This window comes from Bactrocera oleae, chromosome 3 (assembly GCF_042242935.1).
Source record: "Bactrocera oleae isolate idBacOlea1 chromosome 3, idBacOlea1, whole genome shotgun sequence".
In the NCBI taxonomy this organism is placed as follows: Eukaryota; Metazoa; Arthropoda; class Insecta; order Diptera; family Tephritidae; genus Bactrocera; species Bactrocera oleae.
In genome coordinates, this window is record NC_091537.1 from 79600468 (window position 1) to 79672556 (window position 72089).

Below are 72089 nucleotides of genomic sequence, written 5' to 3' on the forward strand. Positions count from 1 at the left end.
ATTAAGAATTTATACAAGAAAATATTCAATTAATTTCAAAGACAAAGCTTATTTTAAATACAGACACCAATTGACACGAAATCGCACACACACATGCAAACACATATTGCATTTGCATGCATAGAAATAAATTTGAATAAAAATAAATACGAAATCCATAAGCAACTAACCCGGCTAGCGTAAGCATTTACAAGAAGTCTTTCATTAAAATGTCATTTGTAAATAACAAAATCTGCATGAAAGTGTCTGTGGCAATGCAAATTGCTGTGTATGTGCAAATATGTGAAAAATAATTTCGAAATGCAATAGCCAACAATTAGTGTGCATGAAGATTTCAGCACAACGGAGCGTATAAGTAATATTTGTGCTGAGTATAATCAAAGCCATAGCTGTGCAGACAGCAATACTGCATATACTGCGATGTGCGTGTGTATGTGTTGCACGAAAGTTAACAGAAATGCATATTTCACACGCAGGCAAAGAGAATGTCGCACAGCTGAGGCGACGCAGACGTTCGAGTTTTGGCGAATTGGAAAGAAGGTTAAGAAAAATTTGCATACAAACTATGACTTGTGGACGGACAGTGAAGTGACTGGTAATCCATTAAGAATGACATAGCTGTGTGTGTGTGTGTGTGCTTGTGAGTGTAACCCTGAAGAGAAAACTCAAGTGAGATGATAGAAAATTGGTTTTTGTATATTTCTACTGCTAATAATGCATTTATTAAGTCGACTAATAAATTGAATTCAGCTCGGATTCTGCAAAATGTCTGCAAATAGAAAGCAAGGTTGAAAAATATATATATAAACATTTTATTAAGCGACTGGGGCACACAAATAATATATTAAAATGTACACTTAAGTTCAAATCTGACCCGGACTGATTCGTTTAAACTGCGCGCGCAAACCGAATAGATAAAAATAGGTTGGTATAATATTTTGCTATACTCGTATGAAGTTTGATTTCCATGATGCGTTTTATGAAATGGATTTTTCAGTTTCGAAAACATAAAAAAGTAACAGCGAGCCAATCTGGCGACAATGGTGGCTGAGCGCCGACTTCATCTTTGGTCGAAAAGTCCTTTAAAATGATGTTAGAATATGCTTATGGCACAAGTTTAGCAACGACATGCTCACTACCCAGCCAATCCATAAGAGATGTTGAGACACTCTGCTATCTCTCTCATGCCAACACGACACGAAGATTTTTTCGATGTTATCGTCATAATAATTAGATGTGAATGAACTCCACGCATGAGGCAAGTTTTCGATGACTTTACGACCTTCACTGAATGCTTAGTGCCACCCAAATACGTTTGTTCGCGATAATGATTTCGTGGCAGTGGTTTCATTGGTAGCACAAAATTTCTAGCAAACTCGTTGTTAAATTTTTTGTTTCATGTTTTCGTATACATATTATCACATGTGCAATCTAAAATCAATAACAAAAAAACAAATAACAAAAAAGTAGTTTTTGGAAAAAAAATATCCAAAAAGGTGTCTCTGATGAAAACTTATGTTATTTCAAAATTAGTTGCAATATTTTATATTTTTAATCCAAATAATAATTTTTTTCATGAACCCAAAAATTGAAGATCTTTTTAGCTCTGAAACATTTTTCCACATTTTTCGTCACTTCTAGGTAACACGGAGCTCAGGATATATTTTGGGCATACTTAAAGTCGCATAAAGTCTAATTGAGACTTCACCGAAGAAGTGTCCTAGTTGAAGATTATTTTTGGTTCAATAAAATAGATGGCAACTATTTTTTACCAATATGATTTCGGTTAATTATTTTAGGATTATAATTACTGATGATCGTCGTCACCGATTAATAGTTATCGATCGAAATTTGTAGTGCGCGAAATATAGAAAATTGGCATTAAAATAGTTTAATATTCCTGATTTCATAGCTGCAGTTAATTGGCCATCTGGAAGTCCTGATTTGAAACCATTGAATCACAGTTTGTGGTCAGAGTAAAAGAACATGGTCTGTCGAATACTTCACAGAAATTTGGAGAGTCTCAACACATTTTTGGTTCGATCAACGTCGTCATTACCAATAGAAACTGTGCGTGCTGCTATTGATCAATGACCGAATCGTTTGAGGGATTATGTAAAAACAAAACGTGACTATTTCGATTTATATTTTTTACATCGCTCATTTATTATATGCATTATTAAATAAAATTAACTTTATTAAAAAAATGTATGTATAGTTTTAATTTTTATAACGACTTAAACTTGTAACAGAATTTTTGACAGGGCTTAGTATATTATTTGGAGATCTATCTCCAATGTGGACCCGACTATAAATATATAACGCTTTCCAAGGATCTTAGACTTCAATTACTATGCGAGATCTAGTTAAATAAGAAATATAGTGAGTGTTTCAACTGAACATCGTCAAAAATATATAAGATGTGAGTAGTCGTGGCGAACATCGCGCAAATAATTGATTTTTCTTCAAACATTCATATATGTATATGAATATCCATATTACTTCCATAAATTTCAACGTCGAGCAGATAAAAGTGTATCGTAATTAGCATACAATTATTTCAATATATTTAATATTACTATAATCCTTAAAACTTTCTTATCTGAAATCATTTCTTAAATCACTACAATGTAATTTAGTGTTTCATTAGTTCATAAACGTATGTTGAGCTTTTCAGAACCAAGATCGGAATAAAAGATGTTCATTCAGGCTTAAGACAATAAAAGACACAAACATAATACAAAATGATGATCATAAAATAGTTAGGGTTAAACTCCCTCTGCCCACTTTTTAAAATTTTTTCTCGAAATACAGATAGACTTTCTCCAGCGATAGTCTGTTATGAGACGTTGAAATAACTTTATAAAATGTAGCTCAGGAATTTCAGACATCTTTTCTACAAAACTTGACTTTTCATATGTGCTATATAAAGCGGTAGATCAAAAATACACAAAGTTTCTACTGCCACTCGTTAGAAGGGATTCTAGAAGCATGTTTGGAAAACTCACTGATCACCGTCTGTAGCGGCACACGAATGCAAAATGACAGATCGAGAAGACTGCAAGAAATGTCAAGAGCAATTCACCAGGGAAATAGTGGAGCATATACTCGTATTGTACACTTCTCTAAAATTCATGTGAGTTTTTTGGAACTACGTCATGTTTTCGACTAAGTATTAACCACAGAGTTATAATGAATTATGAAAATTATTGTCTATTAAATTAATTTTGAATAATACAATATTTGAAAATGTGATATTGACAAATAATTGTTATTTAAGATTGAACGTAAATATTTGACCGTTCGTTCGGTCGATTGTAGATTCATAAATCATGTGATTTTCATAATTTAATTCTTATAGATGGAGAACCTTTCCAAAGCTTATATTTTCAGGTGCAATATTTATCAAAAACATTTACTCTTTCCTAAAATTTTTGCTCCCGAGGCTTTTCCGATTATTGTGTCGATAAATTTCTCAACGAGGATGGAAAAACGATTATTCATACTTGGCCGGGCAGGGGAGACATGATTTTTTAGCTTCGCTTATAAATATTATCTCCTCAGCATTCGAATAAAAGCGTACGTAGAGGTTCCGTATTAACCTAAAAAGTTTAGCTTTTCCTATGTAAAGTCTTTGTTCTCAAGACTTTTCTGATAACTTTATCGGTAAATTTCTTAAGGAGGCTGAGAAAATATGAATTTGGTCGGGCATTGCGTAGAGATATATATCGCGTAGAGGTCTATAAATCGTGCTTCCTCACGACTTGAATAAAATCGTAGAGTGGTTAAACCCTGCAGATCTCTCATTACTTAACTTCATTTTAGACCCAAAAACTAGATTGAAAATTCCTTCTTTCACACTTCTACTCTCCTAGAACCCTCAACTCTTCAAGCTGTCTCAATCACAATATTCCTTTTAGCATTTCCAACCGGGCTTCGATTTGGTTATTTAAAACCGACTGCTATCACCACACTCATCTACTTGCTTATGAATTATTTTTGAAGCATTTGACCCCCAAGGGCGATACGGGTGAGAAAGTGTGAGAATTTAAAGAATGATATCAAGATGATGCTGCATATTTTACCGCTATCAAGTGTGTGCGTGTCCATATTTGTTGTATTGGCGTATGCGAGATAAAATTGTTGTGTGTCATTGTGAAAATATTTTGTTTTGATTTTATTGCTAGTAAAAATGCAACAGTACAACAACAATAACAACTTAAATGTAAAGCAAACAACTTGAAGATTTCGGTCAATCAAACGCACATACAAAAATATATAAACATGCAAATACATACACATCTTTATACAGTATTTAAGCCAAATAGCACATAAGTGGGTAAGTGTATTTGAAGCCAAACGCAGCTTGTTGCTCTACGTGCCTGACATAACCGAACGCAAGGCAATGAAAATTATGCATGTGTGCGTAATGTGTGTGTGCAAATGTATTGACCTAATGACAACATCTGTTAAAATGTGTTAGTTATTTTGGGTTTATTAAATTAAGATTTCCATTTCGACATGAAGTGGCGTTAATGCACAAATAGCCGGCAACTGTGGGCAAACAAACCAATAACATGCAACCACTTCAATATGTATTAGCAGCTGTATAAATAAGTTAATACTGATATACTATATATGAAGATGGTTTGATCAGTCATTGAGTTTTTGAATAGTTGAAAAGTTAGAAGGGTCATTTTTTTTGATGGTTTTCATCATTTTCTAGTAAAAGACCCTCTCAATTTCTTCTAAAGAAACTGGTCTTAGCAATAACTTCTATACAGTTTTTGCTGAATTTTTAACTCTCGAAATATTCGGAACATATGTTATAAGGTCTAGTAGAAATAAAAAAAAACTATAAATTTTGGGATAAGGGATATTTTCTCTTTGCTGATGCTCATCTTGGCCCGTTCTCAGACAATATTGACTCCATCAATTACGAAATTGTCTGAAATCTTACTTTAAATTGTTTATTTCATTTTAGTAGACCATACAGCATGAATGAGATTATATGGTTATAGTTGATTTATGGAGTGTGTTAAAATTAGACATTCTTTTAGGTCACAATAATTACAATTAGTTCAGTTGTGGATTCAGGGTAATCACTATTTCAAAATTGTCACCATGACCAAAAATGTCTGTCAGACCAAGGTGACCACACTTAGATAATATGTTCTTTGCAAATCAAACTGCTTTGACTAATAGTTGGGACTCGGAAGTGCTTTATGATAGACTTCTGTTCAACCATAATTGCAAACTTGATTCCGTTTCATTCGATTCAAGCAACTTTTTAGCTTAGTTTCTGTCTAGAAAACTCTCTTTTAACGTCAATAATAATCACCTCAAAGTTTTATTTGTTTTGTTATCATAAACGCTCAACCAGCTAATTTTTTAGTATTTAATCGGTCGGTATAGTACAGACGGTTCTCACAAAGTCTTGTTGGCCCTACAGCTGAACATAGAGTCTGCTTACAGAACACAAATATACAAAATTATTGATGTCTCGGACTTTCGGACAGATTAAGTTCGGTTAAAATTTTAAAGGTTGATATTTAGTTAAGCACTTGTTAATTGATGTGTAAAAAGTATTTTCATAATAAAATTATTATTTTGCCAAAAGCGATAAACTCACTGAATTCTCTGCGATTTACGCAAAAATCAACTCCGAACGCTTAGAATTCTATACCTCCGTAAAAAAGTGTCTTGTATCCTGAATATGCCGCACTAACCAACTAAACTTAAACTGATCGTCACTGAATTAACATTTCTGGCTTGCATTTGGGATAGTCTATCAGTTTTTGAGTAATCGCTCAGAAATTTTGTGCACGTTCTTTCCTTCCCAAGAAGCTGCACATTTGTCGTAGCCGCCGATATATAGCATATGGCTGCCATACAAACTGTTCGATCAAAATCAAGTTGATCTTTGTATACTCTTTTCGCTGTAAGAAATGCACTTGCCAAAGATATTAAAGCTTTTGTGCAGCCGATGTTAACCATATTTCTTGATTTCTTACAAGTAAAGTAAAATGTAGCGCCAGCTTTGAGGCTCTAACTTGTTTCCAACCCAACCTACAAGTAACTTCACAAACAACTCTCGTATAAGTAAACATATTTCCATTACTGCATACCTATATTCAGACGAATCAGTGCAAAATATTTCGATTGATGCAAAAGTTGCTGCTTCTGCTTGTGCTTGCTTAAATATAATAACTTGAACTGGCTTTGCTATCGTCCTGCTCTGCAGCTGGATGCAGCTACAAACGTGAGTTGTGCCACAAATATTTGCATAGTGCTATCTTCTTCACCACCTACAGATATACAGATGATGCTATCAACTGTTTACTGCACCGTTGTCTGCCATAAATTAATTCACTAATACACATATCCTGATTGCTTGGAAATATGCCGCTCGGTGATAAATGTTCAACTGCATTAAGAGTATATTTTACAACCACCTCAACTCTTTACATATTTATTTGTATTTGTATTGCTGTCAGTTGACAATAATTTTCTGCCACAGACTTCATTTAACTGACCTCTTGCAATATGATTATATATATATATATGTTTATATAATACATGTATGTACGCCTGAAAGTATGTGTCTCTGCTGTATTTGTTCAACTCTGTTTTATTTGTGCGCTTAAGTGACAATTATGGCAACAAATACGAGCAAGTGCAACTTAGTTTGACTACATAATATGAATATATTAATAATAATGGAGTTTGATTTATTTTTACTTTATTAAGATCTGAAAATAGCCTCACATTTATTAGCTCGAGCGATTATCGTTTATCTGGCAGTGGCTTTGAGTAATTGCTTGCTTTAAAGTGGCAAGTTCAGTGGGCTGGCAAAAATAATGATTCAAATATAATTTGTTTGTATTAATTGTATTAAAAATGCTACAAGCATTTGGATATTAAAGCATAGGTTGGTGTAAATAAAATGGATTTATTTGGCAAATTACAAGCTAGAATAAAAATTTGCTCTATTCTTTTATTTCAACTCTAATCTCACTTCACTGTTGTTTTTGGATATCTCATGAATTTGTTATGAATAAAAAGTGACAACGCAATAATTGGTAGTTAGTGATCGCGTTTCAATTTAACGGCAGAACTCGAGTATGCAATTTAAGCAAAAATCATCAAAGGCTCATAAAAACTTTAACTCACGAAAATGTTTATAAAAAATTATGAATTTCGACTACAACGCCATCTATCGGTTATTATACTATAGTATACTTGTAGGAAGAACATAATACAAACCCCAAGTGTCTCAACAAGAGCGTCTGTTGGAAATGACCTATGAAACTAAATCCCTCTATAACACTGTACTTATCTGATTGAAAAGTAACAGTTGTCTTAACTGGAAACTTACATTATGATATATACCATGCATAATATAATAATATATATATATTAATATTATATATACAGAAAATTGCAAAATTTCAATAGCCGTCGTAAAAACTGGGGAACATATCCACCATTTAGTTAGGATTGTAGTCAATCTATGAAAAAAGACTATGAAAAACGAATATCATTCAATGATTTCAGTAAAAAATTGCGGTTAGGATCTTTTACGTCAATTTCGATGTCAGCGGCGACGGGACTTACGGCAACCACCAAAAGTCACTTTATTTTATTACTTTTCATAATTTAAAAATGTGTTTTTTTTTGGAAAAAGTCACTGATTAAAATTAGAATTATTCAAATACGGAAATTTTAATGAAAAATAAAGTTTCTCTCTTTTTGATCCTACATAATATGTGCCAACTATTGCTGAATTGGTTCTTTTTTAATCTCACGCATAAAACAACGTTATTGTATGGTGAATGAATATATACCATTAGAGTTGGCAATTATTACTGCCAGTATTATCAGACTTGAGAAGAAACTCTCTGAACTACAATATTTTAAACCAAACTAGGCTACAGACGATTTGACCTAATTTCATAAGATTTCTTTAACATTATATATAATATAATAACACCAATAGAAATTGTTCTCGAGCTTTACAGGAAAATGACGTTATTTGTTATAATGTTAAAATTGATATTTAGCTCAAATTACAACGTTGCTTATTTTGACTACTCAAACATTTGGACCGGGACATTTGCAAAGCTTTTGGGATCGCTTATGATTATAAATAGGAGGTTAGTATATGTAAGGATCATGGGGGTAGAACAACATATTTTATATATTGACATTTTCTATACGACATTCGCTGGCCCCAACAAAATGATACAACAAAATATTTTTTTTTAATTACTCGTATTCATTAGAATATTCGAAAATTTATAAACCTGAAATTTATCGCGTTTTATTCCAGTAAATAGCAACATTGATTTTGAACATCATTTTCGGAAACGATGTGAAAAAGTAAAAAAAAAAATATCATACAAAATCTAGCTACCTAATATGTACAGAACTACGAGACATAAATCGTAAGAGATCATATTTTTTCTGATATTTTGAATATTGATGTGAAGCATTAAGAAGGGTTATCAGCACCATCAAATTTAAAATCCGCGAATTTCGCCAAGAGCTCGCTTTCAACCTCATAGGCATTGGCAGTGCAACTTTTAACAAGAGACAAATCTCGTACCAAAGCTTTCCTTTCAGTCATTGATTAGTGCACTTGAAAACAAAATTTCCGCTTACAAGTGCGGTGAGCTAATGCACATGAAATCAAATGATATCGACTTGAACGTAAAAAAGGGAATGTAAAAAAGGAAAATCTACAATTTTGCAAATCTTTACACAAATGAAGAATATGGATCGAAACGAAAGAAAAATCATTTACCATATATGTGTAAGTATTGATTACTATATTACTAATAATATGAGACATTTGATTAAATAATTAACGCCTTGGTTTAAATAAATTGACGAGTTATTTTTCAATGAATTGTACATATACGAGGTTTTCCAATAAGAGTGATATGATTTAAAAAAAAAAAAACACAATAATCGTTAAGAAAATTCAAATGTTTTTTTATTTAATGTGAAGCACAATCGATGCAATTAAGTTGCCTCTACGACTTCTTTTGCGGCAACAAATTCAATGAACCCAATTTCGGAGTACTGTTTTCACTAAATCAAGTTGTATGTCATTAAATACGTTCAATGTTGACTTCTAAAGCTTGAAAAGAGTACTATTTATTGCTAAAGACCAATGATTTCAAATAAACCTACAAGAGGTAGTCTTATGGTGTTAAATCACAACTTCTTGGAGATATGCAATGACACAATTTTTAGAAAATATCGAATCATCTCCAAACTTTTCACGCAATAATTCGGTTGTTGCACGTGTTGTGTGGCATGTAGTCATGTCTTGTGGAACCAGATGTTGTCAAGATCAACCTCTTTCAATTGCGGCTATAAAAAGTTGGTTGTAATCGATCTATACCTGCTTTCCATTGACAGTAACGGTGTCACCAGCTTCATTTCGAAAGAAGTACGGACCGATGATTCCACTAGATCAAAAACCACACCAAACTGTAAATTTAAGTGAATGTAATGGTTATTCATGAATAACTTTTGGATCGCACCAAAATCGATAGTTTTGTTTATTTACCGCAACACTCAGATGAAAGTGAGCCTCAACGGAGATAAGGATGTTTTTAAAAAAATTGCAATCGGAGAACGATTATTTTGATAATAATGATGGTTTACTTAGTAAACGTTGTTCTTGACATGATGAAATTATAAACATTTCTGAATACAATGAAAAAAATTACCGATCAAGACATATTAAAAATGGTCGAAACAACACTTAGATATCATATCATCACTATAGGAAAACCCGATATAATTAAAAGGCGCCCCACACGTATCCCGGCCACGGTACACCCATATTTTTAACCCGGCCCTGTCTATAAGGTCGTTTATGAGATCCCACTTTATTTGAGTGAAAAATTAAAAAAATTATTAAGGTATACTTGACCACTTGAGCTGGAACTGATCGACAGGAGCGAAATATATGAATTAAAGTCTGTAATTTTTTTAAACTCAAAAATGTTTTTAACATTCAAGAAGTAAACAAAAATCTTTTATATATGAAGGTATATGTGAAAAAAAAAATTGACGAGAACAAGTGTTTAAGTAGCAGTACCATCGAAGGCATTATTAAATTACTACTCAAACACTGCTGAGGAGCGAGTAGTAAAAAAATTATTACCAGTGAAAAAATAACCTTAATTAATATAATGACAACAAATTAATCATTATTTTTAATTACTTAATTGAGCGCTGGGTCTGAGAAGATTTACTTGTGCTTTTACCAACAACATTGAGAAGACTATACTTCTTTTGAACTGAAAACCACACAAATTATGTGAAGATGATGAAAGATTTAACCGCTTTGCAAGAAAAAAATTTTTTTTAAGTCAGTGACTCATCTAACTGCTTTAACACACTGACCACATACATTCACGTAAAGTGATGCTTTGGGTAATCAATTACAGTGCTCTTGATTATTGCTCAGTGAGCAATTTTGTAATGAAGTCAGCTATACAATAATTCTTTCAAACACCAAAAAGTATACGCCTTAAGTGAATACACATTTAGAAAAAGTATATAAATAAAAGTTTCATTACAAAAACAAAACAAAAAGCTTGAAACTCAAGCTGTAAGAATTTTCGAAAAATTTCGAAAGGCAAATAGCATAAAATATACAGCGGTCGAAGCGCAGATGAAAAACTCAGCGTAAGTGAAAAGCAATGCACTCAAATTGCTGTAAATGCGGCTGAAATAATTTATATGCAAGGCATACCGATGTAAATATATGTGTATGTATGTATGTCTATAAGCCATATAAAACGGCGATTTGGAAATACAATATTTCCGTAACGTATACGTCCGGGTGTACTGTTACTGCTTCTACTTAGAACACAGTGTAGCTGGTAAGAATATTTTTTTTGTTAACAAAGGTGGGCGGGTGAGCGAGTGTACGGGTGTATGGGTGTTGCTGCTGCAATCGAGCAACTGAATGATTTCGCGTTGATGATGTCGGCGAGCGACTGCAATACAGCCTGCCACTGCGGTCAAGCTATAAATCGTCGCGTATGCAATAAACTACAACAGCGTTAGAGAGCAAGGCAAAATGCAAAAATAACATAGGAAAAAGAGTAGGAAAAAAGTGTGAGAAAAAATTTAAAAAAATTTCAAAGCAAAGTGCGAGAAATGTGCAAGGCAAAAATCGCAAATAGAAGAAATGCAGGGAATATTTAATGAAAGCATCAAAACGAGCGGCCGTAGCAAGGGCAGACCAATGTCAGACCACGGCATACCAAAAGTGACTAGCTAGTATTTGTATATACAGCTAAGCAACCGCTCGCACAGTAAAAGCACAATCGGTCGAACAAGCAAAGAGCAGCTGAGCGGGTTCCATAGCTTGCGGGGAGTTTTCGGTGGTAAAAATATGCAACTAAGCCAGAAAAATGTGCAAACCAATGTCAGCCGGTGGCGAAGATAGCAAAAAGGGCAGTCCACTGACCGCCACCAATAGGCAAGTGTCAGCCAGTTAAGTGATATACACACACACACACATTGTTTGTATAGCTTGAGTAAAAAGTGTATAAAAAGTAGAAATAAATTTGAAAACTAAAAGGTGGAAATGGAGTGCATGCAAGAAACGCGCTTCACATGAGCAAAGGTATTTTAGGCGAAACAGAAAATAAAAAATGAAAAGATATACAAAACAGAAAATTAAAATACTAAGTATTAGCAATATGGGTACATCACTTGCAATGTGGGTATATACATATATATATGAAAAGAGGCATTCCACGCATCAAGTTCATGGTGCTTTTAATATTCATTAAAGAGAAAAAACATTAATTTCGGTTGCAACGAAGCTATAATACACTTCACAAAAAAAAAAAAAAAGTTTTCCAAACAAGAATTTGAGATTTTGATGCGCCAGTTTGTATGGCAGCTACATGCTATAGTAGTCCGATCTGAACTTTTTTCAATTGTACCGTTGCCTTGCGCAATAGTCCATGCCAAATTTCGTGAAGCTATCTTGTCACATAAAAAAGTTTTCCACAAGAACTTGATTTTTATCGTTCAGTTTGTATGACAGTTAAATGCTATAGTGATTCGATATTGGCTGTTCCGACAAAACAGCAGCTTATTGAGAAGTAAAGGATGTGTTTAAGATCAATATCTTCAAAATTGAGGGACTAGTTCGGGACATGGCTTAATCGACTAAGCTCGTCACGCTGATCATTTATATACAACTATGTACGAGTATATACTTCATATGATCTTCGACGTTTTTTGTTTGGCTAATACAAACTTCGTGCCAAACTCGCAATATACTCTGTTCGTATCATGAAAATGAAATTGGTGCTACGGAGGCTACACATTTATACAATTTGTTGCTAACTATTCCTAGCTGAAATAACTTAAAACCAAATAACTTTTTTTCAACAGAATTTAACGTTACCAAAGTACACTTTAGTCAAATCTTAGCTCAGTTGCATTCAAGAAGAAAAAGACATGTTCAAAATTATTACCCTGACTATCAAGTGAATTAGAGCCACATTTGCCTAATAGTTTATTAGCAATAATTACGACCTACCGTGCAGGATGACCCAATGGCAATTCCATCAGAAAATCCGGTAAAATAGTCTCAGGGTGAGCATCAGTACCTACCATTTCTACATCTACTGTTTTTTTACTCAAGATCACTATTGCTAAAATTAATGGTAAAATAGTCGTTTTCCGTGCCTCACTTCTCTCTGATAATATTGAGTGAATGAATGGTAATATCTTTGCATAATCCTTGTTCAAGCTAATTGTAAATACGTATGTGTGGTTTCGAGTAATTGAGAGAAATTTTCTTTGAAATTTCAAATGATCTCTGACCAAACCCACATCAGAAGCAGTTAAGAAAAATTTGCGATTAAACACATCAATAACCTTTATTATTGGTTTTGGGAGTACCTAAACCTAATATGACGTTACGTTGAAAATAACCCCCGAGAGAAATAAACTCTACTCAACCCATTTAAATTAATTTACCTAAACTCAAACCAAGTCTCTGCTCAACACAACTCAACTCGACTCTACTCTTCTCGCCTCAACTCAACTCAATCCATTCAACTTAATTTACCTTAACTCAAACCCAGTCTCTGTTCAACGCAACGCAACTTAAGACGACTCGACTAAACACCCAACTGCACTAAACACAACACAACTCAACTCAATACAATTCTACATAACACAACTGGACTCAAGTCAACATAATTGAAATATTACAAGGTAGATTAAGTTTTTCGTACAATATTAGTTTTAATCCTTTCTTGACATTCACTGCAAGTCTTTTAATCTAATATAAGTTCTGCCATAAGTTCTGTTACAAGTTCAGGCCTTTATAAAAATGGAAATATAATAAATTTTCAAAAAGTTAATTTTGTTTAACAATATATATATTGAGCGATTTATACAGTTTTATTCGAAATGGTCACCTTTTGCTATCACATAAGCCGTCAAACGATCGGCCATTGATGAATACCAGCATACTTTATATTAAACGACGTTGCTCGAAACAAAGATTTTTTGCAACTCTCCAAATTTCTGTGGGGTATTCAACAGGGCATATTCGCCAACTCTGACCACAAAATGTAGTCCAATGGATTCAAATCTGGACCTCCATAAAGCCAATTATCTGCAGCTATTAAACCAGAAATATTTCATTTAAGCCATTGCTGCTTGTTTTTTACCTTGTGAGCTGGAGCAGAATCTTGTTGGACGATCCAATACTCTCCATCGAAGAAGGCATTGCTTTACGCCTTCTAGAATATCCTGCTGTTAGCCTTTTGCTCGAGTTTTAACCCCTTTTTCACAGAAGTGAAGAGATGTAACGCCTTTACAGGAGAATCCTAACCAAACCCTTATAGCAGCTGAATGGTGACCACGTTGAACCCTTGAAATCACATTTTTTGCTTCCTTGGGTATTTTCAATGTTGAAGCAATTTCTTATAAACAAAACGACGAAATCTGCGTTTTGTTTTTACAGCAGTTGTTACGCCATATTTATTTTAGTTGGCTTTCATGTGGAGATCATCTCAAATCAGTCTTAACATAATTTTCTGTTTTCTAAGGTGATTTCTAAGAATGTTGTTTTTTTTTGCTGAATTGAATCACGAGAGTGCGACTACTGCTCCTTCTGTCATCAGCTATAGACAAACATTCTAGAAATATTAGGTTTTTTGAGAAGCTCTTGGTTGATAATTTCAAAATATAGTATTTATGAATTAATGTATATTTGTATATAAAAATTGTTGTTACGACAACAGAAATTTGATTTATCTACAAGCATATTTTTATATTTTTATAATATATTAAATTTATGTATAACATTTCGCCTGACATTCCCCACAGGTGGGCCGGTGTATAGGTAAGTTGTATGACAGGTGTAAAAGCATTTGCTAGTTGTAACTCATACGCCCTGGTGGCGTTGGCGGCATGGCAATGCCGGTAAGTGCTTTTCAATTTTCATTTTAACACAACACCCTGAACACACAACACGCACACATGCTTGAACGCAGACTTATGTAAAAATATGCCAGCACACTTGCACTTGCACTTTTAGCATGTGGTTAGCATGCAGATGCTTTCATTTGTAAATTCCAGCAAGCAGCTGTGACACAACTACTCATAAGCAGCCGGAGCGACAAACGAAGCACTACAATGCGCATATACCATAAGCCTGCCACATACACACACACACCCATAAATAAATGCTCGTATCCCGTCGATACACATTTTGTTTGCCATATTTCGGTATTTAGCGCCATCTTCCTCATACTGGCTACTGACTCGGCGTGCTGGCATTATTCAACGCTTTGTTGCATCATCAACATTGAAATCAAATGGAAAAAATTTAATGGAAATTCAAAAATGTGGCATAAAAAGTGCGCTGCTACCAAATCGTATTAATAATGTGTCGTCTGAGTGGTCAATGTCGTGCGATACCGCTTTTTTGAGCCTGCCAACGGCAAGCGACTAACGGCTGGTGGACGATGGTCAGCGTGTCGTGGTGTGAAACTAAAATCTCATTCAGTGCCATGGTGTAGAATATGGCGACAAATTGCAAATACAGCTAATAGCGCATGAAATATTGACTTTAATTGGGTTTGAAGGTTATGTTCGGCATTGTAGAGTGTCTGTGAAAAATAAGTGTTTCTGAATTTAGCTGTGAATTTATGGTGAGTGGCTGGTGTGAAATTGCTTCGGCGTGGCTTTTTTACTGTAGGAGGTTTATTTTTGATTTAGTGCACATATTTTACAGTGGAAAGCTACTGAACTGTTGGGTAGAAGGCTGATAAGTGAATGATTGTGTGCTGGTCATTATGTTTTCGAAAATTTTAAAATTGTTTTGCTATATTTTTTGCATTACAAGTTAAGTTCTATGGAATAATTTGTATCAATTAGTTGTTATAATCGTTTCCTTTCAATAAAAATAATATATTATTATCGATCGATCGATATCTTAACTTTACTTTCATTTCTTTTCAATTTCTTAAAATTATATACTCGAAAGGCGAGACGAGTTTAGAATATCGCATCTCTCACTTTGTTACAACATACCTTATTTTTACGACTGTTTCAAATGGCGCGATCTGAAGTCCCTTTTAACTCGACATTCTTCAACCTAATAAAGCCTTTCTTGCTCTTATCAGAAGCGGCTTAAAGTAAAACTGAAATGGGTTTATTTACCAGGAGGTATAAAATTCAAGATGTCACTCTCCCTTTACTCAAAGACTTAAGCCTTTATCCTGTTGACAAGGTGAGGTACCTGAAGCTTATTCAGAAATGTTTCATGGCAGTCAAACGGTTGCCTTATACTGCTGTAGATGTGATTTTTAGAAGCGGTAGGAGGAACTCTTACCAAAAGTGATATTTGGATCTACGAGCTTTCATGGCAGTCAAACGGTTGCCTTATACCGTAGTAGAGGAGCTATCTGGAAAAGATGGGGTACCTCACTAAAGATGGTATTTTGGATTTGCGAAACTGTAGTCAAGCCAACAATGTTTTATGGAATATTCGTTTGGTGGTGTTTGCACAGAAATCTATGCTGACAACACCAGCAATGGCACTGACTGCCATTTTACACGTAGCACCCGTGTGTACAGCCGGTATGTGAGACTGCGGTAAACTGGGTACATGAAAAAGTCTCAACGGGAAAATTCTGAAATTCTTTTCTTCTTCGACTGCATTCCTGAAAGCTTAGATCACTGCCTCGCAGTCTATTTCTGGTAGCTGTTTCTCAGCTCACATACCGACAAGGCATGTGTGGATGGGGCGAAGTCGCTGAAAACTGTTTAATCGATGAGTCAATGCTTAGAGAGAAGGCTGTGGGAGGAGCTTTCTGTAAGCAACTCTACGTCAAGCATAGTTTTAGGCCACCAGATCACTCTAGCGTTTTTCAAGCAGAGGTGCCTGCCAATAAAGTTTTAGTAGATGTATTGCTCCGAAGGTTAGCCTCTTACAGGAGCATTCACTCCAACAGCAGAGCGGCAATACTAGATTTGAGCTCGCTTATTGTGCACTCAAAGTTAATCAACAATTGTCTGTCCCCACTATTGATAACAGCACGCTAATTCATTAACGAACTCGGATGGGTTTATGGTCATAAGGAGATCGCTGAAAACGGTAAAGACGATGAGCGTTCTAGCGCTGGACCTTTGGACTTCGCTTGAGCTTAGCAGGCGATCGTTCTGGTATAGAGTAGAACGCAGGGGATGCTCTAAACTACTTCCTCTCAATTAATCTGTCAGTTTATTGGGACCTCTACTTTCTTATAAATTACTGTAAGTAGGTCATTCACACTATTTCTAAAATTATTTGCTTTGTTCCTTTTTTAAAAATTACTTGACTAGAAGAAGAGCTTTACAATTCGAAGCTGGTGAGATTATTTGGCGTCACTAAGTCTTAATTAGATACAAATTTCAGAATCAAAGGTCCGTTAATAGAAAGATCCTTTTATAAAAGATATGTTTTTATAACAGTTTAAGTAGATTGTAGAAACAGTTCGGGCTTTAAGTCGCATCCGAAAATATAGTGGAATAATATCAAAAACACACTCGAAAGTTAGACAATCGCTTTAAAAAAACTTTTTTGATTTGGCACGGAAATAGAACCCACAATTATGCCATTATCCCGCAAAGCAACGCAAGTGAGTTTTGCCTGCAAAAAATAACACTTTTTAGTAAAAAATTGTATTGGCTACCGATAAGAAATAAAAAAAACAATTTTTCAAAAAAATTATATGTAAGTGCCGTTTCACATTGGGATTCAAAAGAGTCTCATACCAGTTTATTCTGGGCGAGGGGACGACGAGGAAAGACGAAGGGACCGTGCCACTCGTGTTCGGGTGGCACGCTTTGTGTTCTTGTTCGTAACAGCTCGCTGCTACCCTTTTCAGCATTCCTTTTCACTTTCAAATCCTTTGAATGGTTGCAAGAGCGCTCGGTTTCAAATGAATTCGATCGCAAATTTGAGTTCTGTTATCTATTTTTGTATGTAATATGCAAATACGTATGCATAGAATAATAGAAATATTATGACAAATTGTAAATAAGGAGAAAATTAAGATATAGATTATGGAGTAAAGAAAGTATGAATTTTTAATACGGAATAAAGAAATTATGAGTTTTTAATACTTAAAGATTAGGAAATTCCTATTATAAATTTGGCCTTGAAAATATTAGTAGTGGATATTCAATACATTCTTGTGGATTAGGGAATTCCCGTCTTTAGTATTTCTTTGAAACTATTTAGCGGGTAGGTACTTGTATTATGCATATTGTTCTACCATATTCATGGTAATTCATTGCAAGCAAAATGTGTGACCATCATCTCAACATAAAAATGAAATACGCAGCACTCAGTGTTGCGCAGTCGAACCGCACAAATATTTACGAAAATTTTGTGAAAAGGAATGCAGAAAAACTAGACTCAAGTTGCTGGACTCTTTTTGACCGTGTGAATGCCCAGAGCAACACCAAAAGAAAATTTGAAAAAACTCAGACTCTTTTGAATCCCTGTGTGAAACGGCACTAACTATTTTTTATTATACTTGTAGCTTAATGGAGCTGAGCTGCAGACCGGTTTTGATCCGAACCGATTTTCGAATCGAACCGAATCTTTTTACTGACCTTGAACGGAACCACGAACCAAACCGTTTATATTTTAAAATGCGAAAACCGAAACTAAACGACTCAAAAAACAAACAGTGACTATTTTTTTGTTAATATTTTCGAAATGAGTTTGAATCCAGTACACAAAAGCTTATATTTTGACAAAAATTACTATACATGTGAGTGAATAAATTGCCAATTTAAAATGAAATGAAAACATACCCCAAATTTGGCAAGGCAGATACAAAGAAAGCAAGCCGACGTTTCGGAGAAGATCGTTAGTGAAATTTTGAAGAAGAAATTCCTGAAGCACTCTACGTTAAAATTTCTTCCATTAACAGTCTACATTTTGTCATGCTACATATGTAAATGTATATAATAATACCTAGTAGTATCTTCCATACTTCGTTTTGTAATTAACGCTAAAAAGTTTTAATAAATAGTTTACACATATTGTATTTGATCTCAATTACAAATCCATTTATTTTGGTACATATATTTGTATATGTTTTTTTTTTTCATATAAATAATTATACAAACTAAATCTTTTGAACCGAACCGAAACGCGGTTCAGAGATACTCATACGTATTTTTTGAGTGGTTCGAACCACTGAACCGAACCGCAACAATTTTTGTAGTGATTTGCAGCCCTGAAGTGTAGGCTGTGCTTTTAAAGCATTACTAAGGTTAGACTTGTAAAGAAAAGATGAGAAATATGTTTCTAGAAATTTTATTCCCCATACTTAAGTACAAGCAATTTCTTATTAAATATTCAAGTTTAAAAATATCTTATTGCAGCTGTCTGATAGATATGAAACTTCCTTCCTTATTGATATCATATTTTCTTGTACTTAGGAAAATATTAAATTCCATTCAAAAGCTCAACTCAACGAACATGATCTCCTTTTTGCTAATGATTAAGCACAGTTTCAATATTATAACACCGTTTAAACATGCACATCAACTTTGCTAGTCGCGTAATATGACCCTCCAAAAACAGTAACACATGCTTAGGTACATTGTGTAGTCTCCACAAAATTTGCTTACGGTTGAGTACGGTAGAATCAGTATCATTTTCATCAACTTCAACTGCTTAGCTGCGACCGTTATATAGTGAAATTACTAGCTATCGCAAAGATACTTCATGTTGCATGCCGCATATTTTACAACATCTTTGTGGGTGTATTGAAATTTGAATACCACAAAATAACTGTGATAGTTGTGTTCAGGCACAAGTATAAAAAGATGTACTCAGAGCTTGCCCTGCAGGAAAATTTATATCATAGTAATTGGTAATACTTTATTTTATGCAGATAATGATTAATGTTGTATATCAGCGTTCCAGAAGTTTTGCACTCCCGTACATATTCACTTTTCCTTGACAGCACGTAACTGTCCCAAAAATACTACAGAAAAGAACAACCGATTGCTCCCATCGGTCACAACTTTTCTACCAATTACCAAAAATGGTAGACGCAGCTTTACTTCTTAGCCGCTAAAACGGAAATTAAAGCTTGAATGACTGTAAAAATGTATCAAAAGCGAACTCCTTTCAGAATGGATGGCCGTGTAATCGAATTATGCAAAAACCGTTCTCTTTGCTATTGGTTGTAAAGATGTTCATCTAAAGAGTATATGGTATCGCATCTGAATTTCTATAAACACTTGGCTGTCCAATAGATATTTTTCCATAGAAATTATATATTTTCTTGCATGTTTAGTGGAGATTATCCACAAAAATTTGGTGTGCTCCTTGGGATCAACAGAGATAAATTACATTGAATTTTATAGTCCGTTGATCAGCCTTCACAATGTTAGTACAACGATTTTCAACGGCTTTCTGAAAATATTCCGTTCCTCAGAGTGCTAAGGAACACGTATATTCAACAACTATTGTTTACACAAACCGACGGACTGGCAGTTAGATTTTCAGAAATCAGTTCGTTTTACTAGTCTGATCTTTTTGATATACGAAACCATATAAACATTTCGATTAGCTGAAGGAGTTGCAACTTGTTTATCATATGCAATATGAAGCCCTATGTTTCCCCTAGGTACTATGTAAAAATTGTACACATATATATGTAAATACAGATGAGCATATCATATATATAAGTAGCATATTGAAGACTACAAAAAGCTTCCAGAAAAAATAATTGATAAAGTAGATTCATGATTAGTTTGCTTACCCATATTTTATTGATGTCGAAAGAGTTAATCCTATTTATGCCTGAAAAGAAAAAAGTTTAAATTTAAAAAAAAATATATATATTAAATATTTTAGTAATTCAGGTTAAGTTTTCCTGAATATTTTGAAATCAAAATTTGAAGGCTATGCTAGTCCTGGAGGAAATATAATATAATGGCCTTCAAAAATGTCTCTCTTAAATAAAAGTATCACTTATCTTGGTTTATACGAAAATGACATTTCTACGAAACTTGAATCTGTCATTGTTTAATTTTTCGAGTGAAGAGTACAAAAAGAAGAGTAAGTGATGACTAGGGTATGGTCTTTTTTGAAAAGACTCTCATAGTCCTCTTTCAAGGACACATTACTTTACGAAAATTTTTGTTTTTCGGTATTTATTTTGTTTACTTTTGAAATTTACGAATAAATGATAAAAAAAATGATAGTAAAAATATCAGTTGCCTTTTTAATCATTTTCCAAAAAAATGCTTTGGCCTCTAGACTACCGACAGCCTAAAAAAGTCCAATTTTGGGAATTTAGAAACTTATTAAAAATTTTTAAATTTGATGATATACCATTTTTATACATGTTTTAAAAATATACAGAAAAATGTTTGAAGCATAAAATTAGAAATTTTTGGAGTTAGATGCGATTAGCGATGGCAATAAAAAAGGTCCTCCACTTCTGCAGTGAATCCAACTTTCTTCGTGGATGAAATCTAAAATAATATATTACGAGAAGATATTGTTCGTTCAAAAATTGTCAAAATAGCAGCGTTTAGAAAAATTGTTGAATTTTACTTAAAATTTTGGTTGCCTGAAAAGATCAAAAAACCGGCAGGTTGTTATATGAAGAACTATTTACAGCATGAACTGCAGCAAATTTAAAGAAACGCTGTTTAAAGAAAATCGCGCTAATGATAAACTGATGTAACTGATTGCACAATATTAAGCGGCTATAATTTAGAAGGCTGTAACTCAAAAACTATTTGAGATATTGGTTTAAAATTGTAGTATGTTATTTTTAAAGGTATAGCAAATCAAAATATGAAAGAGCAGCTAAATTTAATTTTCTTCTTTCGCTTCAATATTTTCTGTCTGGCATGCACAAATTTATTAAACATGTATAAATCTTGATTTCAATATTGTTTGTTTGCTCTCAAGCCGAATTGGCGTGTAATAAAGTGTGTCTGTACATATGTGATTGGCCAATTTGGTTCATGTTGCGGCAACTAAAACTAACTGCAGTGTAACTATCGCGTATGAAACTAAATTAACTATTTCGCATATATAAACAAAGTCATTTATACATATACAAATGCACACCTATAAACATTGCAAATTTGATCGAACGAAGTTTTGCAATAGAAATCAAAATTCATCCGCATCATCAAGTGCAGCACCGCAATAAAATTTTTAGTTGTTTAGTTTGAGCGCTAAATATATTTGTAAAGCACATACTTACTAGGCATATGCCTAAATATATGCATACATATATACTTACATATAATATTGGCGTACTGGGCGTATACGCGAAACTATTTTCATTATAACTGCTATTCAACAAATGTTTGTTTGGCGCTTTTTCGATTTGTCTCAACAAGGCTTAAGTTTCCTGTAATCAAATGTTTATATGTACATATTGATATATATATATATATATATTTAAATATATGTATACACAAATATTTATTTACACATACTTGTATATTGCAATGGTTGAACATTTTAGCTAAGTCATACTCCCACCGTGCCGTGTTGCATCCGCATTCGGCATAAATATTTAGTTTTATTTATTTAGTGGAACTTCAATGGCACATTGACTTGGCACTTTTGACTCGATGTCTATTCAGTGCTGTTAACTGCTGTGATTGCTGACAGCGTTCGGTTACGTGATTGACAAGCAATTGAGTTTGCTGATGTACACACACACACACATAAAAATTTACATAGACTCAAACTACTCGTAAATATCAAATACATATATCTATATATACATATATAACATTCTAAAACCTTTTTTGTAAAATGATATTTTGTTATAAATTCTTTAAAAAAATTTTCACCATTTTTTTTATTTTTGATTTTATCTACAATAATATTTTACGTGCGAAAAATAACCATTCCAAGCTTCTATCGAGGTACTATAAGTTTGGAGGATGGAAATATTCATGTGACATTATCAAGATATCCTAGCTGCAAAGGCATTTGGCGAGTTTGGTTCATAACGTGAAGCAATACAAAATGCCAAGGCGTTGTTAAACTCATTTTAGGATAACTTTGGTATAATATAAAATCAGAGCTTTCTTTTTTGTAAAAAAAAAAGTACGTGTGGCACTCGGGGACTGCCGCGGTAAAGCTATTGCATAGCATATTTTCTTAATCAACTTATGTAATTATAATTATTTATGCAGATTTTTTTTTTTTTTTTTGTTGATAATTGAAGTTTTTTTTTGATAACAGTTCAACTTACACTTTTCGAGCGTGCTGATTGATAAGAAAACAAATTATTTTCTTTTTTTGAATAAATGAGAAGTTAATATTGTTAAAAATATTTTTAATACCTTACAATACATGTAGGTGATTCAGCAACTTTTATCATTGAAACTAAAGGTTTATGGTAGCTGAAATAAGAAACATAAGTTTGAGACTTAATATCCTCTAAATATTGGAAAAAAATTGTGTTGTTAAATATTATGATTTTTGAGTCACCCTGCTCTTTTAAGTAAAAATATTTCGCTACTTTGAAAAGCAATATTTACATTGTGAATGATACAGATTAATAAATTAGCTGTCTTCGATTCGCCAAACATTGGAGAGTAGCAAATCGAACATACTATATAAGTTGCATAAACAAACTGGTAGTATGTGTGATGCAAGCTTGCACTAACAGCTCTTTGGGAAGGGCATTCTTCGCGCAAGAAAAACATTTTAGTTTCAAACAGCTTTCATGCCTTACGTTTTCTATAAGCATATACAATTTTTTTTAATTCTTAAGTTTTTAAAATCTATAAAAACTATTTTCTTTTGTATATAAATTGTTGGCCACCAGATGTGGAGCAGAGAAATTGCGAATCGAACGCTTTTATTGGCTTCACCTGTATGTTTGTAACTTTTTTTCAATGGCACTGAAATGCCAGTAGAAATATTTGAGTGACACTGTGAGAAAACAAGCAACCGTTTAGGGGGCACTGCAAAAATCAAAAAATGCACCAAAAACTATGCAACGTAAAAACATCAACGATCCAAGCTGTCATTTGAATAACCAATTTACTTAAACACATCCTTAAAGCAGGTGAAAACACCACATGTGGCTGAATAATTAATATTATTTAAAAAACTAAAACACATGCTTTTAAAGCATATAAACGCGTGAAGTGCTTTATGCCATATTTTTCGTATATTGAGCATATCACATTTTCCTTACAAAAATACAAATGTTTTTCGGTCAATATTCCGTTAACAGAGTAGCAAAAAATTGTGCGAGTAATCTCTAAAGATAGATATTACTCTCTGTAGGGCACAACTCGGAATGATAGGTCCGATAGGTAATAAAATTAGGTATTTAAAATTCCAAAACGCATATCTTTACAGTATAGTGGTAGTGGTAAACTAGTAGAATATTTTTATAAATTTTTCTTCAATGCAAAATTTACAAAAAAAGTACGCTTGTCAATGTCTTTCTACGATTAGTCTATTTTTTTAGGCTTGTGAGCACAAACGGATACAATTAGTCTCTTCATAGGACATGCCTTAGCAGAACGGAACAGTACGTTCTATATAAAAAGATCAAAATTACCATTAGTCACACACATGTTCCTTTGCGACTTAACACGGACTCATCCCGGACTTTCCACATACAGAGGGGGGTTGGTGATTCAGTCAGTAACAGCATCAGGGTATAAAATTTACAAACTTACACCATGCGGGTCTAACCTATAAAATCAACAGCTTTTTAAATTTAAGACTGTAATAAAACGGTACATAAGACCTTCTTGATCTTCTGAATCGATGTTTGAATTAAAATACCTATCGTATATTCTTTAACTTTACTGCGTATGGATATGTATCAGGTACCAAAAGCAAACAGCAAATACTTCATCAAACTTCCTCAGTATTTTTTATGTGCCTTCGAGCTTTTATGAGATGACCAAGGTGTGGCAATGCAAGAGTGTGGCAAGTTGTGACGCGAAAAATGCCAATTGATTTCCAATGGTTGCGCGCCAGTGCAGCCAAATGGCCTTCAGCCAGCAAGATCTTGCAAAAAAAAAAAATCGCTCAGTAAGCCTGCAGTCGGTACTCACTCAAATGTTGGATGGCGACGCATTTGTTTTTATACCCTAAATTTGCTATAAAGTTTGAAACAATCAGTAGTAATTGGTCGGAGATGTTAGAAAATATACATATAGATATAAATGAGCAGCATGATGAATTTAGTCGATTTAGCCATGGCCGTCTGTCTGTCTATATATACGTGAATTAGCTCCTCAGTTTTTGAGATATTGATCTGAAATTTAGAAGACTTTGTTTTCTCCCCAAGAGGCTGTTCATTTGTTGGAACTGCCGTACAATTTAAACGAACGGTCGGACTAATAAAAATCAAATTTTGTAGTTATGAAGGGTATTATAGCTTCGGTCCAACCGAAGTTAACGGTTTTTCTCGTTATTTTTTTGTTTGTTTTTTGCTTTGTGCCTAAGAACGCCTACACAAAGCTAGGTCTGTATAGTCGTTTGGCGTCGGCTCTAGCACGCCACTGCTTGCGCGCCGACTTTCAAACAGCAATAAAGTATAGCGGCCAGAACTTTCTAGCCTCTAAAACTAATAGTGGAATTGTCGAATGTCGTCTAAGAGGAAGAGCGGTTTCGAAAACAAAAGTCAACAAAGTTACCGTTGCTTTTTCTTGTTCTTTTTATTGTTTTTCATGAGACGACGCACTTCTTCTTCTAACTCTAAACTTCTTTTTCGTAGACTACAATTGGACTAGGCAACTTGTCTACAGTTGTTTGGTAACTTCTTTGGCCAACAGCAAAACACACACACACAAACACATTTCTTCTTGCTGTTGCAATTGCAATTGCGTCTGATTGAGTTGCAACAACAAAGACCACAAACACACAACCGCAGGTTCTTTTGTTTTCACTTAAGATTTCAGTTTTCGCTGTTGTAAGTGTTGTTGTTGTTGTAATATTCTTGTTTGTCTTCTGCGGCCCTATGTTGCTTTAGTTCTCATTCGCAACTTTTACCATTTGTTGTCATTACTAATTTCTTTGGTCGCCGAAGGCGGCGAGTATTGAACGCCTCCACCCATGAAATTGAGCAGACTTTTTCAAAAGTATGCACACACATTCAAACACAGACACATAAGCGCACAATTGTTGTTGCCTTTAAGTGTGTCCTTTTGTCCACTTTCCATGTTTTTACTTTAATCGCTTACCGATTGGATTCCGCCGCTCATCTATGCACATGCATAACTTTCATCCTCTCCCCGAGGAGCGCCGGCGGCTAATTTTTTGTTCGCTTCTCGGTTACCCCAAACCCTTTGCCTACTTTGTCATCGAAAAGTTGTCATAATTTAAGTAAAAGTTTCACATTACAATGCGCCGATTGCTTGCTATAATATCGCATCGATTATGTTGCATACACATAGGGGTTGCTGAAGTACGCTGTAGCAGCGGATATCCATTGCTGCAAAGTTTAGACTGCACAAATTTTACAATCAATTGAATTTTATTCGAGTTTAATGGCTGATTTTGCTTTTTGTTGTTGTGGCGGGGCCACGTCATACTCGCTGCGCTTTTTCAGAACTTTGCATAATTTTAGGAGTCAACATATAAGCATACGTAGATTCGCATTATTAAACTTGTGAGCTTTAAATTATGTTCTTCAATGTTAAAAAATGTGGTAGAGAAAACATTTTCGTAACTACTGAAAATTTTTATTTCATAGTTCGCAGTAATATTTTTCGTGGTAAACTTTTAAAGGGTCTAAAAGAAATCCATTATTCCCACGAAGGGATTCAGTAATTTGTACCTCACGTTATATATAGTGTTATCGGGTTACTCTATATGTCATTCGAAAGACGAGATTTCGTCGTATAAAACTTTTTGTACAGTTTTGTGATGGCTTGGCTCTGTTTTGTTTGAACACGTGTCAAAGATGGACAACAACAAAAAGAAAATAGGCCATCTTTTATACATTTTGCTCGACAAATCCGAAAAAGCAAGCCAGTCTGAAAATGTGAAAGGTGTTTATGGTCCTAATACTAAAATATCCAATCACGTCAAATTTTGGATTCCGTCCCATAATTCTTATGTTGAAAATTCAATTCAGCGCATATATCGATAGAACAATAGAAATTATCGAATCCAATCGTCATGTAAGCACAGCTAGGAAGAGCTATACATTGCGCAAAAAATATTTGGAGCCCTTTAAATAAGGCTGGATACAAAAAGAAGTTCAATGTATGGGTGCCAATCGAGCTAACGTGAAAAACATCAAAAACCAAATCTCCATCTGCAAAACGCTGCTGAATCCCAAAAAAATTTTACTATTTCTCAAATGGGTTACTGATGATGAAAAGTAGATCCTTTACGTCAACGACAATTGAAAACGGTCATGGTCGAATCGCGGCGAGCAGGTGCAAACGGTGGTCAAGCCGAGGTTAACGATCAGAAAAATTTTGGTGCTATTCTCCACAAACCAGCTACTATGAGTTTCTCCCCTAACACCCGGCGAAACTCTGAATTCGGATGTGTACCGTCAAGCATGGGATCGTCTAAAGGAAACAATCGCCCGGAAGCGGCCGGCTTTGGTAAGGGTGGGACAACGCTAGGCTACATAGATCATATGGCACCAATTGATTACTATCTATTCCTTTCTACGACATGAAAAGCAGCTTTTGAAAATCGGCTTTTATACTATTCACCGCTCTACATTTTTTTTCACAATTCATTTGGTGGCTACACTTCAAGCTGGAAAGCTGTAATTTTTTGAGCTGTGAATTTTTGTGGTTTCTTTTACGAAAGGGTTTAGTTTTAATAACATTAATTGATATTTGTTTGGTGATTTGAAAAATATTTAGTGATTTGATTGCATTTTCAAGCGAAGTGTAAGTGTTCTTAAATTTTGTGCAATTAAAGCTTAAATATTTGTATTTCGGAGCCGAGTCATCTTTTGTTTTATTTTCATTTCTCTCTCTATGGTTTCTCATCTATTTTTCCATTCACAGCTGTGTTGCGTGGTGTCTTTTATTTTCCCAGTGCATCTAAAACTGCTCGCTAAATTGTTTTTTAAAATTTTTTGGTTTTGATCTTTGATTAACAATTATTTGTGTTTTTTCTTTGTTGTGTTGTTTTTAATTATAATAATTTATAGATTTGCCAAAGATACCTCGGTTGTGGACATAAAGTCTTTCGTTTGGTCGCGTTTAAAAATTTATGATATATCTTGTACATATCCGTAAGTTTAATTTCAGTTATAATGTGAGTAGTGAGAGTAAAATAGACGTTTCACTTTAAACCATTAAAAAAATTTTAGTAGCTCTTTCTGGTCATCCGGGGCGTTTGTACCTGAATTTACGCCGAAACTTAAAAATTCTACTGGGAAAAAATTATTAAACTACCTAAAGCATCCACGGAAATGAAAGAATGAGCAGTAGAAATTCACTAATGATTTATGATCGAAATGTTAGAGGTCTTAATACGAAATTAACTGATTTGTACTTAAGCAGTATATTCATATAATTAGATTTACAGAAACATGGTTAAAGCCTCATATTTCTGATAATAAGATTTTCAACAGCGAATTTAAAATATTTAGATGTGAGCGACTGAATAGAATTTATTTATTTCCAAAAAAATTAACTTTGCAAAAGCTAACTTTAAAGAAGTAAGGAAGCGCTAGGTTTGGGTGTGTTAGAGTACGGAAAATTCCTTCAGTTGCTGGCAAAAGCTTATGAAAAAATGTAACAAAAGAATTTAACATTTATTATTCGACGAAATCGTGAATAAATTGATTATATTAGGGATATGAGGTTTTGACTAAAGACAATTCCATTCTAATTCAGCGCTAAACCACAATAATTTTAAAAAAATTTGTCGATTTAATTTTAATTTAATTAAAATATTACATTTTGATCAACCAAAATGGTTTAAAGTCAGGTGGAAAGACGAAAATCATTACATTGCTCAGGTATACTTATTCACACCGAACGGCATACTCGCCATAAAACTTGTTAGAAAAACAAAAATCATAATATGTTTATGATGGGAATTGGGAGTAGTATTGACCCGATTGTACCTATGTTTGCCAATATCATATACTATAATATTAACATGCCACGCACTAATAAAATGCTTCCTGGGTTTCACTAAGGTACCTCACATTCCATAATCAATCTTTATTATATGGAGTAAAGTCAGCCGTATGTTCGAAAATTCAAAAACACGCTCTCTCATTTTTATTGAGATAACTCACATATCGGATATATGCGGTATAAAGTCACCCGAAAGTTCAAAAATCTTTATATTAGGTATAAAGGGGGGCCAAGGAAAGTATTGACCCGATTCAACCAATTTTTGAAATACATACATATTATTATCAGAAAAAGATCCTCTCCGGATTTCAATTATATATCTCTCACATTGACCGATGATTTCGGTAGAAAGTTAACTATAGACACTGGGGTCCACATATTCGGAACCTAGGGCTTCTGAACAGTTTCGGTTCAATTTGGACAATTTTCGGTCATAATGTTCGGTTTTTGGTAAGGTAAATTTTAAAGGCACTGTACGTACACAGTTTTATCCCGTTGTATTAACTGGTGCTTTATTTGTATACAGGAATGTGAAAGAATCAGATAGAATTTAAAAACGTGTTATATGGGAAGTAGGCGTGGTTGTAGTCTGATTTTCTCCATTTTTGGAGAAATCATTTAGATCTTAACTTAAATTCGTCGTTAGACAGCCACTCTACCTACCTATTTAGAAGAAGAAGAGACTTCTTCATAGAACTTCTTCTATGCGAATGCAAAGCTTTGTAAAGGAAAGTAATAGTAAGTGTTGGCCTAGGGCTTTTTAAAAAAAAATTTTTATATTGGCAAATTTCATCAGGAGTACATAATGGTTCAGAGAGGACATAATTGAGTGGTGGATTTAGTGGTTTTCGACGGTGCTAGAGACAAAAAGTCCTTCACTGCTGCATTGCCCCCGGCCTTCTCCACAGATGGAACCTGAAGAATACTTCTTTACTAGAAGATATTTTCCGTACAATGACCTACAATCGGAAGTGGAGTTCTCAAGTTAAAACGTATCTTCTTTTATCAAGTATATGACCTCTAATAGCTGACTGCTAGTAGTTCAAATCACTGTGTATGAGGCATGGTTAGGTCCACAAAAATAAGAAAAATTTAAAATTTATATCGTCAACTAAATACAAAATGAAGCTTAGAATTTTTTAACGAAAAAATATGTATTCAAATAATACTTATAATAATGAATATGAAACCACAACCAAAATTGCCCATACATAGCCGGATATGCCTGAAGACAGGCCAAAGTGTGGCATGCCAAGTTAGCCGGGCAAACAAGTGTTGCAATAAATTGTAAATCGCTCTAGGCTCCCAACAAACTAACGTGAATACACACATACATACACACGTATACACTTAACTGCAAAAAGTGGCATTTGTATTAGTGTTCGCACATTTTTTATGATCGTATGCATGCTTAGCACGTATTGTCAACATATCACAACGCGAGTCCAAGTGTGTATGGCTGTGTGTGTGTGTTTATGGTGTGCTGAGGAATTTTTGTGTTTTCCTTGTTGTTGGCACACTTTACTAAACACTGTAGCACTTGGCAGTTGTTAGTATTCTTCAGGTGGAAAATATTGTGCGACTGTCACGTTGTTATGATGATTTGTCGCACGTGGGGCAAATATGAACTCGCTATTGTTTGGTTTCGTTTTTGCGCCAGCAAAGTGTAAACTCAAAGCAAATGCCAGTGAAAGTGAGTGTAAACATTCTCTGTTTTTTTTTTTTATTTTATTTTCTTAATGAAATATTGTATACTTTTCTTTTTTGTTTTTGATGGAAACAAAAATTAGATTTAAAAATATTTAGAACTAACTCGAAAAATGTGACTGCTGCGGACTACTCTTCACAGTTAAGTATAACAATTATGGAAGAGAGAAAAAAATGTTGGCAGAATATGACGCACATGAGTACCAAAGAGCTGAAGTTTAAGTCAAACACAACATTAACGCTATTAAGAAAGACTTGATATCTACGTTTGATACTTCATATAGCTCCTTGATTTGAGAAGATTCTATATATCAAAGACGAGTTCTAAATAACGCCAGACAGAAGCAAAAGAGGTGCTCGATAGTCTCTGTCGTGCTTACTTCCCCGTACTTTCTGTATCTGTCATCGTTACTAACGCCCATCTGGCTCGTGTTTTCATGCCTCATATCGAAAACTACTAGGTTTACTTGATGTTAGAAAAAAAAACAAGTTTTCGAATGCTCGTCTGTATTAGCAGCTGTTTGTAAGAAATAAATAGGTACGCAAGTATTCAATCATTTCGCATAAGTTCCTGATCCCTTCAAAGAGCTTTCCGAATCGGTCGTCAAAAAGCTCAAGCAGTTTAAAAGCGGCAGACAAGGGTTTCAAAATACGTTTATAAGTGATTTCATTGAGAATCACTGACAGAAACTACTGCTTTTGATTTTTAAAGGCTCTCTTCATTAAGTCAATTGCATCTAATTGTTTTAAACATTTTGATAGAATACGTCCAGGAACATGAGATGTGAAGGCTTTATTTTACATAGTTAGAATGATCCGATTTAGCTCAAATATGATCGGTATTGTTAACTTGTTGTCGTTCTTAACGTAATTCCATAATGCCACTCTCATAGCAACCCTTGTTCCTATTGGCAAAATACTGAGTCGATATTCACAAGCTTCTCTGAGGCGAGTTTTTCAACAGCAAAATCCATGCAGACAAAATATTGCCTTAGACAAAATTATGTAACTTGCTACCAAATTTGTACTATAAGGTGGATGCATAGGAACGACTCAACCAAGCTTTTGGCGAGTCATTATCGCTGTGTGTGGCCTGGTGGCATTCCTCTACTATGGCTAAAGCTAGTCACCTCTGGACGATTGCTTCCTTCAGACAGTCCAGTTGTTGACAGCGCAGTTTCAAATTAAGAGTTTTGTTTTAGAGGAGCAGCTTATAGGTAAGAGATGATTCACTGCTAATCAAACCAACCACATAGAAAAACCTTCCTGACAGGCCTCCTGTAAATCGACCACGACTATTCTTACTTGAAGTTGTTGTAAGATACCCACTTTTTTTCACCAGTAGCCATTCGCTTCAGAAATTAAGCGATTTTGTTGCGATTGAACAGCGATTCGCAGATGAAAAGTCGGTTTATGTAATAAACACACAGTTTTTTTCTGTATTCACCATTATTTACATTGTTCCAAACGGTTTCTGGTGTTTAACTGCTGTGCAATCGATACAGTGCTGACAAGACGATCAAACTTTTCATTATTTTTTTAACATTTTCGATTGTCTTCCAGAGCATGGTGCATCAGCAACAAAATCGACGAAACCTAAATTGCACAAAGTGGCTATTGCAGTAGCCATAACATTCTTCACATTTCAGACACCTTGCTGGACTTTTCGTCTTTATCAATATAAAAAAAACTTACGTATCCGCTCTTTTCTGGTGTCTATCTTTGACTCGTGCTCAAACAATACTCAGTCAAGCAATCACAAACTGTCTGAGAACTGCTTCATACGAAATCTTATATTTCTAACGTCATATAGCGTAAATTCATAGCTTTTATACAAAGCAAGATACAGATTACTATTACTGTATGGGAAAAATCTAGGGTTTTTTACTAGACCCTATATGATTGCATACCTGACTTTATTTTTAGGGCGGTCACGACTTTCAACACTTCTTAAGAACCTAAGCCTAATATAAATATAATAAAATATATAATATAATGAAATATTTCCAAACTGTGCATTGCAGTGCAAGATAACCTCCGTTTAAAGGTATGTGATATAACTTCAAACTGGCAATACTAGGCATATCCTTCTAACTGCGCATGTCCTTAAAACAATTGTTATTACCGCCACTGCGTGCAACAGCGAGGCATGCTTGACATTTCTAGCACTGTCTATGAATGAAATCAGGTGCGAACGATAATGACAAACGAACACTACACATAGTCAGTGCTGAAGAAAACAAAACGCGGAAGTGAAAAAGTGAAAAGTGCAAATTTAACAAATATCAGTGCAAATAAGATAAAAATTGTGTTAAAACTGTAGAAAAAAAGCAACATAAATCTCAAAACAACAGAAAGTGTAATTATAGCTGTTTATAAAACACATTTTGAAGTAAAGAAAGTGAAAAGTGTAGAGAAAAGCAGTAAAAATACCACATATATTGAAGTACAAACTGCAAGGACAAGCAGCTAGGCTAAGATTTAGTGGCTAATTTATAGCTTAAATGTAGTTGTAAGAGCTAAATTCAAGCCCGACAGTGCTGCTAATGAATAATATCAGAAAATCTTATAAAGAAATGCACTGATTTATATAATACACACAAAATCTGTGCATTTTCCAGACACAATTGTCGGCGCCTATTGATTTTTCCCCCAATAAAATACGCATAGAAGAAGACCTCGGCAGGCAAAATGATATATCCTTAAACACCGTTCCACACAGCTGTCATATATGAGCCACAGCTGTGCGTGTTTGCGCTCATGAGCGCGTGCTCTCCGCAGAGAGTTTACGCTCGCACGCGGCATTTTGGCTTTTCAAAACAAAGCCGTTCCCCCGTCTGCGTGCCGCCGTTTCTATTTCGTGCACATTTCTTAGGCGACAACCAGTGACTTTGACACTTTATTGTTATGACTGTCGGTTTTTGCCGTCATTGTTCCTCGTGTGGCACACTTGTTGACAGTATTGCTGTTGTTTTTGCACGCTTGTGTAATTGTAACGAAGCAACACGATATTTTTGTTTACACCTTTAGTTTTTCATTGCATTTTTTATTTATTTTTTGGTTTTTTTTTCGCCTTCTGCTTCTTTGACGCTTTCTTGCTTGTGGGGTGGCATTTTTATAGTGTTCGGCAAATCACTTGTCCCTTATTTGCTAGCGAAATGCAATGTCGTCGACGTTTGTTTATTTGTTTTATTTTAATTTTAGTTTTGCTTTGGAGCTCCCCTTGGTGGGTCACTTGACGCTTTGCAGTTGCCGATTGCAATGGCAACAGTTGGTCGAGTTAGTTATTCGATGTAGTTAAGGGGTTTGGGCAACGGTATACTAGTTTGGCAGAGTAGCGGTAGGCTATTATGTTAATAGTTGGAAGCGTTCAATATTTACGAAGGTTTTGCCATAGTAACGGTAAATTTGTTGATATACGAGTATACATATGTATAGTATAAAGGCATGAAGGTAAATACACCGTTATATTTTCTGTTCGACATTGTTTATGTTAAGGTTCTCTGACTTTATGGACTAAGCTGTAGTTCCGAATAAGGGAAGGATACTTTCATGAGCTGACAACCTTTTGTATAGAGCAAGGAGTAAGGTAGGCATGTTATACTGCTATTGAATAGCTATTGGAAGCAAGCGATATGTGTGCGGGGCGAAGTCGCTGGGGAAGGCGTTAAATCAGTCAGATTTTTCACGAATGAGTTGAAGCTTGGAGCGAAAAGGAGGAGGAGCTCTCCGTCAAGCTTCGTTTTAAGCTACCGGATTACTGCAGTGCCGCTGGAGAAGAGGCACGGTGAGCTTTTTCACAAATTGGTCAAGGATCGGAAAAGAGGTTGTAGAGGGTATTTTTTACAAGAAGTTCTCCGTCAAGATTAGTTTTAGGCTTCTGGACCACTGCAGTGCTTTTCAGGCAGAAACTATTGGGCAACAATAGGCATACTGCTCCGAAGTACAGCGTCTTTCATAGAAGAATGCATTCACTCCCACAGCAGACCGGTATGACTAGCTTTAAGATTATCAGATTCGTTTGTGCTGCTGGCCATTATGGGAATCGCTGGAAACTGCAAAGCTGTTGATCTCACAAGCGGCATCACTCTCGCTCCACTGACTTTGGAGTTTGAACGAGCTGAATTACCGTTGTCCACCTGCGTTCCAGCACTGAACCTATGATCGCGGGAGGGTTTGTCGAATTCTGAGGGTATTTTTGATCATTATGTAGGAGTTTTGTAACCGGCCTTCCGCTTTATCGATTATAGATCGACTTCGATAATTTTTGTACTAATTTTTATTTCAGTAACTTTCGCCACTTTAAGGAACTAGTGTCTTAGCCCAAGTTTTAAACTATTCCATATATCAATCTTAATTCTAAAGAAATGCTCCAGAATGGTACCGGAAACACACTTTTGATCATAAAACATACAGAAACAAACTAATGTGTCCAGCAACTCTTATTCCCAGCTATTACAAGTATATTTTAAGCATTTATGGAAAAGGTACAGGGTTATATCATTGTTTAAATCTGGCGAACAGAAAAACCTTCATGAAGTCTGATCTCATTATGGACACTTTGTTCACCGCGGATGTATAATGTTAAGAAATAATGTAACGTAGGATGGTAGCGAATTTCAAGTAAAGAATCCCTCCTTCCAAACCACGAGTGTCTGTAAAATAGCTTAGCCAAGTTCCCAAATTACTCGTTCCTGCAAGTTTTGACTCCCCACTGGGAAACTTGAGGATTCATTTAACAATAATTTTAAAAGAAACAACAAAATTTATTAATAATACGTAAATAAAGTTCGCACCAAATTTTTTCAGCAAAATAAAAACAATAATTAATAGTGAACTCTGTGCAACATCTACGACAAACATATTCGTATCGCATCGTGAAAGTGTGACAAATAACAAGCAATGCCTTTCAAATGGAGCCCCCCACAACGTAAGAAACTTACCAAGGGGGGCTCCGAAGCATTACTCTCTTCAAGCTCATCTTTAACGTCAAATACTTCGAATACAACCAAGTTCGCCGCAAACAACAACATGCAACAGTATGATGACGACAATTTTTTACAACTAAAGCAACAACAGCAGCACAACTCAGCACCACTAAAACTGGGCAATTCGAAATTTGCACTGAAACGTTCAACATTAACTGATTCTAGTACCAGCAGCTCAATGCAATCGTTATGCTCAACAAATTCCACGAAAATAGCCGATGTGAAACGGGAGAAAGATGATGAATATGAATTATTGCCGAAAATGGGCCACCATTTTCATCACAACTATCATCATACACATTCACATGTCTTCGGACGCGGTGGCAGTAGCACCAGTTCAAATGAGAGTTATAGCGGCAGTAACAGATTCGGTGGTACGACGTCGAAACGTGGCAAGAAACAAATGTGGGGTTCCCGTGAACGCGCAGGCATGAGCTTTTTAATTGTTATTGCATTCTTTGCCGTCTTCGGATTGATTGTACTGATGGAGGTAAGTCAAAATGTGTTATGTGATATATGGTATAGTAGTAATTTGGACTCTAAAATTTTCTCATCCCTTTGTCCATCTAGAGTTCGTTAAACTTCGTGCTGATTAGATTTCGCATATTTTTTAATTTAATTCAGGCACATACGTATCCCATTTCGGGCATTCAATCCTCCTGATATAACCGATGTGTTCAAGAATGTTAGATTTATGGGTAATCCGGTAGTCAAGTGTATCCTATAGAAAACGCTAGTGAGATCATTGAGTCATTCCAATCTTCCAGCAGGTATCGTAGATTAACCAGTACACTCAGAAAGGATTAAGGGGTTGCTAAATTATTTTACTGTAATGGTGACAGAGGTTTGATAAACTTTCTACGACTTTTGTTAAAATATTATCTATTATCCCTTTGGGAAAAATATTGTTCAAGATGTTGCATCTTTATGTTATCCTGTCTATTATTCCACTGCTTCTGTATGAAACATTATAGATGGACCAACGTAACTGATGAAGATTAGGATTCATCTTTTCATCATTCACTTCCACTTACCTACTGTATTTAAACCATCGTTGAAAGCTATTGGGTTTATTCAAAATTCTAAATTCAGCTTCACTGACTTCGGTTCAACAGTAGCTTCGTAGATTTGCCGCAAAACTTTTATTCCACCAGACTAAAGCTATTTTAGAGTTGGCCTGTTATGACGTGACCGATAACGCAGTCTTCCCAAACCGCCCAAGTTCATTCAGCTTTTTCAAACAACGACTGAGTTAATGAAGGTTAGAGGAATAACTCAACCGTTGGAACGTCACAAATACAAAATTACCATAAGGTAATGTGGATAGTGGATAAAATAACCAGTAACGGTAATTTTTAGGTAACAGAAAATTGAGTAGCTAACACCTAGTATCAGCAAATGGAGTTCGTGATGCGAATATCCTATAACCTATGCCTCACTTTACCTCGATACCCGCTGTTTAACTACGAATGCGGCTCTGTCGACCGAGCAAAAACAGTATTATCTTATTAACAGCGAGGCGAAAACTAACCTAAACAGAAATTAAAGTAGATACGAACAATGACGATAATTTGTTTGTATGAGCTCTCTGTTCCATCTAGACACCATGAGAAAATACATAAAGAAAGTGGCGTTGAAATATACGAGTATGGTAGAAAATATTGAGCATGTGCAAGGAATGACAAAACGTAAACGTATCACCTCGGCGACTATCCATTCTTTCACGGCTCCCAATTATCCAATATCAACGATTCTAGGTGGCTAGGTGGCAAACAAACATGGAAAATATTATCAAATCTTAGACTTTGTTGAATGTTGTTTCGTTGGGGATCTTACGGTTAGGCATTTAGTTGACCTATCCCTCTCACTTAGCAAAATATTTAATTACTAAGTAAATACAATGAAGTGGGAAAAATTTAGCACAAGATCTATGACTATCTGTACTACTTTGGAATTAAAGTATTGTATGAAATCGGTGATTTTTTGGACTATCTCATCCTATTTCACGCGGCTCTTGCAACGGCATACGATAAATTTTTCAATCTTACCGCTTGAATCATGTTCGGCCAATGCCGAAGTCAGTTTTGCTGAGGGCGAAAAGCTTACTAGATTTCCGACGATTTACTCTGGATCAGAAGAGCTTTGCGATTGCACAGTTGCATGTATATAACCACCGTTTGCCGAGCTCGCCTGAGGACCAACCATCTAGTGGTGAACCACCAGAAGCCAGTAGAGCTTCTACCCGTTCCCCTTCTCGAGCAAGATAGACTGAAGTACCTGACTAGCAAGATTATCAGCCTTGTAGTTTCCACCATTAGAAATAATTTGCATAATTCATAATTTCATCGAAACAAAGGATCGAACGATGTACTCTCACAAATTATTTGGCGTTCGCCCAGTGGCTAATTAAGATTTTTACTAAAGTACTATTATTTTAGCATTAGTCACGTGACATATTATTTTTCCATATTCTCCATATTATTATTTAATTAAGCGCTGCTAAAAAATATTACCATGCGGTATCTCTAGAAAAAAATACAAAAATAGCCTAAAACAATATGACATTTTAATTGAAAAAAAATGCAGCGATTTTTTACATATTCTTCTTCTTCGTTTTTTTTTTTTCATGAAACTTTGCATGCGCGCTCTCGCTGTTGTTGTTGCTGCAAAAGCTGTTCATGATCGACGACCGTTCGCACACCGGGATGATGGCGTTGCGCCATGGCAATAACTTTGGCTCACGTTCGGGTGATTCAATGCCGGATTATGATAATGTTAAGGTAAGTTTTTTGCGTTTTTCTTTTTTTCCCGATGTTAAAACCAAAAACAAAAGCATATGCAGCGGTAGATAGTAACCGTAAGGGCAACATGCACGGCCGAAGGAAGTTGAAAATAATAAAAAATAGCCGGGATTAGGTACACAAACTGACCGAAGCGATGGGAAAATCAACGTTGTACAGTTGTGTGTGAAATTCTATACACACTTATATGTATGTATGTGTGTTTGAAAGTCGTGTTGCCGCGCTTAAGCACGAACGATGCGGTTCGACAATATTAAAATTCGTTGTAACAACGGTAAAAGTTAAGCCTCAAAGAGTTGCAGTGAAGCGAGTTCAAGTTGTGTGTTGCTGTTTTATTTTCCGTACAGAATAAATAGCGAAAGACAACAAAAACAAGTAAAAACGTTAACTATGGTTGCACCGAAACTATAATACCCTTCACAAATATAAAAGATTCTATACAAGAACATTATTTTGATCGGTCAGTTTATATGGCAGCTATATGCTATAGTGGTCCGATTTAAACAAATTCTTTGGAGATTGTACCGTTGCCATATCGTGCAAAATTTCGTGAAAATACCTTGTCAAAAAAAAAAAATGTTTGAAATACAGGGTTTGGACTTTAATCGATCAGTTTGTATGGCAGCTATATGCTATAGTGCTCCGATCTTCACACACAGATTATACTGTTGCCTTAATCGATAATTTTGTCCAAATTTCGTGAAGATATCCCGTCAATTAAAAATTTTTCTTTACAAGAACTATATTTTGATTGGTCAGTTTGTATGGCAACTACATGTTATAGTGGCTCGATATCGACAGTTCCGACAAGTGAGCAGCTTTTTGTTCAGAAAAGGACGTGTAGAAAATTTCAGATCGATATCTAAAAAAACTGAGAGATTAATTAGCGTATAGGCAAACTGACGGGCATGACTAAATCGACTATATCTCCAGGCTGGCACCGTCATGCTGATCATTTATATATATATTTTATTAGGTCTCCAACGTTTCCTTTTTGGGTATTAAAAACTGCGTGGCAATCTTAATATACCCTGTTCAGGGTGTAGCGGTTGCAAAACGTGGCGTTAAAGCGCCGCAGCGACGTTGAAAATTATGCAAAATCATATTTCAACAACAGTTGCAGACTTTCACAATGCGTTTTAGTCGCTACACTTTTCTGCTTTTACTGCTGGCGTTTTATTGCTTTTGTTGTTGTTGTGATTTTTACGATAGCTTCACCTGTTAGTTCAGCCTTTTGCACTCAGCGCACCGCCGCGTGGAAAGTAACTGACCCGCAGTGTGGTATATATACTCGTGCATAAGTATATACATATGTATATTTATAACAGTATACATATATATGTATATATGCTTGGGAGTGTCTAGGAATATTGTCTGTCTGCGGCTCTATGTATAGGTAGGTAAAACTTTGTGTTGCATTAATTTCACTTATTTGTTGTGTTTTGCTTCAACTTTTGGCATTTTTTTCCCCAGCTTTATGCTTTTTAGTCGCATTTTGAGACAAATGGATTTGCATTTATTAATAAAGGGCGAATGGCAAAATGTTGAGCCAAGTAAATTCATTTTACAAAGCTGATTTCCTTTTAACCCTTACGCTCTCTCTCAATTATGAATTTTATTATGCGACTTTTGCTCTACGGAAGGTCTTTATGCAGATCTATACATATGTATGCGAGCGTATGCTTCTATCACGTGACGTCGCAAAAAGTCTGTTGCTTATAATTTGAATACTTAACCCGGTACAATGTGGCATCCTTGTTGTTTGAATTAAATGCGTAATTAATGTAAAATACACACAAAATGTGCACCGCTTTTCGGTAATTGTGATGCAATTCGATAATATAAAAATGAAAATGGCATAAATTCAATTTTATGTTAATCCAAAATTATAAAATCCAAAATGCCTGAAGCATTAAGAATTCATAGTCTTTTCTTAATTATCATAGCAAAAAATCGGGCTTATCTCTTAAAATTATTTGAAATACCAAAAATTGACATTGACGCTTTGGCGTATATTGAGTCGTTCGCTTTGTAGTCTAAATTGGGGTATCTCACAACTCCTAAGCAGACTTCGGTCTGCCGTAATTATACCTTCCAGGCGCTTCTACTACGCGCGCGCATTCTCCAGCCTCATATACTACTTGATAAGCTTTTACCAATAATTCTAACTGCGAATACCTTTTTTTTGGACTGTCATCATCCATCCTCACAATATGACCAAGCCAGCGCAGTCGCTGGATATTTAATTGCTGTACAATGCCAATTCCGTGGTACAACTCAAACAGCGCGTCTATTGTGAGGATACGATGGTCGTCGCCGTTACATAAAGAATCAAAAATTTAGCGAAGGAATTTTTTCTCAAACACTCCAAGCGCCAGCTCGTTACTTTTTGACATTATTCAGAGTACTATTTTTGTCTCTTGAGAGAGGACTCTACATCCTACTGAGCCCATAATAGCAGCTTTTCACAATTGTTAGTTCCAGTTCTGTAAGAAGACCTCCTCGTTCAATAAACTGAGCCGAATTTATGCAGGTATTCTCAGGAAACTCAAAACTTTGCACAGATTTCGTATTTATTTACGGTGATTGCTTCCTCAACTTGTTTAAAAGGAGGGAAGCATTGAAGATTTAACTTAATTTTTTTTATGAATTTTTTTCCAAGTTTTGGAATCATTTTCGACAAAGTTGCTTGAAATAATAACAAAAACCTTTTTGATGATCGAATTCGTTATCTGATTGTTCACCTGAAAGCCTTAAGGCCTGAGATCCAAACAGTTTAAACATCAGTTTTACAAAAATGGAATAGTCAAAATGAGAGAACTGATATTATTCTTCTTCTTTCAAACAACTGTAGTCTTAACGCAGCGAACCGAGCCAGAAGCACCTTGCGACCTTGCGACCTCGCGAATACTGATCGATGACCAGCGCGTGTTTAGTTAACGTGAGGTCTGGTGGTCTAGTAATAAACAACAAAAAGCCAACGGAACTCCGACTTTAACCCAGTTTCTTGATATTGATACAAGTGACTTTTTCCATGCAAGCTCATCAGTTTTATAGTTCCCTGCAGCGAATACTCATTACTCTTAAGGAGACTGCACTATGGTTTTCGGCTTTGCTTCAAAAGCGCTGCATTGGTCCGAAAGTCTACAACTATAATTCATTGAAATATGCCGATAATGCGCTTTTCCAATTTTTTTTTTTAATTTTACTAATGCATATCTGACTCCACGATAAATTTCCAAACCATTTTGTGATTAGAGACATGGTGAATATCTGTTCGATAGTAGAGGTCCTTGATTAAAGCACGCTGATAAAAAATTATTAGTCTTTACCGGTTGACGAGTCCAAAATTGCGAGTATCTCTGATCCATTCAATATTGTGTTGAAAAAGTAAAACTAGAATAAACGTTAATTTCGGTGGCAACGAACTTGTAATATCCGTGACAAATACAAAAGTGTCAGACGGGTAGAAGGACATGGCTAAATCGATTTAGCTCGTCACGCTGATGATATTTTTTTTTATATATTCGACATTTTCTGCTGCGTAATACAAAATTCGTGGCAAACTTCATATACCCTGTATAGGGTATAGAAACTGCTCGGTTTAAACCATTATACATTTTCATAAATACTCCTTGAGACTTTCAATACCAACACTTTGATTTCTTAGATTTTCTCTTATTTACAGGATGACTACGATTTACTGGATGAAAATTTACTAACCGATAGTAAATTAGGATTTGTACAATTTCGTGATAATAAATTAAAAATTCAAGGTGAGTAAATTATTGAAAATTGAAAATAATCATTGTGCCGCCAAATATTTGCACAAAAGATAATAAGCAAAGCGAGACAAAGCAAGATGAGGTGGGCGGAAATTGAAAAAAAAAAACAATACATTCAATTATCTTAAGGGCCATACATGCCAAGGTTTTGGTGAGAGACAATTGAATAGACAAAGAGAGCACCGTAAATACATGGGTATGCCTGGGACTTGCACATGAATGCTGATAATCCACTCAGTGCATAAACGGAAATTGTGCATTTTGGTCACATTTCTAATTGCCCCCAATGGCAGCCGGCTTTCGAAGAGCGATGCATGTCTGCAGATAAAATGTAGCCTCCAGCCAATTCAATAAAATAGCATGAGCCCTTATAACTACCATATAACTGCCAACCCTTTCGTCTGTCGCAACCATTCCAATATTTGGTTATACAATTCATTTCTTCCACCATTCATACATTTATTTGCACAGACGCTGATGGCGATGGGAATGGACGTGTGGCCGGCGTGCTACTCAATTCCGGCAGTGCCTCGTCCCAGCCACAACACGGCGCGGCAAATGCTGATGGTGTTGCTGTCGCGGCGGTGGGTGCCGCACGACCAGCCGGCATGGGTACACCCATTATACCCTGGGGTAAAATATTACCCGCCAAAGTGGAGGAGACATTGCCACACTTTCCAATTGGCGTACAGCCAAACGACGGCGCTTGGCAAGTTGTCAACGGCACACGCTTCAAGTTCTTCGTCTTTTCGGCCTATTATGATCGACGTGATGGCGCGAAATTGGTGCGCGTCATAGGCGCGACCAAAACACGTACACCGGAGCGGGTGTGGTGTCGCTTTTGGTATCCACAGCAGTCGCAGCAGCAACAACAACAGCAGCAGCAACAGCATTCGCCGCCGTATGCATCGGCGACTGTGATGGCGCGCGTTAAGGTTAGTGTTGGTCCATGCCTTACCACTAATGTCCATTAAGCTGCACATCACCGAACCGCCTTTTAACTGTTCCTACTATCTAATTATCTTTCTCTCTCTCTCTCTTCTCGCCTCCAAACAGGTTATACGCGAAAATTGGAATCTCAAATACAGCGCCGTCTTTGTGCTCTGTCCGGTGCGACCCGCCGAACTGGAAGTGCCGCATTATGTAAGCATTGTGGCACGTTTACGCGCCCCACCGGGTAATCTCCTACAATTGCGCAACACCGATTGGGATCCTGACTTTGCGCATCTCCGCAAGCCACCGGTTGCTGCTGTGAATAGCAGTGGTAATGCTGCGCAAACTAATGCATCCGCGGCACAGCATTTGCGTCAACGACAACAACCACAATACCATCGACAAGCTACCATGTCACCGGCGTCCGGTGCACAATATTTGCCATTCGGTTTGCCTACCGATGAACAGATACCGGATAAAATCGCTGTGTGCGTGAAACCCTTCCATTTCAATTACGATCAGGCATTGTATCTAATGGAATTTCTGGAGTTTTACGCTCTCCTGGGTGTTGCTCATTTCACATTCTACAATCATACTTTGGGTCCACACGCCACTTGCGTGCTGCAACACTACATTGATGGCGATATACCTAACACTTCGACGGCATGGGATGTGGATTTGGCGGAAGTGATGGGTAAAGGTGTTACACTAATGGGACATGACGCGGCTAAAGTGGATGGTAAGTTCATTGTCAAGTATTAAATAGTTTTGAGGTCACGTCGACATAAAATAATAGCTTATTATATACAAGAAAATGTATAACAAGAAAAAGACGTAAACTTCGATTGAACTAAAGCTATAATAGCGTTAAGAAAATTTCAAACAAGAACTTGATTCCGATCACTCAGACTGTTTGCCAGGTATATACTTGTACTATAGTGATCTGATGTCGGCGATTCAGACAATTGAGCAGCTTTTTGGGGAGAAAAAGTTGTGTGCAAAATTTCAAGCCTCAAAAACTGAAGGACTAGTTCGCGTAAATACATACAAACGGACAGACGGACAGTCATGACTAAATCGACTCAACTCGGCAAGCTGTTCAGGGTATAGAAAGCCATCAGAAAATTTGGTATTTTATTAAATCAGATCAGACTAGTTAGACGACTCTGTATGATATTAATATATTTAAATAGTATATTAGTTAGAATAATTAGCTTAAAAATAAAGCTAACGAGCTAAATTAAATTGATAAGCATATAGATTTTATATTAAGTTCATTGAAATTCGATATAGATTTCGAAAGAAACTTTCAAGTTAAATGCTGGATTCATCCCAAAGATAGAAGAAAGATGAGAAGATATCGTGTGATTAGATAGAGAACCCAATACGCTTTATGAGTGCAAAGCTAAGGTTAATGTTGGTGTCGGTGTGAGCGAGTATTCTGAGGTGCTCAACGTCTCTCTGTCTGCTTGACTTAGGAACGAAGCGATAACTTTCAGGTCGAGGTGCAATCGATAAGAGATGCTTGTATAGTCATTGGGTCAAAGTAGAAATCTGTACGTCAATGGGCAAAGAAGTTACATTTTCCGGAAGCTTGGCAGCGCTACTACTCTAGCGTCGCTGTAGAATGCTGCTAGAAGACGGAGTTAACTCCCTTTATAAAGTCAATAACCGTCGCTTTGATTAGAATTTCCGTACAGAGAAGCATTCCAAGGAATGGGTATCCTCTCGCTATGAAAGGACAGATCAAATCGAAGATGGATTCAGCACCAACTTCTTAAACTAGTAAAAGTTAGATTTAGATAGACTCTAAAACATGAATCATGTCTAAGTAACTTTGGTCTAAGTATAGTTGATTAGGAATGGAAAATTTATTTGAATGATAAAGCAGCAGTTTTTATAGAACACTAAACAGTAGGGATATTCGCATTAAGGTTGATCTGACTGGTACATTTATACTGCGCGCTCAAACTTTTTCCTAAATTGCTACAATTTTTTTTTACATTCGCATGAAGGTTGATTCTAGCCAATCTATAGTAGGACGCTTCAAAAATGAGCCGAAACTGATATACATTCGCTGAAGGCACTGAAGGCCATCCGAGTTGAAGCAGATATCAAGTAAATGGAAAATTGGATTAACTATTGACACAATCGTATTGTCTCAAAAGGAGCGTATTCAGAAAACGAAAATAAAGATTATATAAGCGAAAATTTAAATTTTTTGCCAGTCCGGGTCATTTTTGATCAGCTGGTATACCCAACGTAGGGATATTATTTCAGATGTTTCATATAGTCGTAATTCCCTTCTACCTTTTAACACAAAAATATTTTACTTAATGCTCCGAAGTTTTAAATACTTACTAAATCTCAAAAAGTCTGCCGCTCGGATTAGTCTTAAATTTCGAATATAATTTTTAAAAGACTGACACAAAGAACTTAGTCTTGGTGATGGTTTACTCTATGGTCTTCTTTACTTCTCCCAATGTCGTTGACTTCTTCTTAAAGGGACTTTGAGTATTTTCAACGTTTCCTTTAGCTGTATCACCTTAATTAAGAAAATAAAGGTCCGATGAATTTTTGGTTAAAGATTTATATAATGTCGAAAAATACTTTACAAAAACGTATACAAAAATATATATTTTGCAAGAAGCTTTTATATTTAAATTTTGCCTCAAATTCTGCCTTAAATTCCACCAATTTATTTACCTTTTCTTCTCATGTTTCGCATTTCTTTTAATTATAATCGACGCAGCTGTGCTTAGTGGTAACTATAATCTTAATAACAACAACAATTACAACAAAAACAACAACGTTGGCAACAATTTTAACCACAAAATAAATAATAAGCGAGAGACTGGCAATCAAACGGGTGTGGCAAATTCAGAGACGACACTAAAAACAGAACAACAACAAACAATAGCAACAATGTTTGAAAGAGAAGTAACCGGTGCATTACAACCACCACCACCACCACCCCCAGCGCCAGCAGAACCAGAGCAGCAGGCAAAACCACCGTTACAAACAACATTGCCACCGGTGAAGCGTTATAAAAGTACACAATACGCGAAGCCCACAATTAATATTCTGCCATGGAATTTGCGTATGCGTTCACAAAAGGAAATACGCACCGAGGGGCTTTTTGCGGCACTCAACGATTGCCTCTATCGTACGATGCATCGCTACCGATATTTAGCGATGGTGGATTTGGATGAATTCATTGTGCCGCGCCACAACGACACGCTCAACGAATTAATTAAGTAAGTAATGGCACACATAGAGGCACAAACACGCACACACAAACATATAGACACATACACTGAGGCGGTGTCAGGCAGCAGGCGAAAGGAATTCCGAAAGCTGTTTGTAAAGCAGCTGAGGTCGTAGCACTAAAGCAGCACCTCCGTTGCAAAATTTTGTGAGCGCAAGTGTGCGGCACCTATTTGTAGGCAACACTGTTGCGCTACTATTGATGGCGCTGCCAGTAGCTGTCTTAACACACAGTCAGACATACAGACACAGTCTCTCAACATTAACATAATATCCGCACTAATTGCTTTCAGCTGCCTGTCTTACAGCTTAACCTCAACACAATCGTACGCTCACTTATGTGCATTGTATAGTGTGCACAGCTTGCATCTGGTACACATCTTCTCATGTCTTATGTCTTATCTTATCTACTCTTGTTTTGTCTTGTTTTATTTACTTTGCTGTTGTTTAGCTCGCTTAATCATCGCTTCCGTTATCGCAATCTCGGCGCTTACTCCTTCCAAAATGCCTTCTTCTATCTACAATTCCCCGATGATCCACTGGTGACACTGGCACACACTCGACCGCAGCCGTACAGCCAGGAGCAACAGCCGTACGCGCACACAAACCCAGGCTTACGCGCCTCATTGGTGACACAACGAAAGACACGCAGGTGAGTCGAAAGCTTTCAATTTGTATGTATTTGTGTATATAATTAAAATTTCATTGAACATGTTAATAAAGTCGCACGGGGGTGAAAGAAGGATTGTAGATAAATAGCTTACAGTAACTGTTTAATATTATGGTTGCTGGTAAGGCGTGTAATTTGTGTGAGATTGTGGGGGTCACCGATTGATAGTGATAGAGGGTTTGAGTTTGGGATTTAAAAGCAAAAAAATAAGGCAGCTAGAGCACTTCACAAGTAAAAAAAAGTTTTCCAGATTTGATCGGTAGCTATATGCTATAGTGGGACGACCTGAACAATATGTTCGGAGATTGTAGTTCTGCCTTGTAAAGAAGTCTGCGTCAAATTTCGAATATGAATGCAAAAAAAAAAATTTCCATACAATAACTTGACTTTAATCGAAGAATTTGTATGGCAGCTATATGCTATAGTGATCCGACTGAAAAATGTATTCGATTTGTTTGAATGACAACTATGGCCTATAGTGATCCGTTATCGGCAGTTCTGACAAATGAGCAGCTTCTTAGGGTAAAAATAATGTGTGCGTCAGTTTAGATCGATATCTCAAAAACAAAGGGATATATATATATATTTAAAAGGTCTCCGACGTTTCCTTCTTAGTATTCCAAACTTCTTGACATACTAAATATGTCGTGTTCAGAATATATAGACTTTCATGAGATGGTATAAAAACAGTGGATTCGCAGAGGGCGAATTTATAGAAATGTGTATGAAAAATCATAAAAGAGGCTTCGTAAGCTTTGAGTCTGCTGACCATGCAGCCTTACTGAAATAGGCAAGGTTAGGTTAATCGAGTAGGCTTGTCAGCCACGCAGCGACCAGTTTTGGTCCTAAGCGATGCCAGATGAAGTGCCGTTTCGTAGTTTAAGAGAAGTAGTCATCCTGCAATCTTCAAGCCTGCGCTTGACGTCAATTTCAATAAGTTCTGCGACCTCACTATCGACACCTCCTCCAGTGTTTCACAATGTGCGACCCCCAAATGTTTGAAACGTTGTCTTGCAAGTGCGGGACAAGTGCACAAGAGATGCTCCATTTATTCTCTGCTGCCTTGCTCTTAGGTATCGATCAAATGACCCCCATATAACGATATAGATGAAACTTACTAAGACTTACTTCAATGGAAAACATGTGTTCAAATCTGGGCACTGTATAGCGTGTCAAAGACGAAGGCAATAATTTGACTGTGCTGTTAAAATTAGCTAAGAAATATCGTGTTTTACTTTCTGCAACTTCGAAGTATTTCCCTGTCAGCCTTATTCAAATTATCAAATATAGATCTAGTTATATTTTCTTTTTCGTAAGTCAGCAGGCTTTATAGATTTTCCTGAAAGAGATATCTCTCAACTAAAGAAGTTTATATATTTCACTAAGTTGTGTCCTTCTCATTGCACCTATAACCTATAAGAGTACATGCAGTGCTGAAAAATTCTGCTCACCAAGTATTCAAAATAAACTCTCACTATGATTTTTAGCTTTTTGGTTGGTTCTCAACTAAAATTCGCATTTTCTTCAACTATGTAAGACACATTTTTTTAACCTCTCAGATTTGGTAGGTGTCACTTAGTAACTTTCCGGAGCAGCGACATTTTTTATAATCAAATATATATAACCTTAGATTATACATTTTGACGGTATTCGATAAATAGTGCACAACAGATATGAAGATGAAGCGTAAAGTCGTTAAATATAATTATCAAATCTCAGATTTACGTAAAGTCAAATCGATGCTTGTAATTTCTTTTACCTCTTTTTTCCAAGTTTTGTTTCATCACTTTTCATTTATTTGGTATTGCCCGTTATATTTTCCTTCATTTTCAGACGACTCAAGCTGCATCCCCAAAAGCAACGTTCTAAATACATTTGTAAGCCAGAATCGGTCATCGAAGCTGGCAATCATTTCGTTTGGGAATTTTCCCCATCAAAAGGATCACTCAATGTACCACCAACTGACGGTATATTGCAACATTATCGTGTAAGTAAATATTCTATGTACTACTTAGTTCCGAAACTTTACAAGGGTTTCAAGAGCTTTCAACTAAGCTAAAGCTATGTGTGATTCACTTGAGCACAAAATAATAAAAAAAAAACAAAAAAAAATTAAAAAAAAAGATACTTTTTTTTGAAAAGATTATAGACAGCTTTAAGTTGAAACAATTTTTAGATAGAAGTTGCCACCTCTTCATTAATTTTAATGATAATTTTCAGAAAATTAGTTAAGGTAATAATTACTTTCATTTTTAAGATAGGTTGCCACCTGTTATAAAATTTGTATGAAAGCAAATTAATAACTTACAACAGCTAAAATATTACAAGGTTAACATGAATCTAAACCGGTTTATGAAATATTTTTGTAAAAAAAATTTTGACCAGAATTGCCACATATATAAGAATTTAATGAAAATTTATATATAATTTTTTTTTATATTTTAATAAACTAAGCATTAAAAGCAATATTGGCATTAAACAAAATAAAATTTGGTAAGCAATGAAGCGTTAGAGAAAAGTTGCCACCTGCTTAAAAATATTTATACCTAATTTTTAGAATTAATCAAGTATTACAACAAGAACATGAATCAAAACGGGTTTTAAAAATGTTTATGGGAAATAAATTTGTGACCAGCGTTGCCATGTATTTAATATAAATTGATGTAATAAACTAAACAACAAATATTACAACACCACCATGAATATAAACGGTCAACAAATATTTTTTAGAAATAAATTTGTGACCAGGGTTGCCATATTTTTAAGTATTTAATTTTAATTGATACTGCATTATCACATTATGGGTATAAATCAGGTTAGGTTTAAGCTAGAGAGACGATATCTCGCTAAGATGTTTTTCAGAAGGGTTGCCAACTATTTACGAAGTTTAATTAAAATTTATAAAATTGACTATTAATCGGAATAGTGGCATTAAGCTAAAAAAAATTAATAAAGCTTGCTGATAAAAATATTTTTTAGAAGGGTTGCCACAAATTTAAATTATTACTTAATATTTACGACAAATTCAGGCCGTTTCACTTCTCCCACACGTAGTGTTAGTCACACAAATATTAAAAAATAGCCAGAAATATATTTTTATGATAAGGAAACACAAAAAAAGATTTCAATAATGCCGTTACTACTTAAAAATTATATTTTTCTTTTTTTTTATGCAATTACTATAACTTAGGTATGCGAATTTGGTGGCAACGATTGCATCAAAGCACCCTCGGTGGTGGATCGTACGGCTACCAAGTATGTAAATCGTTTGGTGGAACGAGTTGAGCTGGTTTACAAGCATTTGAAACAACGTTGCGATCTGCCGCCGCTGCCGAACGAACCACCTGCAGAACAGCAACAACCCCAACAACAACGAAAGCAGCAATCACAAAGTACAGGTGAGTTGTTTAAGGCAGACGTGAGCGCTAAAGGTTTAGATAATAAAACGAACAATAATAACAATAATAATAACAACAGTAATGGCGTAAATAAGAAACGCGCAGCGCATCAAAGCGATGATGAGCGTATAAAAACATTAGCCAATGTTAAATCGAAACGTGACAACGATCGTGAAAATAACAGTAATTTTAGAAATAGCGGAACAACGATACACAAAACAGCAGCGTTAAATTATCTCAACAGCATCGATCCGACGCCTAGTGCCGTACAAACGGAGTACAAACTGAAACGAAAGAAACGCAAAGTGGTTGTCTTCGAGCAGGACGAAGATGGTTTGCCGATAGCGCGGCTCGAATATGTGGATGAGTAAAGACAGGGGACAGGAGAAGGAATAAATTTTATGGAGCACATTGGTTGTTTTTAAATTAAAAGAATAAATTGTAAAACACAGGGTGGTATATATAAAACAAACATATTTTTTTGATTTTTAATACATTTTAAATTGGCGTCTCTTAAAAGTTTTTGCGCTTATGAGTAACGCTTAAAGTTTGCAATTTGATATAATATTTTAAGTCAATATAGCGCAACTAGTACTTAAGTCGTATTAACCAATTTTTTTTAAGAATATTACAATACATTAGCTTTTATATTGAAATTTATTTAGAAATACAGAGAAATATAATTGCAACAGAAAATTATGTAGGGTAAGAAGAAGAAGTCTATGAAGTTTTCTTGTTTTATTTTTTGAAAAACAAATACTTTTAAAAAATAATTATATTATCCAATTTGTTTTATTGAAATTTTTAAGCAAAGTTTTTATTTTACAACATAAATGCAGAAAATAATTAATTTTTTTTGTCTTTTCAAAATAAATTATGTATGCAATTTTTTTTGATTCGTTCATTATAATGTATTTTTTATAATACAGTTATAAAATATTATTTATTAATTCATTATTATAATTTTAAAAATTGTATAAAAACTTAAGTTAGTATATGTATGTTTACATATCAAATTGTGTTAAAAAATGTTTAATTTAGTTTTTTATTTGATTGTTTTGACTTTTAGTCAAGTTTAAATTGAAGAAGTCTTTGAAGCTATTTCGTTTTGATTTTTTAAATTATTGTATTTAAAAAAATAAAATAGTATATATATTTTCAAGTAAATTTATATATTTATCTTTATCTTTCTACTATTTTTTTTTATTCAAGTTACATTTTCTAAATAAATTTTTCGTTTTATTTATTATTTGGAAAAAAATCTTAATAAAGTAATTTTTTGAAATGGGTGTCTTTTATTACTTAAAATTTAATTTATATGTTCAAGTAAAGTTATTTATTAATCGTTATATTATAATAGTTTTATTTACTTATTAATTTTATGTTACAATAAATATTGTGAATTTTATTTTTTTTTAATATATATTATAATTTTCTCGATAAATAAATTTATTTGTTTTATTAATTCATTTTTATTATTTAAAATATATTAGTATTTACTACTTAAATTCATTGAAATAAATTTGTGTTATATTCATTTATTTAGTTTTCAATTATGTTAAAATTTATTTGATTACAATGACAAAAATTGAAAAAAGCATTATAATAAAATTTAAAAAAAATCATAATAATAAAATTTAAAAAAAAATTATTTTTCAAATCGACTTAATTTAATGAAATGAATTTTATTTTTATTAATTTAAAAAAATTTACATTATATTTATATAATATTTTCAGGCAAGTTTTGTATGCTATAATAAACCATTTGAAAATAATTAACATTTAAAATTAATTTCGTAAAACATGTAATTTTTTTTTTAAATATTTGATGTAAAGTTTAACCTAAATTGTAGATAATTTTTTAATTTGTTTGTACTGTTAAGATATAAAAGTCACATACTTGACAGTACAAAAATATTTTTTTATATAAATCAATTTACTTAATTTTTTAAAAGGTATTTAAATTAAGTTCGAAATATTTAAAATTTTTGTGTTCTCTTTTAATATTTTTGTTTTGCTGATCTTAAAAATAATTTAAAACAAAATTGCTCAATTTATATAAAAGCCAAAATGCCAAAAAAAAGTGTCTGATGTTGAAAACATCTTTTTATAGTCTTTCGATTGAAATGCTGCTTATTTTGATTTAAATTCATTTTTAATATTTTTTATTTTTATTAACTGAAATAATGTTAAATATTAAAAATCAAAATTACATAAGTGATATTTAATATAATTCTTACAAATTTGCAATTTGAATGAAAAAAAATTAATTTCATAAACATTTATTTATAAAATATAATATTAAAATAATTTTATTAAATACAATTGTTTTTAATTTAATTAATTTTAATTTCAAATAAATAAAAATTTATTTTTTTTTTTAAATATTATCACTATAAATTTTTACTTACGATTATTTTAAAGTTAAATTGAATTGAATGAAAAAAAAAATTTATATAATAAAAAAAAAGTTATTAAAACTTTATTACTTCTTTATTTTTATTTATGACTTTTTACAGGCAAATATAATACTATTATTTTTTAAGTTCAATTAAAATAAAATAAAAATTTAATTAAATTATTAAAATAAAATAAAAAAAATTGGTTAAATATAATCACTTCTTTATTTGTACTTAAGTTTTTTTTTAATATGGTGAAATATTATACAATTATTTTTAAATTTCAATTAAATTCAAAATAATAATTTAATAAAAAAAACCTTTAAATTTAATTACTTTATTAATTTTATTTACGATTTTTGCAATTTGAGTCACAATTTCTTTGCTTTAAATTTAAAGTTATACTTTTATTTTATTTATGTAAATATTTAATAAGTATTATTTTGTTTAATTATAATCTAATTTAATCTACACCAACAGAATATAATTGTGCCAAGTTGTTATTAAAACAAGAACTTAAACATTTTTTTATGTACTTTAATAATAATAGCTCATCATTATATATATTTTATTTTATTTATTTTTATTAAAATAAGCAAAAAAAATTATTTTAGCAAAGCAAAAAAATCGAAAATGTAACCAAAGCTCAAGTAACTTAAGTACGGCATACAACAGCAATAAAATTATAAATTAACTGAAAATTCAATAAATATATGCTAACATATCAAAATATGCAAACAATAGCTAAAGTGTATAATACAAATACAAATAACATTTACTCTTAAACAGCTTACGACATACCAACAAACATATATGCATATGTACTTGTATAACTACATAAATAGAGGAATATTAAGCGGTGAAAAAGACCCTCAAAGATAAATTCTAAAAAAGCAATTGCAAGTTGCTCAAATCACCCAACAAGTATCTTCCCTCTGTTGCTATTTGTTGTTGATAAAGTATTAACAAAAAATAAAAGAAAACCACATTACAGACAGTGCAGTTGTTGTAAAATTAAAATATAAAAAAAAAACCATACTAATCATGAATAACATTATACCATAAAATGAAAGCTTTAAAAAAATTTTAAAAATAAAAGTTAAATAAAAATTCATAAAAGTAACTCAAAATTCAAGTTCCTGGTAAATATAATAAATAATAATCACATTTTGAAATTACGCCGTTAGACGAAAAATTGAGTTCCTCAAGTAGAAATCATGAATTCGGTGATTTAATATATTTTTGTAACCTTAAATTACATCGAAGTATTTAGTAATATATAATTTTTAAAAACTAAAAGAGAACGATAAATCGAATAACTTTTTGAAATTTTATATCATTGCATGAAATTATCGATGAATACCCAAACGCTGAAAAAAAAGGAGGTCTCTCAAAGGCACCACACCCCAATTATTAACGATAAGATACGATTATATACGAATTAGTCTCAAGCTCATTCCTCGGGTACACAAAAAAGGGTGAGCATGATCTCAAATGAATACCTTTCGAAAGAGTCCACATTCATAATTACTCACGAACAAAGTATACTTTTCGAAAAGCTTCACAGATCTCAATTTATCAATTTTCTTAAAGTTCCGGTAGAAGCATTTATGAGCTCATTGCTGTTGTAAAAAAAAAAGATCGATTGTTGGAAAAACAAATCAATCGAGCTGATTGTACTAACGGGTAAACTTTAGAAGGCTATAACTCAAAAACTATTTGAGATATCGATTTAAAATTTTGGTATGATATTTTAAAAGGAAAACCTATCAAAAGATAAAAAAATCCATTTTTTTTTATTTTACGATAGATGTGCCCTTAACAGTTTTAAAACTACCATATGGAAGTTGTCCATATCTGTTGGTATAGAGCGGTCTTCATAAATATAGTCGCAGACCAATTGTACCGCACAACTAACCCATTAAAAAGTGTTTTTTAGAAAACTTGTTTAGGCTTTGGATAGTGGCCAATCGAACAAGCAAGTGGTACAAATAAAATATACTTACATTTTATTATAGACTATCTGACCTCTGTCTCTATGCCGCTCTTTTACTCGTTCATACAAGTTTTTAAGACTTCAAATTTGAGCATTATTATGATGATTATCGAATAATCCGCAAGCACTTCATCGAAAATATTCTCAAGTTAAAGATAACAAGTCATTAGAGAGCAATTCTTTATTGAAGGAGCATTTTAAACAATGGTATGAAGGGGGGGTTAGGGGTTTGTTTAGAGTTCACTATAAACTAAGACATTTTCATATTAATTTATTGACAATTTTTTAAACGAGATTACTTAGTTTATGATTAATTTATAAATAAATTAAGATTCAATCTCAAATACAGCTGTGTGATGAATGTCGACTCCTCTTCAAAGTTTATAGTAGATCAAAAACTTTTAGCACAATAAATATATTTCGAAAAGTTTATACAATTTTTGCATAAATATCATTTCCTAAACTACCTCAACCTTGAAATGTATTGTATATACTCAATTAGCAGTGAGAAACAGCAAACACGGACTTAAATAAAGGCATGAAAATATCTCTTTTTAGATATGGACTATAATTATTTGGCTGTCCTAATGAAAATTTGTTTCCTTTATAACTGCACTGTCTGCGAATAAACAAAGTATTTTAATAATGGGCAATAAATCCGTCTGAGTGTAGTAAAACATATACAAAATAGCTTAAAGAATCTTTTAGCATAAATATCTGGAAACATAAAAGCATAAATCTGTATTTTTGACGAATTGAGAAGTTAAAATATATTGTTCATACCTAGATTTATTTGCAATTTTTTCAATGTAGTATGTATTTTTGAAGACTTTAATGTTGAAGACTTTTTTTCGGCTTCAAATTTTATTGTTTTACAAAAATTAATATAAATATTATATTTATATTTAAAATAATGTCATGAATGTTTAAGATAGCTTCTTCCTTAACTTTTAGTTAATAGATGGCCAGTACAGCTGGTAAATTTTTTTTAAAAGCTTTTTCAAGTCATAAACTTAATTTTGAAGAGCTTGTGCTTTAAGGCTAGCTGTTTTCTACTGCCCAGTCCTGGTATATACGATCCTAGGATATAGAACTTCAGCTAAATATCTAAGGCATGTTTCTACTGATTTGCAAAATGCTGCTTCAGCACTTTGAAAAAGGTAACAAGTGAAAAAAAGCATAGTAGGATGAAACTCTTTGGTAAGGAAGATAAAGTAATCAACATGAAAAGAAAAATAATTTTCGAGCGATCCGAAGTCGGGAATAGGAAGAAGGGGAGATAGTTGAATTTTTAAGGACTAAAGACGGTTTATATCGATTCCCGAAAAACCTAGGAGTTCAATGGAAAAGTTATACAACTTTCGTATTAAAACTTGTTTCACATAACCTCAAAATTTATGTGAAAAGTTTAAATAAACAAGTTTTTGGTATTTATTTTTATCTCGCACAAAAAGATGTCTCCTTTCACGAAATTATGGGTAATTTAGTTTTTTTTAATACCTATTTTTTCATCTTATTTTGACTTAATATCAAAAAAGAACCGTAATTTTCAAGCGAAAGTTCTTACGTCAAAAAAAATTTTTTTTAATTTGTTGGGGTTTTTTTTATGTACTCGTGGTTTTGCCGGAAATAGAGATAAACCATTTTAAACGCTCAAAAATTCAACCACCTCCTTACCCTTCCTCGTCTCGATCACGCGTAAATTAATTTTCATTTAATTTTTGTTATTTATCATCCTTTTCCAAAGGGTTTCCTTTTACTATGTTGTTTTTTGCTATCAACTCTTAGCAACCCTGGTCTAGGTTGTTGGTCGAGGCAGTAACTATTCGTTTCTCAGTTCAGACTCTCAAAAAACTGATGTGGAAGTTTGAAACATGGATTCCATTGATCACTTACGATTAATAGTCGATTATGTGAGCTTTCAGCTAGCTTTCTTTATTGATTATTACAGCAGAATTCTAACATACAAGTGAGAAGCAGCTGTACCTCGTACTTCTTTTTATTCGAATTGATGCAAATACTTGAATCGTATATTCATAACGATTTGTGATCACTAACCGTAAAAATTAGTTTTTAATGAGCTTTTATGATGACGACAGCGCTTTAAAAAGCTTTTTTTTTAATCGAATTCATACTTTAGAGAAAGCAGCATAGAAATGTAGTTATTCAAAAAATTTAGTTTTATTTCCACAATTTCACGATTATTTAGTAATATTAATAAGTTTATCAGCGCAAAACAAATTTAGACAAACTAAATGTTATTCGAGCTTGAATCAAATTCATTATATAACGAACACTGCAACAATGAAAGTATTATTTAATTATAGCAAAAAATATTTATGAAATTAACAATATTAAAAAAATAAATAACTTATGAATGTGACAGCTTAAAAATATTTGATAAAGCAAAGTGGAAAAACAATACTTAAATTTTAGCAATTTGTGAGAATTAGTAAACTCGACCGCTTATAGCCTTTGAGGCATATATTTGACGTGGCAAACGAGATAAAATTATATATGTTCGGTGAAAGAATGCATTTAGTTAGTTTAGAAACAAAATTATTAAGAAATATATAATAAAAGAAAAAAACAACAAAAATGTAGATGATTTCATGATTTTTGTAAACCTTGTCGTGCATATGTAAAACAACGTCTTTCAAGTTCATAATACATAAACATTTCAACATATATATATAACACACACTCAACAAAATTTACAAACATTTACCTCACCAACACATTCATAACAATCATTTTAATTCCATTTACTTTAATTCTACGAATCATAAATTCCTTTTGTTTGCCTATGCGCCTATAAATATGCAAGGCTTTATATAACTATTAAGATTTCATATTAAACAAAAATGTAGTTTTAAGCTACCTATAACAAACCATGCATAAATATGTAAAATAAACTCTATTATATAATGAAATAGTTAAGTCATACATACATATGTACGTCACATGTATAGATGCATAGTACTTGTCTGTGTAAAATATATAATGAATACATTTAATAAACTTAATATATATAATAATAAATATACAAAAAATATTTCAAATAAAAAAAAATCTGTGCTTTAATATAGATTATGTGAGGTAAGTATGCAATGTTTCGCAGCATTTGTAAGTATGCATATGTCATTTCCCTGCAAAAAAATGCAAAAAGTCTGAGATAAGTCCGGAACTGGTTGATAATGAAATCATTTTATATCTTTGAAATGGTAGACTGTTTATATAGGATTTAAGGGGTAATAACCACGTGCAAGTCAGAAAAAATGCATTTTTTTCTTGCATATTTTTTGAACAGTCATTTTATTTAATAAATAAATGAAAATAATATTCAGAATTCAATGTACTTCAATAATTGGCGATACATTTTATAAAATTTTGAATTTCATTGATCTCATCTATCCATCTCCAAGTGGAGCTCCGAAAAAAGGTGTCTGGCGGTGAGGAAGATTATTCTGTTTGAAATTATCTCAAAATACAAGTAGTGAAAGAAGAACTAGTTAAAACGTCAATTTAGGGCATACTAGTAGCTTAAAAAAAAAATTTTGTGAAAAAATTGTTATCAAAAATTTGATTGCTTCGATCATTACCTCAAAACAATATCTGAAAAGGTCACGTGGAAATTTTAAGTCGATCGACGGCCCGACCGTTTCGGAGAAATTTTGTTCAGCGATTCTGAAAACAGCGTTTCGAAAAAACAAGCTTAACGTTTTGGAAGCCGAATACACTAATTATGATAAATTCGCTGATGTATCCGAAAATATTTGCTAGATTAACTTGAAGTTTTCGGAGAATATTCTCAAATATATGTACATTCGATATATACGTAATATAAACAAATACATTTTTTGCTACTTACAAGTTGATTTAACCCCTTTATATAATTCCTCGATCTAGTGTAATGTTGCAAATTGGTTACTTATGAACTTCATTAAAATAGTAAACTTTCCAAACCCTCGTTGTCAAAGTAACAACCGTCTAACAAATTTTAAGTATTTTCTCAGACCCACGTGTGAGCTTTCCAAGATGACTATTCGCCAACTTCTTTAGTATACTAGTATAGCACAATTTGGTTGCCACCACAACCTTGTCATTAAAAGGAAAAAAAACTACGGCACTGAATCTAACCTAACCCCAATTGAACAAAACTGATTTGGAGTTGTACTCTGTATAACACTTGCGTACCGTTACAATTTAGTAGAAGAAATCTAGTTTGTAGACATTTTGTTGGACGAAATCCACACAGTGTGGTACAAAATATAATTTTCATCTGCGCGCACAATTGTATGCTATATTTTGAGTTGAGGTTGTTGTTTAGAATAATGAATTTACATATTTAAAAAAATTATATTTCTCACTTTTACTTGCGGCGAAGTCATATTAACAATTCTGGAATAAAGCAATGGTCCTATAAATAAATATTTAGAGGAGGTATATGTATGTACATATACTTAATAAGCTTCATTTATATCCATTTACTCATCATACTCTGTGTGTGGTAGAAAGCTCCATGGTGTATAGAAGCTCCATGGTATATAGAAGCTTAAAAAGCTTAAATTTAAAAAAATCTTGCAAGTGAAAGCACAAATGAAAAGCTCAATATTAAACTGTTATACCAAAACAAAAGGAAATATCGTAAAACTAATCAAGCACCAATAATACTAATGTACGGTTGATGTTATCAACTGTTCTCATTTATAATAGAGTAGTACTATAATCAAATTGTTACAGCAAAATTCTTAAGCTTATAGTAAAATGTCATTCGAATTCGTTACTTAATAATCTTTTAAGAACTATTTGATGGTTTTGATATCCAAGATATTCCAGAGAGTGTGGGTTGATCTCTGCAGATATTATTTGCTATAATAGCTTCATTCATGGTACCTGGCTTTCTTCAGAAGGGTAGTTATAAGTAAATTTAGCACAGATTCGACAGACTTGACATATGGAAGGATAAAAACTACTCCTTAGACTTAGTAAAGTTTATCTCACATGATGTCGGCTCCTAAATATCGATTCAATTCTTTTTTCCAGTCTTAGTTAAGATGTAAAATATGTCCATCTTCACTCATTCAGCCATTCTAATCTTCAGTGATTTAGCTTCAGTGGACGCTTTCGGTTGGGATTTCTCACAAGAAGTGCGGGGACAGAATGGGTTCTGAAGAAGAACGCCATAAAAATATTTTACTGCCGGGTACAAAAAAGATTGCGGCATTGGTGCGAAGAATCCAAATCTGTCTATATTTTTGTCATTGACTAGGCATAGAAGATACCTTTTTTGCAATAAAGGCCGAACAAGTGTTGGATCCAGTGAGCCACTTATGTTCAGACTTTGTCATCGGTAATGATAAATTCCAGCATTGTTAAAAACGATAGGTTGTTGTTGAGCTGCCTGGTGCACTATTCAGTATGTCGATTATCACAGTTCGCTGCCAATGAGTCATACATGGTAATAAAATAGCTGATGAGTTGACCAAAACCGGAGTTTCTCTTGATGCAATTAATGTAGTGAATATAATTCGATATCATCTATGAATGGTCATAACATTTCTATACTTCAAAATTTAGTGATTAGGAGAGAATTCTATTCTAGTCTATAGGCATGAATATGGAGCATTTATTTTGGAAGTAGATTAAAAAAAATGCAATAGATTTTTTTAATATCTATTTATTTAGTCATATTGCAAGAGTACATAAAATAAATTTAAAAAAAAAAAATCATATAGTTATGCGTCCTGGACGGCCATATAAAAGTAATGATTTTAAATAACTTTTTTACTGTTCGAATTTTTCGAATACATTACAAACTAGAAATTTGTATTGGTGAAACCATTGATTACGACTCAAAAACTGATTTAATTTTGAAAATAATTTGAATTTTTAATTATTCCTTTAGGAACACATTTTCAAGTAGTATGAAAAACAAGCGATTTTTTTAAATTTTAGAATTTGAGGGTACCTCTTTAAGCACATGCAGTCCAAACTTAAAAAAGTTAGGGCGAATATCCGACATATTAGGCAGATCAAAGATAGCGGTCTTACAGCCAAAACAACGAGATATATGCTCTAAGCAAATAAAGAAGCAGCATTTTCACTGCGAGTGTCTAATATTTTTTGAAATGAATAAAAAAAAAACTGTGAAAGATATTAAAAACTTGGCACTATACTTACACGGACATAAACACATCCCATGCGAATACTAAATAGTTTAAACTCAGTGATAATTCGTGAGAGCAGGCGGTTCAGAGATGGAGGTTCGAAGCAAAATTTTTTTTACTTAATTTAAATAAACTTCCACAAATATTCTAATTACTATCCTAATTGTTCACGCAAATTTATTGATTTCCTTGCTCAATTGAGCATAAATTTCCTATGAAAAATAAAAGCTGAGACTAAAAAAATTTCCAAGCGCAATTAAGGAAGTGTTTCTCAGTTTTATAGGTACTTAAATTATTAGCAAACAACATTTTCAGATTTGCAAGTGAGTCGAAGCAAATATGGAATTAGAGAAATGTCTGAATGAATAAAATTTCTAGGTTGACAGTTGTAATCCGCCTTAAGCACTTATCAGAGACACAAAACACAAAGTGAATAACCGAAGCATGCCTAAACAGATTTCAGACAGAAATATTTTGATATAATATGAATATATATAAGTTATTAGATGTATTATTATATGAATTTACGTTTAAGCATATATATATATTTTATACATATTATTTACATCTTCATATGAATGTTTTTTTTTTTGAGACAAAAGCATCAGAGCCAACAAATATTTGATTTTATAAGTAGAGAGATGTATTTGTTGTCTTAATAGGCAAGAGTGGCTCATATGCGAAATATATATGTGTATTTAGGCTCTTGGAATACATATCTATATACATATACGAGTACATATATATATGTGTATATATATACAACTACATATATGTATGTAAATAATTTTGATGTTACTTAATGTCTTCATCAACTTGACACAAAAGACATTTTAAACAAATAAAAAATATAACAACAAAAAGAAAAAAAACACAACTTTAAACATTACCCACATTTTTTATTTTGTTTTCTACAGATGATAATAAATACAAAATTATGAAAAAACAACAACTCCAGCACATACTGTCATTCAAGACAGCTGGCTTTGTTTGTTCTATACAAACATATGCAGTATATAGATATATTCTCCAGCACATTGTGCCAATGATGAAGCGTTGATGTTGTGCCATTTCAGCCGTCAATGACATTTTTCAATACAAAACATTTACTTGGACCGTCTATTGGATCGTCTGTCTGTACATCTGTCTATCTGTTTGTCGGTTTGTTGTTCTAGCTCGCTGGCTTTATTGCCTCATTGCCTACTTTACGGCGACATAGATGGCTGATTTGCTGTGTATATATGCGTATGAAGTGTTGTGTGTATTTGTACGCGCACAAATAAACATACAACGTACAAATATAATACAATTTACATACATACACATACGAACACATTTAAAAGTGCCTCGAGCTGCATGTGTAGTCATCAGTGATTATATATGTATGCATATATCTGATTGCTTATTGGAGTGATTATATGTATGTACGTGTATATAAAAGTATATGCTTGTAATTTTGTTTATATGTATTTGTTAGATGATTTCCGAATGCCCTCAGCAAACCTGCTAAGCCGTCGGACTTACAGTCTGCTACGAGTATTTGTTCAGTAGGCTGACAAGCAGCTGTTGTAGAGGAACCGACCATCAACGAGGGACTTTCAATTTACACATAAACATATATACATACTATATATATATATAGGAATTTACGTATATAATACACAAATTTAGCTAGCATATACAGACGAGTAAGTCGGAGCTGAATTGAGGTTAGATACAAATTTTGACATAAAGGAACATAGGTATCGGACTCATTGAGGACACCTGAAAGTTAACTCGATTCTCACCTCGTGATCTCAAAAGATTTGACTGAGCTTAAATCTGGTATTACCAATGCTTTTGTGTCAGCAATGGTTTGATTGGCTAAGTACTGTAGATATATGACCCCTATGCCATCGCCATCAACTTATGGTGAACTTATTATAAAATATCACGGTTTAATCGGTGGATTCAAGCAAAGGACAGCTAACCATTTGTAGGCAATAAAGCTACCAGATGGGACTATAAACAGATAAAAATTCCATTAGTTCGGATCGTAACTAAACTAGAGTTCTTCCAGATGTTGATGGTGACTTCAGACGAGTCTCTGAAAAGAGGCCCGTAGACCAACGAAAGAAAGAAACTTCTGCCTATCTAACCTACTTCCGGACTTAATATCTTCAAGATCTCATTAAAATTTGTTTTTTTATGGTCCACTATTCAAAAAAATATTTAGATTTTTAAACGTCTGAAGTTCAACTTGTTATCTCCTACAAATGCATTTACCGGAACTCCAGGGTTTGCCCACACGAATTCGGACGGGAGCTTTTAAATTTCTGCTTAGGTTTTCTGTTACATCGGCCTTGTAGAAAGCTGTTAAAGCTCTTAGTAGTCTAACTATTCAAGGAAATGTTTAAACTTTTAAAGGTGTTTAACAGTTGATAGAGTTCAGACTACCGGTAGGAACGTCGGGTTATCCGATATAAGTTCAAGAGCTGAGTAACTGTCTTTGCGACGATTAAGAAGCTTTTTGATTAAGTTTAAATGCAGCCTGCTGGAAAACTGTTAGCGTCCCTACTAATCTGACTATTCAAAGAAATATTTCAACTTCGAATATCTGGAACAGTTGATGGAGTTTAGGCAGCCGACAGCAACGACGAAGTTCAGATCGTTCGCGTTTTATTACCTGCATATTCCCAGATATATAGAAGTCCCAGGACTTTCCCATATGAGTTGAAGGGCGTTTTTAACTGAGTCTTGATGTAATGGATCAGCTAAGCTGGAAATTAAAAACCTACTGGAAAGCTGTTAGAGTTCCTAGTGTTAACAACTTTTTACGCCTTCTAATGATACACCCTTATTAGTTTCTAATGAAATCATTGTCTCCGGTTGAACGAAGCCGTAGGGTGAACTAGTCACAAAAGAAGCTCTTTTATGCGTCTGCTTTACAATTATCCCAACAGTGTGGGTGTCAATTTCCGTACAAGATCGGATTAATTTTCTCCGTTAGCAAGTTCCATCTGGAAAGATCCATTTTCCCACGTAACGTTTTCAGTTTTAGCTCAATGATTAGAGTCTATATTATATTAAGTCCAAGTCGAAGCTCAGTACTTTGTGGTTATTTAAAGACTTTTTAAGACACTCTCATTTTAACCGCCAACATCAAGCGATGCTTCGAGCTAAATTCACCACATTTCCCCATAGGGCTGCTTGAAATCTGCATGCGAAATAACAAACATAAACATTAACACGTCTAAACCGTATAGTGTCAACTGTCAAACTAATAAAGCGTCGACTTGTTGGCAAACTGACTGGCGGACATTCAAACATACAAACACACCAGCATGTAGGCGACCACAAAAGGGATAGAGCAAGCAAGTTGCCAACTGCCGACTGCCAGTTTCTACATATCCTAGTTAAACAATGAGGCGTTGAAGCTGAAGGCGATACGAAAATGAAAAACATTAAATGGAAAATGCAAAGACTACGACGAGATCGACACACGCAACGAGCGCTGACGAGATGATAGGATGATGGGAGACATCAATTTAAAGTCATCAATGTTAGGCATATGAGGGAAACATAAACCCAAGTTATCAGTGATACATGACAGCTGCGATAAAAAGAAGGCATTTTTGAATGAATATGAGCGAATAAATGAGAAAACTGAGTGGGAGGATGGATGAATAAATCAAGTTAATAAGTGCATGTGTGTGTTTGTTTGGACTTGGGGCAACCATAAAACCGGCAAAATCAAATGAAAATGTCCACTTAAAAGGAAGTGACATGAAAAAGAAAAAAAGAAAAAGGTTTGAAAGAGTGAAAGAAAAGCAACTAAAGCACGACCACCCCAAAAAAAAGAATGTCTCCATAGAATGCCAGCAAAGCCAACAAACATCAACGGAGTCAATACTCTTGGTTGACTTTTGATAATAACCGAAGGAACAATGACAACTGCCTTGTCGTCGTTGAGCGCACAGTAGATGTTGAAGTCAAGGCACAGACACTGCACAAAAGTCGAAACGATAAAGCGCCGATCTAATGGCCGACAATGCATTGAAGGGTTGCATAATGGCAAATGAACGAGTTGTGCGGCATAACGAAAATGTATGACAATCAGTGAGTGAGAGTGGCTAGTCGGAGCACAACAAGGAATTATGGCCAGTACATATGTGAGTATGTATGAATATGCATAAATAGCTGGGAGACTACTTGGGACCCAAGCATTATTCTCTACACAACTCTATGCCATACTAGAATGACCCCCAGTTGATTGCATTCCGAGTACTTTATCTGCCTGTTGAGCCAAGCATAATGAGCATCATCAATGCAGATATGTACATATATACATATGTACATGTGTGGGTTTATGTATTGCCGAAAAGGGTTGCATATTAGACAATTTCGACGTATACCATTCAGTATGAATGAAAAGGAAATTATTGAAATTTCGCTTAAAAATGCTAATAACAGTGTGTTGGTTTGGCAATTTATAGACTTATACATATACAAGTATAAAGATACATTTGTGGTTAGAAATATGTAAATTTCAAAAACGTAAATCGAAAATTCAGGAATCAGTGGAAATTGCCTTGGAAGTTGTACAAAATCGTGACAATTGAACTGACATCGTTTTGGGCATATAGCATATGTGAAAAACTGGAAACATGAGATACAATATGATACATGACATAGTAATGATAAACTATAAAGAAGAATAACATAACGTAGCATAACATAGCATGTCATAACATAACATGATATAGTAAAACATGATATAAAACATAATATTATATAACGCAGCATAACATAACATAGTTTAGCATAACATAGCATGACATAACATAACATAGTATAGTATAGCTTAACAAAGAATAACATAACACGACAAATAGTATAATATAATATATATAACGAAACCTAACATACCATAGTAAAGCATAATATAGCATGACATCATATGATAAAATAACGTCATATAATGTAACGAAACATAACATATAAATAGAATGGTAAAACATAGCATAACGTATGTATTATAACAAACATAACCTAGAAAACAAGTGAACAAGAAGAGCTAAGTTCAGGTGTAACCGAACATTTTATACTCTTGCAACTTGCAAGAATCAAAGCAGTGGAAATACCTTCAGGTGCTATTTTATACGCAAAGATGCACTCTTATTAGAAAAAACACGCTCACTCACTTTTACTAAGAGAATTCACATGTTGGTCGATATATGCGGTATAAAGTCAGCCGAAAGTTGGAGCATCTTTCTAATAGGTATATGGTAGCTAAGGGAATTATTGATCCGATACACATAAGCGATATTTACGGCAAAAAGTCAGTTAAAGGCACTGGGGTTCCCACCTTTGGTATATGTGCGCTTGATCAGTTAAGATCCGATTTTGACAATATTTAGACCTGAGATGGCATACCTTAATCGATCTATCGTGTCGTAATCTGGACTTAGTTATTGTTATTTATAGGTTTTCGATTAATGGCAGTTTTTGGGCGTGGCAGTGATCCCATTACGCCCATCTACAATACCAAACTTCTTATGCTGCCAAAAAACATGTGTCTCAAGAAATCTTCATTATTACTCAAGTTACAGCTTGCACGGACAGACAGTCACCCGGATTTCAACTCGTCTCTTCATCCTGATCATTTATACATATATAATATATAGTAATTCCCACTTATCTCCATACAAGTATTAAATTCACCTTTCTCTAAGAAAAAATGGGTTTTCTCTAATGATCAAACATTTAAGCTGGATGGATAAGAAACAATTGGCATCAACTCGGAAAATAACCTTAGCATACGTAAAAAGCGAGCAGTTTATAAACACAGATACATAAGTTTTTCGAAAATACACTTCTACTTTCCGTAAACGAAAACCGGAAAAAATCCTCCAATCGTATGCCAAACAATGCACGAAAGTCCAATGTAATTAGTATCAGCATCTTAAACTACTATTGCTAAAAATACTGGGAATTTGAAATTGCGATAAGAGATATCACATTTCTCATTTTGAACAGATTATATTAGTTTTGTTTAACTAACGGTTCTTTGCCGCACCTCAAGCTTATCAAAATAAATTTAATAAAATTGTTATTTTTAAAAACATTCACAAGACATATTTATTTTAGAATTTATGCCTCTACGTCGACTTGAAAAATAACTTGAATAAATATTGATATAATATAAGGTCTAGTAAAAATAAATCGATAATTTTTGCAGTAAATTAAAGGCTACGTTTAGCATAGTTAGGATTTTCCAATTGTGGTCAAATATGTACCGTTTTGTTCGATAAGGTGTAACCATTTTGATGGTAATTTCATACCGTCCCTCTCATAGAAACCCTTGTCCCCCTTGGCAAAAAACTGAGACATTAGATTTTCACAATCTTCTCTTGAGGTGAATTTTGCACCAAAAATGTCATTCGACATAGACAGGAACTGTTGATAATCACTTTGTAGTCTGGACTATAAGGTGCATGCATAAGAACCTCCCAACAAGGCTCCCGGAGCTTCTAGCGAGTCACTATCATCAGTTGGCCTCGTTTGGTGCTTATGTAACACAATTCCTCTCCTTTTGACCAAAGTTGAACGCTTCTGGCAGGTTGCCTCCTTCAGCCGGTCCAATTGTTTACAGAACAGGTTCGAAGTAAGAGTTCTGCTCATAGTGAATTATTTATTTCCTGCCAATCCCACCAAACACATAGCAAAATCTTCCTGATCATTAATCTTGACTTATTATCGGCAGGAGGGGAGTCTGGAAGGTTATTGTACGGATAAATATAATATATGCAAATTATACAGAAAATATAAATTGATTAGATGATTTGTTTTCCAGTTATAACTAAAGGCAATTTTAAAAATGTGAGATGTGTTTTAAGAAAGTTTCCGTTTAAAGGTTAACTGATAAAGCTGATTAAATTAAGCGGCTTCTTTAAACATATGCAAAAGATTATTTTGAAATATTAGTTATTAATAATATATTTTCTCCTGACCTTCACTTAATCACTCTCCTTCGCAATATAATCCGTTTTCTTGCTTCCACTGGGCTCTACGCCATACATATTGGCTTGATTTTGCATTAAAATTAGTTGAGAACGTTTCGGTTATATATATTATATATTAGCTTTGAGTGAAAAATCACCAGAATTTAGCAAACCAATTTTGACACTGCCGTTCTTTTATGGCCTCGTCGCCATAAACAGCACATAACTTTTTGTGAGCTTGCGATGCGTTTTTCCCTTTCGATCTACCATTTTTCAACGAACACCAAACGAAAACTACGCAACCGATCAAAAAACTTTTTTTTTACTGATTGACAGCTGAATTTCCAACGATCAAATAACAAAATGTGTTTTACATTTGGACTACGCCAGCAAACCTAAAAATTCAACTGAAGCCATCTAAGAGTGAAATCCACAATTACTTAGTTGCCAACCCAATTTAATGTTGTTTGATATTATAAATGAAAAAAACTGGGCGCATTTCTTCTTCTACGCCTTATATACCCAATGAATTTCGTCCCTTACTTTACTTGGTGCATTGTAATATTAAAATATTTTATAATAAATGATTTATTGGAATATTATCAGTAATAATTGCCTCTTCAATACATTTCCTATCCTAGAGCAGTGCATATGCATTTCCAAAGCTCTTGGAAATATCTTCAACATTTCCATCAAAACCTTTATGTAACGAGCTACGTATTACAAACTCGAAAGCATAAAGAAAATTGCTGCTTAAACAGCTGCCATTCAAGAAAAAGAAAGCAAAGATGTGGAAACGTGTTGTCTGTGAAAGAATATTTTACACAACAATTCAAACATGGCCTCATGGCCTCAAGTAAATATAATATATACAAATACAAACATATGTGTGTTAAACGTATAAAACATATTAAATGCTGTTCGTAGTAGATGCGAAGAATATATATGTTTGCATTTATTTGCATACAACACTTGGTGTTTCTTATTTTTGTATACTATATTTTGCTTTTCTTTAGTGCTACATTGGCTGTTTATAATGACGTGGCACGAATATAAAATGAAATCGAGCACTTCAGGGAGCAGCACACGCACATATGGTGCATATATGCGAACTTATATTCATACAATAGTACGATACACATACTTAGTGAGATACGCATCCGTTTCGCCAAATGCATTTGTGTCTGAGTGGCAACCACTGAAACCGTTAGAAGTGTGAAAATGAAATTGAAAAACTGGTTCAAAGTATGTGAAGCATTTTGAAAAGTGTCAGTGTAGTGGCGGCTTAGAAATATAATGCTGAAACGGTGTAACATATTGTTTTATAGCATGATATACAATTAAATTAATGTCGAAAAATCAATTTTACTTTTCGTTACAATTTTTAAGAAAAGCATTTCACGAAAAATAAAATTTATTTCGATAATAAAAACTGTATGCAAGAGTTTTGGTGGAAACATTATTTCCAGCGCACTTGTTGTGAAATTTAGGTAAATTATAGGTTGTACATTAACTATTATGAAGTATTGCGCCTAATGTAGGCAACAATTTTTTATTATTTAATGATAGTTATGTCTAGCATTGTAGCGAATATTGCTATAAAAACGAGCCGAAACCAAACAAAGTAACATCAAAGTCGATCAAAAATCGAAGCGATGCTTATCGTTTTCTTTGATTACTGTGGTGTGGTTCACCATGAATTCCTTCCTAAGGGTCAAACGGTCAATAAGGAACACTATTTGGCTATTTAGAGACGTCTATGTGAAGCAATTCGTCGTAAATGACCGGATTTGTGAACAGAAAAGTTATGTATTTTTCACCACGGTTATACGCCGTCACATTCTAGCATGATTGTGACTAATTTTTTGGCCAAACACGAAACGAGAGTCACCGCTCAGCCGGGTTATCCATCAGATTTAACTCCCTGTAACATTTCTCTCGAAACTGAAAAATCGGCTTCGTGGAACGCGCCACTAAAGCCGAGCCTTATAATAAGTGTATAAAAAATAAAATAGTATTTATCATAATTTTTTTGGCTTAAAATTAGCCTATTTTGAAGCCGATATTAAAAACTTGTATTAATAAATGAGAAAAATGCAATTTTTTTTGTCAGTTTGGGTCAAATAATTGGAAAGTATGTATGTAATATATCAGTAGTTTAACATTTCTAAACCTATCAAACTTTCAACGAACTAGATTGTGAGATCTTAGGATCTTATTGAGATCGGCTTCTTTGGATTTTAAAATCGCTAAAGTCATATAGAAATATGTTTACATAAATCGTATTCCCACTAACCGTGCCTAATCCCGCTCTTAATGGCATCGGGTCAGTTTGTGATAAGAGTAATATGGGCGCACTATTGCAAGATTATTTTGACCCAAAGTGGGTAGCAAGAGATTCAGTGAGTTCGTCGCCATCAATAAGGCTAGTCTTTCCCTAGTTGGAGTGGTTCTAATTTTTCCTTGACCTATCGGTGTCTACGCGGCATTGAGAATGTTATTGGATGTCAGTTGTAGGAACTATTTAAAATTAGACGAGGTGAGATCAAGGCTTAAACACTTGAGAGCTCACACTTACAGACATCCCACTGAGCAGGTGGGAATAGAAATAAAACGCCTTAGTAGACTGTTACTGGCCTCGAGGTGCTTTACCAACTTATAAGATCTGATTCCTTCTCGATGGTTAGCCATTGAAACTAATGTTATCTTTATTGGATGAGTCTGGATTCTATATTAACAGTCAATAAGTTCGGGGAGGTTAGGTTTAATATGATCTCAGTTAATAAAAAATAACAGACCTGAGTAACTTAAATTTTGGAAAGAGAGAGAGCATAGCTGCAGAGCTCTATGAAATTAAGGTAAAAATAAATACATTTTCAGTAAGCCATTTGGCCCGCGTACTCTTAACAAGGCCGGCTAAAAATGCCAAATCAGACAGAGGTTGCCAGCTGATACTAAGATCAAAGTATAAATTAGTTTGTATTTGACTCAGCTGTGTTTACATTTACGGAAACACGGAGCGACCTCCACAAAATTGATGTGTGAATAAAGCCGTGCAGCTTCAAAACATGTCAGGAGAAGAAAAATACAGACATGTGGAAACTAAGACGGCCGAGAAAAGTATGTCTGAAGAACAGTGAATTAGAGACATTTACTTGTAATATGGCTAAGTATTATCAGGTTTCTTGTATCCTTTCTCGGATATGTATACTTTTTTTAGGCATTTCGCAAACATTTTAACGCATTAGCGATATGGTTTCTACTAAGCACGATTTCTTTAATTTTCCAGAATTCACGCTAAGCTTTCGCACCGAAGAAAGAGTTAAAGTCTTAAATCAACTATCACATTCTGCGGAATATATCTTCAAATTACAGCTAAGCTCCAGTCATTTGCATAACCATGTAATTGAAAATGTGCGCAACCTGTGTCAGTGCGGATTCATACATATTTAAGTGGGAAAATCAGAACGGTTAGTGGTGACAAGTGGCATGCAGCAGTGTGGCAAGTGTGACCATCAGCGGCCGAAACGTCAGTTTGCGACAGCAGGCGAGAATTGCACACGAGGAAGAAACAGTAAAACAAGAAAAAGAGAGCATCACGTTGAGGTTGCAGTACATTTCTTGCAATTCTATTACACATCTAGTGCGGCTTCTAGCTTTACCATACATGAACTACGCAGCGAATAAATGTGTGTTAGGGTGTAAAGGAGCCGCTCTGAAAATTGTAGTGAAATAATAAAGTGTCAATGTTTAAAGCCATTGGAGCATGAAGAGTTAGAGAAAGAATACAGAAGTGCTGCTAAACTGAATTAAGTGAATACATAAATATACACTATTTATAAATATAGTTACATATATACGTATATGCATATGTATCTACTTATATGTACATGTGTATATGTGGCTTTTATTAGTAGATTTTACCGGAAACTTTGGAAAGAGTTCCAATTTTTTCTTTAATTTCCATAGAAATATTCTTCGAAATTCCAAAAATATTTTTTCCTGTAGTTGCCACTTAACCATAATAAAAAAATGTTTAAACATAAATAAATAGTAGAAAACTTAAATAAAATGTGTAAATAGAATTTTAGCTGTTTTAAAAAGTGTAAAATAGAGTTGTTCGGTGTTGCCATCATAATATAGATTTTAAATGTACATTTTTATAAAAAAATTGAAAATACTTTGCAGGTATGAATTTTAAGTTTTTTTTAAGAAACTTTTATTAAAATGTTCAACAATTGACGTTGCCACCTAATTAATTACATATTACAAATTTGTTTACATACATATGCACATATTTCTGCATTTTTTTGTGTCGTTTTTGTTTATAGAT

General features: G+C 34.0%; 1 protein-coding gene across 5 annotated transcripts; it reads left to right on the forward strand.

Moving 5' to 3' along the window:
• Positions 1-27314: 27314 nt before the first annotated feature.
• On the forward strand, positions 27315-50945 carry LOC106614719 (uncharacterized). 5 transcript variants are annotated; one of them, XM_070107005.1, is made up of 10 exons: positions 27315-27453; positions 35286-35844; positions 38027-38134; positions 41844-41931; positions 42412-42875; positions 42997-43612; positions 45626-46130; positions 46592-46792; positions 48644-48797; positions 50001-50944. In XM_070107005.1, the coding sequence occupies exons 2-10, from the start codon at positions 35398-35400 to the stop codon at positions 50577-50579; spliced, it is 3162 nt and encodes a 1053-aa protein (XP_069963106.1). In that variant the 5' UTR covers positions 27315-27453; positions 35286-35397; the 3' UTR covers positions 50580-50944. The 5 variants fall into 5 exon arrangements, with proteins under 5 accessions (XP_069963106.1, XP_069963104.1, XP_069963105.1 ...); XM_070107003.1 differs by having other exon boundaries at positions 27323-27453; positions 35156-35844; positions 50001-50945; XM_070107004.1 differs by lacking the exon at positions 27315-27453 and adding an exon at positions 32395-32413 and having other exon boundaries at positions 35156-35844; positions 50001-50945.
• Positions 50946-72089: the final 21144 nt, after the last annotated feature.

Bases quoted from the DNA above. Each gene is read 5' to 3' on its own strand.
- LOC106614719 (XM_070107003.1), top strand. From the start codon at position 35,269: ATGCCTTTCAAATGGAGCCCCCCACAACGTAAGAAACTTACCAAGGGG. The intron at 46,131-46,591 runs GTAAGTAATGGC...GCTGTTGTTTAG, and splicing joins ACGCTCAACGAATTAATTAA to CTCGCTTAATCATCGCTTCC. The intron at 46,793-48,643 runs GTGAGTCGAAAG...CTTCATTTTCAG, and splicing joins ACACAACGAAAGACACGCAG to ACGACTCAAGCTGCATCCCC.